The sequence below is a fragment of the Gallinula chloropus genome, assembly GCF_964237585.1.
Source record: "Gallinula chloropus genome assembly, chromosome: 1".
Classification (NCBI taxonomy): Eukaryota; Metazoa; Chordata; class Aves; order Gruiformes; family Rallidae; genus Gallinula; species Gallinula chloropus.
Window position 1 is genome coordinate 27,544,831 of NC_140085.1, and position 72,089 is coordinate 27,616,919.

The following is a 72,089-nucleotide window of genomic DNA, read 5'->3' on the forward strand; positions in this document are numbered from 1 at the left end:
TAAAGACATAGGAAAATTCACTGTTTGTCTCTTGGTTTAATTACCAATTGCACTGCACAGCCCTGAATTTTGCATCACACAGCAGTAAGAAATTGCAGAGTAACACCTGGTGGATGGAGAGAGAAACGAGCACCACATCTGTGCACAGGATGGTGCAAGCTTTATTATTAGCATGTACACAATGTAATCTGCGACTGTATTTGTGAGAAAACGCTCCCAGTACTCAATAAGCTGCTCATTAGTGATTCTGCAAGTTAATAACTACAGTATCAGAGACAGAGGAGAGGTATGGAATGAGGCATACACATCATGTGGTCAGCATGTGTCAGTTTATCCAGATAGGTTGTATCAACAGTCTGCTTCTGCATTTCATCCCCTCTGGCAGAAACAGAGCATGCGTGTTCACAAGAAGAGTGACAGACCTCCTGAGCATATCGAATGGGGTGAAGCATGGATAATAATTGGCTATGCAAACTCATGGTGGATGAGCACAAAGCTTAAAAAATAGCTCTAGCTGCAGAAATACTCTGGGCATAGGACTCTCCTTCTCCTTTTCTGTGTTATTCAATGAATCTGCTAAGAAATTAAACAGTGGTGTTCATTAGCACATGCACAGTGAACTAAGAGTACAAATTAACTAAAGTGGCAGAATCAGGGGAGGCCACGATACTGTCTTTTCCATTACCAAGGGTAATGTGGATGCTTTGGGAGGCACTGGATGATGTGGTGCAGAAGCACCTTAGCGGCTGGTTCCACTGCTCCAGCACCGCATCTCCTAGGATGAGAAAGCAGCGCAGATGGTTATGCATAAAGGCTGTATGAGCAATAAAAGAGCTACAGTCTGATATCATCAGAAACATTAGCAGCTATGTTTTTGAAGTGTGACGCACAAAAACTCTGACAGAATTCACTGAGCATTACCTTGCTCTCCTGTGGAGACTTATTTTAAGGCTCCTGCAGCATTCCCACACACAACACTGGAATATTGCATGTTACAGGATTGTCAGGGCCTTCAGTAACTGCAGTAGTTGAAAGATATAATGTGAAAGATATAATTTTAAGATGTTGAAAGTTAGGATGTCTTTTATTCCTACTATCTCATGCTAAGACCACACAGCAAAAATGTACCTTAGGAAGATGGACGGGGCAGCACTGCAACACAACAGTTCTCTAGATTGTCCTGTACTGGAAATCCTCACCAAATTGAGAGCAAAATTGTTCATAATCCGTAAGATCCATATAACAAGAAGAGATATACACCCACTCAAGGAAGCTACTGCCTTTTGCAAAATGAGAAGCTAGCCCAAACTGTTGCATGAATAGATTATGCTAAGAGCATTACCACAGTTCTGCCTCTGATAATATGAAGGAATAGTCCATGTATTAAATAGCAAAGAGAAAAATATGGAAATAAATGAATCAAGAAGGCAAAGGACAAAGCTAAGGGAAAAAAAAAGTTGCCACTTCAAACTAAGGATAAAGTTGCTGATTAAAACTGAATACTGAGTCACGTGGGTATCTGGAAAACGCTGAAAAGACATCTCAAGCACAACATTTTCAGTTAATACGTCTTGTCCATACTTTTACAAGAAAGACACAACTGCAGACATGACTGCAGCATAAATTATGTAATAATATAGATAATTATTGTGAAATATTTTTTTTAATGTAGAAAATCAAACTTTATCAGTGTTGTACTAGGAACAAGTATCTCTAGCGCAGCTAAGGCTTTTCTTACACCTGTTTCCAAATGTACCTATTTTTGGAAACAAACATTCTGTAAAAGCAGGTCATGTTCCATATCAGAGAATAAATTCACCTTTCAACAAAGTATCCTAATTGTTGGTTTTTTTTTTTCCCTTCTTCCTCAAAATACAAATAGTAACCATCATTACTGATTCCCCACATATCCTGCATCTCAGCATATGGTTGCCAAGAACAATACCATCAATGCTATATTTATAATATTTTTTTCAGTGAGATAGCAGCTTTCATTTGAGATTCTCAAGGCTTTTTATAATTGTAGAGAACTATCAATTGTGGATGGGAAAATGAAGACACAGGAAATGATGGTTTGGACAACAGTGTCTCCCTGTGGCATCGTGACAATTATTGCTATAGCTTGCTGTTTGTTAAACATCACTAGTAAAACCTTCAAAACCCACAAAAATAAGGAAGTTCTTGTCCTTGCTCCTATATTTATAAGCAGACACTCAGTTTATCAAACACATTAGAATATACAAAGTATTTCTCAAAGTATAGGAGCATTTAAGTGAGGACAAACAAACATAACTGAATGAGTTTTACTATTTTATATTGAAGGTTTTTTCTTTATCCTCTGATGCTCATAGGACAACCAGTGTACCTGCAAACAATCTACATAAAGCCAGGACCACCTTGGTCTGAAATGGTACATCTGAGGGTAGAACCAGTAGTCCTGATTTTATATGGTTCTGAATGGAGAATTAACATACATGCTCTATGAGTGTTTTCAAATGTTCAATCAGTAAATTACCTCTATCTAATACATATAATCAATTTGGTCAGTCTAAACTTGGAAACTGAGGTTTTGATTCCATATTTTGTAATCAGAATTATTAATTATTCCTAGAATAATTACAGTTTATAGGAAACAGAAAACAAATTAATTCGCCCTGAGACAGAGGGAACACTAAAAGATTTCTTATACATTAGAACCACCTGAGATTTCTTTCCTCTAAATTTTAAAATCAGTTATTTCTTCAAAGCCTTTCAAAATATTGTGAGAGGATGAAATTACTAAATATTGCATTTGACATCAAATATCAACCTTTCAACCTATTGTGGTGGTTCAGCCCCAACCAGTGGCTGAGCAACACACACTGCTCGCTCACTCCAAAAGGAGAAACAGTCAGAGCCTCCATGGGTTGGGATAAGGACAGTTTACTGACAAAATCACTGTGAAAGGGGAACAAAAACAGCCCATGGCAAATTACACTCACACAGGGTGATAACGCAAAGTACCTTACAATAGGCTATATGTGCCCACACACTACATGCACTGTAAAGTCTGCATACAATACTCAAACACTTGCATTTGCTTCTACTGCTTAGAGTTATATCCATAAATGCTGTTCCACAAAACATTCAAAGCGTAGAATTACAGCCTATTTCAGCTTTCTTTTATATGGGTAATATAAATTGTGACTTGGAATGCTAAATTAAGGTTGTTCAATTTGTGATTTGGGTTGAAAGTGGAGGGTTTCACAGAGTTCTTAAAGCACTAAAAAGAGATTAAGACCATTCCAAAATGAACAGGATTTGGAAGGCAGCAGTCAATGTCTCTTCTGGTTGTAACATCTTGCCACCATGACAAGAGCAGGTCCTGGGAAATTCTCAGCTTAGTAAGAGTAAGGAAACCCTGGCACACACTTTAGTACACAATCTGTGAGTGGAAAATTGCAGATCTAACAAGGAAAAGCTCCAGAAACAACTTTCTTTTCTGTGTAGAAACTTAAAGGGTTCAGTGGCATCTTTGTACATTTTTTCAAACACAGCCGTTTCCTACTAAAAGCTGACTTTTGTCTCCAAATAAAAAACTGGCAGAGAGCACACAACAGTCAGCTATCTAAAAGCATTGGTCTGGATGGAAATGCAAATGGCAGCAAAGAAAATTTTTAAGTATAAAACGTTTTTTTCTGGCTTGACAATTCTAAGCATCTCTATTGTTCTACCTCTGGTATTACCCAACATCTCCAGCTGTTCATTCAGCCAACACATAACTTACACCAACTTACACTCACTTTACAACTGCAAGTTTCACTCAGCCACCTTCTCTAAATGAGGGTAAAAATGCATAAATAGATGGGGGGGGGGGTGTTTCAGTGGATGTCATGTCTATAATAGGCAGAATTTTGCTATCTGCAATTCCTCCCTATAGAGAACAGCAATCTCAGTTTTCTAACTTTATCTAAAATCCTAGAATTTCACTCACAGTACCATAATTTCAAATTATCTCTCTGCAGCTGAACAAGTTCAATAATAATTTATTTTCATTTAGCTGGAAAGTCACATGGGTATCACTTTTAGTAGTAAGTTGTTTATTGCTTTAACAATAAGTACTACAGAAAAATGATGTTGCTTATATTTCCTCTGTTAGCATCAGTCTTAAATGCACCCAACTCTCATTTGCTTACTAGCAAAAGATTTCACCTTTGTCAGCATTGCAAAGCCCACACTGTTGTGAAAAAGCAAACTGCAACATATTTAGATTCTTGCACCATCAGCAAAGCTTTGGGCGAAGTTCTCCTGATTGTGAGGCTCAGCTACTCTGAACAGTCAGTCCCTTGCTCTGGAACAGAGACTGCGTTGTCACTCAGGCCAGCATGAGCCCTCCGGTGTTTAACCCTCCACTGTAACAGTTTTCTTGAAGGAAATTTCACCCTTCAAAGGAATAAGTTGTAATGAGTGACTGATCCTTTCTAGTCATCACTTTTTGAGATTGTACCTGGAGTATTGCTTCCAATTTTGGGCCCCCAGAGTAAAGAAGACATTGATATTCTGGAGTAAGCCCGTTGGAAGATGACCAAGAGGATAAGCTGACTTAAGCACATGACATATGACAAAAAACCTGAAAGAAATTGGTTTGTTCAACCATGGGATGACAAGGTTAATTTGGGGGGAAGAGGGATCTTGCATCTGTCTTCAACTCCATCATGAGAATATAAAAAAAAAAAGAGAGCCAAACTCATCTTGAAGAGGTAAGTATAGGATAACAGGTAACAAATCTGAAGTTACAGCAGGGAAATTTTAATTAAATATAAGGATTTTAAAATTGGTTTATATTGTGAAAACTGTCAAACATTAGAGCAAGTTGCCAGGAAAAGTTGTAGTTTTGTCACACATAGAGCTATTGAGAACTTGTCTGGAAAAGTCCCTGAGCAATCTCATCACGTTAGCCCTGCTCTGAGCAGAGATTAGTTCAGATGACATCCAGGGGTCCTTTCCAACCTAAATTATTCTGTGTTTCTATAATTTTATGGTTTTAATTTAGAAAAATGACTGAGTTATTAAAGATATAATATCCTGAACTTCCATTTTTCTATGAATTGCTCCTGAAAAGAGAAACGAGTTTGTTGGGTTTTTTTTAAAGTGTGTTTTCTTGGATGAAGGCACAAAGATTTTAGCTTGTTTTAGCCATGGAGACATCAATAATGACTTCTACCGATACTCTTGTAAATAAAAGAAGTTAACGATACTTAACTGTGAAATAAATAAAGAAAACTTACAAAACCTACTGGCATCCACAAAAGATACTAAAAGAGAGAAGGCCTACGGACAAAAGGAGACATGTACTTTGTCTTAATAAATAAGCCTAGCCTGGCTATTTACAGGTCAAACCTCCAGACCATTATTCACCTTCCGATCTTGCTGAGAGTATTTGTCAACATTGACACACACACTCCTTGCTTCAGTTTTTGGAGCCAGGCCCTTGTTTAGCAATTGCTAAACTGACTGCTGGGTCACATTTACTAAGCAGTGCCCAAGCAAAAGGCAGTTTCACTCCGTGGGAAGATGTTTTTCCACACCACACTGCCCCTCCTCGCTGCCAAAGGCTGTCACCCAAGTTACCGCAGTACTTTCCAAGGTCCAGTCTCATTAGGACTCATGAAAAGTACCAAAGATCTGGAGCTATATCTTACTTCCTTTTCCTTTCCGCTCCCTGTTCCTTCAGGCACCTCATATCACACATGCACAAAGCAAAACCTGGCCCTATTTATATCTACCCTTCAAATATTTACACAGATTTTCTAGGAAGAAATTTATCTGCAGTACTGTCAGCAAATGCTAAACTATTTCACCAAAAATTCATACAGCTAAAGAAAGAACTCAGAAAGAGAGGTGTTACTTGTTTTTCCTATCCTGTATAATAAAGTTTGAGATGCACTGACCCAAATGTTTTGGTTAAGATGAAGTAAAACTAAGTAAAACTTATTTGATTTAAAAAGTAAGGGGAAGACATTAGAGTTTCTTCTCTGGAAATCCCCACAGGAAACAAACTGCGTCAGATAGTATGAATATGACCAACTAATGAACAGAAAGCTGATCAACTGTCCAATTTTCACCTGTTATTCCTAGATCTCTTCTGTCAGTTCCATCTAGTCTGATATATGCTATCTGCATTCTATATGATGATATTTTACATTACTGCTTGGCTGAACTTACAGCTGCTGTGTATGAATTGTTTGACATTGCACAAAGGCAATACAGTAACTATGAGATCAAACGTCCCTTTTCAAAATAAAACCTGCAAGGGTATCAGTATGGATTCAAGTAATTTTCTTGGGGTTTTTTGTGTTGCATTTTTCCTTTAATTTGGATAGCTAAATTCATTGTATCATCTCGTAGATTATTTGAGTACTCTATTTTTGTTTTATACACACATATGTATTATGTAACAGTAACTTTGCGCAACTGAATAAAACAATGACGATTTCTTTGCTGAAACAGATAAATGCAAAACTGTACATGCATATATATATGTATGCAGAACTATATGGACAAATATCTTTTTGGGTTTGCGTGGCAAGTTTTGGTAGCACAGGGACTGCAGGGGTGGCTTCTGTGAGGAGCTGCTAGAAGCTTCACATAGATCTAAAAGAGCCAATACTAGCTGGCTCCAAGACAGACCCGCTGCTGACCAAGGCTGAGCCCATCAGGGACAGTGATAGCACCTCATGGATAACGTATTTTAAAAGGGGAAAAAAAAGTGGCAGTTTTTGCCACCAGAGAAAGGAGTGAGAAGCAGCTCTGCGGACACCAAGGTCAGTGAAGAAGGAGGGTCAGGAAGTGCTCCAGGCACCAGAGAAGAGATTCCCCTACAGCCTATAGAGAAGACCATGGTGGAGCAGGCTGTCTCCCTGCAGCCAACGGAAGATGATGCGGAGTAGAGATCCCATTTGCAGCCTGTGGAGGACCCCACGCTGGAACATGTGGAGACACCTGAAGGATGTTGTGACCTGGTGGGAAACCTGCAGCCCATGGAGAGAGGGGCCCACACCGGAGCAGGTTGCTGGTGGGACTTGTGACCCTGTAGGGACCATGCTGAACTGTCTGTTCTGGAAGGTCTGCATGCCATGGAAGGAACCCATGCTGGGGCAATTGGTGAAAACCTCATTGTAGAAACGTTTCTGGAAGACTGTGTCCCATGAGAGGTACCCCACACTGGAGCAGGGGAAGAGTATGAGGAGTCCTTCGCCTGAGGAGGAAGGAGCGGCAGAGACATGTGATGAACTGACTTCAAGCACTATTCTCTGTCTTCCACTCAGCCGCTCAGGGGAAGGAAGGACAGAAATGGGGAATAATGTTGAGCCTGGGAAGAAGGGAGGGGTGGGGAGAGGTGTTTTAAGATCTGGTTTTATTTCTCATTTTCCTACTCTGTTTTTATTGGGTAATACATTAGATGCATTTTATTCTGTGTTGAGTCTGTTTTGCCCATGACGGTAATTGCTGAATGATCTCTTCCTCTCCTTATCTTGACTCACGAGCTTCCGTTGTCCAGCTGAGGAGGGGAGTGATGGAGTGACTTTGGTGCGCATCTGGTCTCCAGCCAGGGTTAACCCACCAAATGCAAAGAATAGTGACACTTATATTCCATGAGATTCATTTATAGAAGTGAAGCTCAGGTCAGCAGAGCAGGAGGAGTCTACAAGACACTTTAGTAGTTACGTAGGCCCACAAAATGGGGCTTAATCAGTCAGCAGATAGATGAAATTCATGTCAATGGGAATAACTGGGCAAAGAAGGCATAGTTTGTTTATCTAGTAGTCTTCATTACACCTTAAGTCATTATCGCTCCCTGTCTTCTTCAGCCATTCAGTGCATCTTGTGCTGCTTCTCAAATTTTCTGGAGGACGCATACTAGAAAGAACCAGTGTTTATTCAGAATACAAAACACAGATTCATAGAGAACAAAGATAGGTTATGCAGATTGGGATAATGTTCATTCTTGCTTGTGATACATTTGGCTTGTATCTCTATCAAATTACAAATGGCACTGTTTTTAGGGGTTTCCTTTACATTATGAGTTTTCTCAAGGAGGACTTCCATGTTGTGTTGAAACCTGCTGATGAGACTAAGATGCTACTTTGAAACAGGGAATGTCATCAAGTAAACGCTTATATCCAAGAGCCAATGTAAACTCTACAGGTAACAGTTATGACTCTGCTTCAGCAATGAACTAAGAACTTGGAGCTGGCCTAGAGCTTTGGCTAGTATGGTTAAAGACAGTGCAAAGAGCAGATCCTTTCCATACCTGGAAAGTGATCATATCATCGCTTACAAGAAAGACAAGGTAACCAGAGAGAAGTGTAAAAACAGTTCTGAGTTTAAGGATTATAATCAAGCCCAGGTCTCAAAGACTTTGTTAAGTGCTGAATTTCTTTTCAAATATCTGTGACTTATTAGTGCTGTCAAGAGAAGAAACAAAAAGCTTGAGAAATTTCTTTGCTAAATGCTTATTCGCTGCATTTCTTCCATGCTTTTTTCCTGATTATCATGTCTTAGAACCAAAGTTCTTACACACACAGAGACTTCTAGGAGTTGGAACTGAACTCAAAAAAGTAACTGGAAAAGAAAGAGGGCTAAGGCAGCCTGTGCAGCTTTTAAGGCGTATACGACAGCATCCCACAGCTACAAAATTATATCAGGCATGGGTTTTTATTTCTAGATGCATGCCTGAAAGACCCGTTATTAGTCACTAAGCAGACAAGAGACACTTAGAATTTGGGCCTGAAGCTAATCGATGATTGTACCTCTAGAAAAGGCACGTATCAGGTAGAAGAGGAGAAATGTCCAACTAAACTGTGTACTTTAGGTAACAGAACTTGTAGAGAAAGAGGGGACTGCGAACGTTTTTTTCTGCTTCAGTGATTAGAGAGGAGTAAGGATAACTTAACATATTGTTGGCAAAACTGAAAGATAGAATTCACTGAATTGAGTACAAATATGGCAATGGAAATACTTAGCAACATTTTAAAAAATGTGGTCACAACTTGGCTCTTTAATGCATATTCAAGTATCTAAGTAAGTACCCAGAATTTTAAATATGTTTTCACCAGATTTATTAACTCAGGATTATTTGATCTTAAAAAAAATAATAAAAAAAAATCTGAACTTGCTTATCATTTCTGCAGACTTAGGAAAATTAAGCACTGAAAAAAAATGTATTTATGCATGTACTGGGAGCACTTAAAGAACACTGTAAGGGCAATCTGATAGTTTGTTTCACAGTTTTTTCTTTTCTTTAATGACACTGGGAAAAGGCACAAGAACAAAACCATGTGTTCCAAAACTGCTCTGCTTAGGATCAAAATCAGTAATTAACCCAACTTGACAGGGTAGATTTTTATTTCCTTGCATGTAGCAATAATTTCAATTACATATCATTTAATCCCTGACAAAATTCTGCAAAGCCCTACATATTTAACGTTTCTGTTTGTCAATACAAAGAAAGTGCAGAAAACAAGAGCTGTACGGTGCAGCACCTCCTCCTTCTCATCAATAAAAGCACTGCTACCCTTAAACAGTATCTGTACGTTGTCATACTGGTGCCAGCCTGGGTACAGTCAGAGCAGAGCAGCTCTAGCTCCAAGGGTGTTCTGGATGATGCTTGCCAGAGGGAAGAGCGGCAGCCGTCGAGCATGATTCACCCAACAGGCTGCATGTTCCATACGCAAAACATGCGGTTTTGGAAAAACAGATGCAACCACCGATTGCCAACATACTAATTAATTATCACATGCCTCCTTTCATGTCTCCTCGCTCAGGTTTTGGAAGCATGATGATAATTACACGCAGCGTGTTCAGTGCCTCGGGTTTTGCAGAACAGCTATTTCGGCTCCTGGGTGGGAACAAGGCGCCGAAGCACGCCGCTTCTCAGCCTGCTTGGAGGCAGGAGCCAGCGGCCCGCCGCCCTTAGCAGCCCAGAGCGGCCTGCTGCGCCCCCGGCACCCCGCAGCGTCCCGGGCAGCGATGCAACTCGCCACGCACATTGCCCGCAGGGTCCTGGGCACACGGTGAGGCAAGCATGAGGCTGACTTTCACAGGGATCACCTCCCGGGCCGCGGCCCCGCCGGCGAGTTGGCGAAGCCCGGCACAGGCGACGGCACCATAGCAACCCCGGAACAACCGGAGGCGGGGCCGCCGGCACGGCCGCGGGAACGTAGAGCGCATGCGCCGCACCGTTTCCTCTTCTCCCCGCTCCCCCCGCTCCCCCCGCTCCCCCTGGAACCAGCACCCGCTTCCCGTGGTATCTCCGGGAACCGGGGGCGACGCTTTCAGGGTGCGCATGCGCGCAGTCGGTTCGGCGGCATTCTGCGTGAGGCGCATGCGCTCCGCGCCCCCATCTCCTGTGTGGGTGTCTGCGTGGGGTGGGTAGGGGACCGCGGGGGGCGGGGGAGGGGAGCTGAATGGCAACCGGAAGCGGAAGTACGAACGCCAGCGCTGCACGCAAGTAAACCGCTTTTCCCTTCGGTCCGCCGGATTCCTCTGTCTTGTCCGCGTGCCCGGCCCCAACCGCCCTAACTGCCGCCGGCTCGCGGCCCCGCCCGGCCCAACCGCCCGCTCGCCGGCAGACAGCGAGCGGCCGCCAGCCGGGGGAGGGACTCCCGCCCTGCGCGCCGCTGCCTTCGCTCCGTGAAGGTGCTGCCGGCCCCTTGCCGCCTCTCCCACCCGCGCCTCCGTGAGGCAGCCGCGATGTCTGACAAGGAGTTCATGTGGGCCCTCAAAAATGGAGACCTGGATGAGGTGAAGGACTATGTGGCCAAGGTAGGAGGCGGCGGTGAGGGGCCTGGGGTGGGCGAGGCGGCGCTGTGGGGTCAGGAGACGGATGTGCTCGGAGTCGTCGAGGCCCTCTTTCGGGGGTCGGCCGGGTGAGGCTGAGGGGGGGTGGCAGCAACCGCGGCCCGCCTAGAGACATGCTCTTTGGGAACTTTACAGGATTGTGAGGGTCCAGGCTGTAGGGCGCACTTCCCCTCCCCCTCCTTGCTGCCTTCTTGGTTCCTGAGCTTCCTCCTTTTCTCACCCGCAGCCTTGCTCCTTTTCTGCCCCCTGGTCGGCTCTCGTGTATGCTAGTGAAGTTGCCGTGTGTCAGTAGGTGAAACTTTGGGGACTGACAGACAGTATCTTGTCCCACCTTGCTGATCTTATGTGTATATGTGGCCTCGGTCTGGTTATCGTTCCTCTCTGTGCCTCAGGGCTCATGCTTAATAGGTTCATGCTAAGCTACCGGGTGTGTTGAGGCTTAATTCATTAACCTTCTGTGAAGTGTTTTGATATCTAGTTAGAGCGAGTGCTGCAGGAGCAGTAGATACCTGTGTAATGGTTGAAAAGTCTTCGGGTGCGTGGTAGTACTTGGAAGCTGGATTCAGACCCTATTTGCCTTCAGTTGTCAGTGTGGTTTGTGGTAAAGTGAATGAGTGTATGCAAGGGTAAGATTCTGCTTTGGTGAATCCTTTTTCAGGAATTTTGTCTGGAAACTGTTACGTCAGAACAGGGGCTTGCATATAAATTAGCTATAATTACTTAGATGTCTGCTCAACGCAAGGATTGTCTTTGTGAGCTTGACACATGCTGACATATCTTGCTGTGATAAGTTCTTTCTACTTCAGTTGTCAACTTTGGTTGAAAGTTACCCAAACTTCCAGCACTCTTGGCAAAAAGAAAGGTATGGAAGTACTTCCAACTGCTGTAGTGCAAAGTTCAGTGGCTTAGCTTGATAGTATTCTCTGACAGTGTCAGCTAAGCTAATGGACTTTGCATCAGAGCTGCAGTGCACTCAAAAGTTCTACTCTCCCTGTGGAGTGCTGGAGGTAGTAATTGGGAACAATAGAGTTATCCCACTTCACCTGTTTGTTAATGGTCATATACCTATATCTATGCAATAAGGCTGGGTTCTCTATTGATGTGAAATATTCTGAGCTTTGGAATCCTTCAGAGTGCTTTAGCAGCAGATTTAGGTTCTTGATGCAGTTTTTACAAGAATTTCATACATATATATATATATAGAAAGAGCTGAAAGAGCTCACTGCACACTAGTCATTAATGGATCCTTGTGTATCACCAAGGCAAAATCTTTGTCAGTAACCATCTTGAGTCAGTTTAAGTCCACAAAATCCCTGCAGAACTAATTACAAAGCTTTTTTTTTTTATATTCCCACCCTTCCTGCGTGGTGCTGCAACTCACGTAGCAAATGGATTTATGCGATTGCTCTTTGTCCACTTCAACACGAAGTCAAATGGTGGCATACAACGTAATGCAGTAGTGCAAATCTAACTGTGCTGATGAGGTAGAAGTCTTTAAAAGAGAGATACTGCCTGTGATTAGATGATGACTCTAAAAGAAACCTACAAATCTGGAACAATCTTACATTTTAAACTGCTTTTAATGACTATGGGAATCTTCTGCTTATTTGTGACTAAACCTTGTTCGTTCTTTCCTCCCAGTTGCAAATACGCTTTCTATCATTACCTGTTAAGCATCCTACTCATCAGTAACACAAAAAGTCTAATACTTTATTTTCAGTCTGTTATGTTTGCTTCACAGATTGTGAGCTAGTAATCTCTTAGTTTGATTTCCGGTGGGAACCAGTTTTGACTGACCTTCTTTCTTCCTATTTTTTTTAAAATATTTGTCTAAGTTTTGGTACGTGTTGCAAGGGTGCAGGTAGGTTGGGTTTTGTGAAACTAAATGAACTAGAGGGAGGTAACTTCAGGGAAAGAAAAGAGTACAAGAATGAGGTTACGTTTACTGCACAGCAGGAAATGTGCATTGAGGAGGGGCAAGAGAACTATAAATCTTCTGACTGTAGGAGAAGCCTTAGTTGGAAGTTCACATTCTTGATTCCTAAATTAATGAAATATTTGAGGGCAAATTATGATTTAATAGTTACAGTTCTCAAATGAGGCATCTTTTGTCTGCTGCGTGGTCTCTTGACTGTCTTCCTTATCAGCTATGTGGCTTCTGCTCCCTGGTGCTTTCCTGTTCTAAGTGTGATTTAATGTTCAGGAATTTTACTTACATAAACTTTGCAGTTGTAGAAATTTCCTCTCCCTGTTATGTGGGAAGCAATCTTATGTATCTTACAGTCTGCATCTTCATAAAATTCTTTCTTGACTGTCTTCCTGAAACTTTTGTTTTCCAACTTCATTTGTTTGGTCTTTTCTTCTAGTCTCACTTCCTCTTTAGTTGATTTGAAATAATACAGCTTTTAACTAGAATCTTGTGGTATTCCTGCCAACTACAATATAAAAGGTTTGATCTCTGATTTTTCTTTTATATCTACATGAAAATGATAACTAGATGACCCTGGGCACTTTAGAAATAATAGTATATATGTCTGTCATCAGTGAGGCTGTAAGATTTGAATTCTGATAGTCATGGCTTTTCTTCACTTGTGTGCAATAAGCTGTGGAGGTTCTGTATCATTACTACCACCTCTGTTTTTTTTTTTTATCTTATTTAGTTAGCAGGTACCAAGAAGAAGGTGGCTTAATGGCTCTCAGATTTGTGTTTAAACAGCAGGTGAAACTTGAAGTATAATGTGAAAATCTCTTTTTTTTTTTTTTTTTGATGGCATGGTTTATCTTTTTAAGTAGAGAAAGTTTCTGCCACTTCAACGGTTCTTGGACAAAGAAACCATACAGAGGCAGAAGGAAGAGTCTGTATTTGCATTTTATGTATTTCTATGTAAAGGGATCTTTCATTCTCCTGAAGATACTTGTATCTTTCACAGAAACAGCAGTTCTGAGGGGTGACAATGAAACAGGCAAATACCAAATGATTCTGCTTTGTTGCTTAGCAATATAGATCTTACTGCTGCCAGTCTGTGCATTTTGAAGACATTGTTGGCTTCTACTTCATAAAAGTGTGGAAGTTTATACAGTTTGAGTAGTCCTGGAAAACATCTTTCTGTTTTTTTTTAAGTAATATCTTATTAGTCTTTAAGTTTCTTGATTTGCAGTCGTGTCAAATTTTTCTTTGTTAATTTCTACAGCAGTACGGTAGTTATTGTGTTATGCTAGCAGTTAAGTATGCCGTCATCTATTTTTATGATGAGTAGGTTAAAAAGTAGTTTTTACTGTTTGCTTTCTTTGATGTCTTGCTTTTGAATATAGCCGGCATATGTTGGCTTCAGAGGTGTCTTTGCAGGAATTGAAGGTTTGAAAGAATTCTGCACTCTTCCCACGTACATCCACTCAAAGTTTTAAAATTCCACAAGAAAGCAGAAGCTTTCATGGGAACAGATGAATCGAATGTACAGTTAAATGGGTGAGGAGGACCCACGCAGATTAAAGAAATTCGCTTCCTTTGAGGGAGGGAATGGGGTTAAAAAGTACTAGTTAAAAGAAGAGCAGCGTATCTTAAGCTTGCAGAACTTCTTAAAGGATGAATGGCATTTGGTCTTTTCCATTTTTTATCCTACTTTCCCAGTGGAATGAGATAAGATGTACAATTGCTTAGAAAGGCTTATCTATCGACCAGCAGTAGATTTCTCAGGCAAAATATAATTCCTGTTCAGTCACTAAGTAGTGTTTTTTGTAAGATAAACTTGGATTTGGATTTGTAAGAAAGAAGTTAAAATAAATGTTTGGTCTAGTGTAAATTCATCTCCCATAACCTAAATGAGAATTCAGCACTTCATGAGCTGTTGTAATCCCCTATATTGTGGCTTCCTAAATATACTGCTGCTTACAGTTATGTTGGTAAATCAACTGACCTAATATTGTAAGAAAGTAGGACACTTAACCAAACTGGAAGCACCAGAATTTTATTGCTGAGAGGACTGGGAGGTTGAAGTGATGGTAGGCTGTGAAACAAATGTTTGTAGGAAGTATGTGAATGCTGTACTTGCCTAGTAGGCATTTCTGGTGTGCAGTCTTGTTTTTTAAATAAGACAAACAATTCTAAACAAAATCCCTAGAGGCCCTTCAATAACGCGGCTTAAAAACAACAACTACCTGTGCATCCTTCGCAAAACTGTGATACTACAAACAGTCTTTGCAGTTCTTTGGGTTATAATGTTTGAATAAATGTCTTGAGAAATATGGAACACTTGAGTACTGCAGAACTAATGGGAAAGACTGAAACAAAACCTTGGATTTAAAAAAATCCCTTTTTTGAAAAAGAGGTAGCAGTCAAAGGGTATAGGTAAGGTCAAAGTGTTGTGAAAAAGACCAAGAGACAAATATGTCTGCAAGAAGAATGACTAGAATGGAGAAATAGCTTTAAACTTTTTGGAGGTGACTTCTCTTGTCTATCTGGAAATGACTTCTTCAGGAACCCAGTAAGTGAAAATGAACACTTAAATGGTCGTCATATGTGAGTGGATGACTTGAGTTACAGATTAATCAGACAGTGGATACACTGAAATTCACCTTGTCTCACTATGTTGAATGTCAAAGTGTGCTTATTAGGGCTACAGTGATATGTGGGTTGCCTCTAGTTTGGAAACAGTTTTCTTGCTGTTTTTTAAGTGCCAAGAAGCCTGAAAGCGTTGCTGGACTACAGTGCAGACTAAGTATACCTCATTAGTTTGTCCAGAGCACATCAGGGCTGGGAGCTGCTGAAATGAGTTTATGCGTGATGTAGTTCTTGGTTATCTCATGTAACTCCTCAGTATTGTGGCAATACTTGTACTCTGTGGGGTTTTCTTTATCTAGAGTACTCTAGCCTTTGCTATTTTCCTCTTGGTTACTGTTGAACATACTGGAGCATGATTGCTGAGTTGGTTTTGATTAAAGCCACTATTTTATTTTGCTGCTTAGTTCTACTTAAACTTGGTGGTCAATTTACGTCTGTAAATAGGAATACAATGACCTTTCTTTTATGAAACAAGACAGTTGCTTGCTATTGTAACCTGATGTTAGCAGGTTCCATGTTCATGGTACACTTATTTGTAACTAAAATCCTGGGAGTGGACTAGAAAAACTTTAAGCACAACACAGCATGGCAGTTACTTTTTAGTGGCGGCTGCAGTAAGACATAGGAGGTTGATGAAAAACATTTATTACGATGAATGAATTTCCTCAGTTTGATCTGAAAGAGTTTGAGGATATACAGCAAAGAATTGCTCACAAATAATAATGGTTTGTGCATCAGTTCTTTAAGTAGTTTATAGAAACAGCATGGAATAACAAACTCGCTTGAGGTAGAGGTATAACTGATTCTGATGCCATTTTCATCTGAAATGTAAATGGAGTTCATAAGATTATGAATCTAGAACTGCTAAATGTAGTAGTATCTTTCTGAGGTGTTAATGTTGGGTCTCTGGTCATTTTGTTCATTCATTTGGTTTTTGTGCTCTGAAACTCTTGGTGGCTTTAAGAGATTGCTTAAGTATGTGACTCATGTTTGGCTTTTTGTGCTTAAATTAAAGATTAAGTACTTCCTTATTTGTTTCTGTTTGGAGCTGTTCTTATTATGCTGACTCGTCCTGTGGATAATTGGTATTTGTTGCAAAAAAGTTATCAATCAGATTTTAATAAGACATTTAATTTAAACTTTTGTTGCTGAAAGTTTTACTAATGTATTCTATTCCCTAAATTGATTTTTTTTTCCTCTGCTGTGGATATATCCTGTTTTGTCTGAGTTTGTAGTCTTTAGCATGTACATTACTAACTATGACAGTACAAAGTTAAGAATAGGTTATGAATAACAAGCAGAGAATTCAGTGGTGTGAGGAAGCGACTTCCAGCACTGCTCCTTTTCTTCCCAGCCTCCCTTATTCTAACCTCAGTTTTCCCTCTTGGAGTCAGTTTAATCTGTATTAAATTCTTGATTTTCAAGGCTAGCTCTTGTCTTCCAAATCAGTCAGCTAATTTTGATTTCAACAGGTATACGGAAGATGAGCTAAGCTTTCTAAAAGTACAAGAGAAGAGTCCTGCAGTGGTTTGTATTCTGTATCCATTTGGAATAATATATGGAAACTTGTGTTAGTTGTGAAGGTTATGCATAGAATGTTGACTTGGGTACCATGGAATTGGTGAGTCACGCAAGCAACATAAGTAAAAATACTGAATGACTAGGTCTTGCAGCAGTGAACAACTCAGGAATCCATCGGACAGGTCACAATACACCAAAGAACTTCTTTGTGCTTATTCTGGAGCAGTATATGCATAGCTGTTAGGGTATCAGGACTTGAAGGTCAAATACTCTACCCAGATTTTAGCAGAGCATAGTAGATTTTGATTCTCAAATCCAAGAGTTTTAATGAGACTGAAAGGTACTTTAAGGTGTTGATGAATGGTTGCTAAGAGGAAATCTAGGAAGAATACAGAAAGCGAGGGGACATAAAATATTGTGTTGCTTAAGTCACATATTGTTTATATGCATCACCAGCCAGGTGTTCTTAGCAGATTTTTTATGACTTTATGCTTCCTTGAGCTTCTGAATGTGTCCGGAGAACAGAGTGAACAGTTATTTCTTTGTATGTAACTTACTTCTGAAACTGAAGGTTTGTGTTAAGTTATTCAAAACTTTTCTCTGCAACCCCACATAACAGCTCCACCTTGAATGTTGTATTTGCCTGCCAGTAGAATTCTGTGGAAAGAAGCAGTTGTCACTTGTGTGGATAGATCTCCTATTACTAGGACAAAAGCATTAACTGGAATTAATCAGTACTGATAAGTGGCCAGCCTGTTACATAACAATTGTTTTTCTTACAAGTTGCAGTTTCAGCTATTTTGAACAATTAGATGTTTTTCTGCTTTAGCCCTTTACGAGGAGAGGTTGGTACAAATTATTAGCATAGCCCATATTAAAAAGAATTCAGAACTTTTATTTGATCTTGACTATGCTTTTGGGCTTTTCACTACAAATTGATGTTAAAGTCAATGTTGATTGTGATCATCAATGGCAAGTGCTGCAATGCTAGAGAAGGGAATAGCTTCCCTTAAACATTTAAGGGGCTCAGTAGTCTGTGGTGCACTCTCAGGGGCTGAAGAACTGTAGCCCTCTGAAATGTAAAGCAATCTATAGTAAGTCCTATTGAGCAGTTGAAATCGCCATGACAGAGTGGGAAGGGAAAGAAAGTCTTGTAAGCTCAATACATAGGTACATCAATGTGGCTTTGGAGTAGCTGGAGGGACTTGAGTTTTTGTGCTTTTTAGCACTCAGCTAGCCGTTTAGTCTTTTTGTATGCAATGTAATTCTGTAATTCATTGCCAAGGGTTATTGCAGTTCTCCAAAGAAAGAATTTTTGTAACTCTTTCTTTGACAAGAATTAGAATATAGTGTCAATTTTTATCTTTGCTTATATACATTACTACCTTCCTCACTGGTAACAGGCCAAAAGGGAAACTGAAATCATTTCACTTAGCCTTCAGCTACACTTTGAAAATCAAACAGAGTAATTGCATGCAGTGGTTAATAAGCTGAACAGACCAAAGCATCACTAGAAAGGTATTATGGAGATTTGTCATACTTCCAGCCAAAGTTCAAAGAGTATTGTAATGTGTATCTAATTATGGAGTCAGTTTATAAAACAGAATCAAGTGCTCAAAGTTTCTTATGAGTTAAGATCAAGTCTTGATAATTACTACTAAATGACTGATGATATTTTATTTCCCAAACTACAAGAATTTATGAAGTTTTTTTAATGCACCTGTGGCCTATAAATTAATGATTAGCTTCAAGGCAGAAAGATGAGCTGGAAGGCTATTTGAGACAGAGCAGGAGACCTGTCTGTAGGACAGTTACCTTCAGCATTTGGTAATTATGCTGTGAGTGTAAATATCATAGGCAGTAAATGTTTAAAAAAGGATTTTTATGTCCTAAAACACTTCCAGTACTCAATTCAGGTAAAGCAGTTGGGAAGAGAGAGTATCAAGTCTTTGTGTGAGGAAAAATGGCGGGGGGGGCGGGGGGGGGGAAACAGGTCAGAAGAGTTCCTTCCTGTGAGGCAAAATCTGCATTTTAGTGGATGCCCTATATAAAAAATAAAAAATGCTGGATCCTTTGTATTCAAGTGAGGTATTTGAGATATTATTTATTTCTTGGATTTTTGTCTTCTCAATAACTACAATAATATAAACTCTTTCTTGGGTAAAAAGATGGAAGTTTAATGTGATTTACAAAAATTGAATTTGGCATGTAGTAAAGCATTAATTATCTGTTATTTAAATTTGTCTTGGAGATAGTAAATCAACACTAAATATATTTTAATTTCAAATTCTGTTCCTTTAATTAGAGTATGAGATGAAATACAGTCTTTAGTCCAGGTCTTATAGCAAGCCAATTGAATGTATTTACTAATGAATTTTCAAAGGCAACTCTGGCTGAATACAGAGAAAATAGCATAGTTTTTGCAGGTATATTATTTTAATTATGAAAGTATAATATCAATATTGGTAAGTTTTAAAATTGGAAGTATTACAATTAATCTGAATATTCCAAGTGTATATAACTGCTTTACAGAGCCATTCTGTGGATGCATATGTTAGTTTTAAATATATACTGCTTAGAAAGCAGCATTTATTTTATGGATTTATGATCAAGTTGGTTTTTATTTCTGTGTCTGTTTTTGTATGGCTGTGATCATCAGCTGCTTAAGCATTTCAACAAAAATCTGCATTAAGGCACAAAACTTCCAGAATTCATTAATACTCTTTTTGGTATTTCATATTTTCATTTATTGCTGTGTGAAAAAATGTGAACTTAGTGTGCATGGGAAAATAATTCTTGTTAATTGTATGTGAAAATGAAGGGTAAGCTTCATTGCTTTGGCTTTGACAGAACATTTGATCTTTCCTTGGACATATCTTCAGATGCTAGAGACATCAGTCATGCTTATGATGCTAAGCTTCAAATATAACATTTAAATTCATATATATATATATCAGCTTTTTTTTAAAAAATATTCATTGTCCTATTCACTCTGTCATGTCTTCTTGATGGCCTACAACCTTAACTTTCAGAAGTCGTTTATTGTGAATGGGTTTTTAAAATTATTGTAACCATGCACAGAAGTCAAATTATCAAACTGGCATAATTTGAAAGTGAAACCTAATAGCTGGCACCTGCTGTTCTCATAGGAAGAAAACAGTTGCTTCCTGTGCATTCTTTGGATGTTTACTGAGGATTTTAATTCAGATGTTGATGTTGGGGCTCTTACAGTAACCATAAATGCTTTAATTCGGAGCTAACAACTGTAAGTGCAGATTGGATGGCAATGGCTTTTATTATGCACTCAGCTGGTTAGCTTTTGGAGTAATGATCTAATAATGGAAATAGCCTGTATCCTATTACTAAATGTTTTGATTGCTTTATTCTTGAACATAGTATTTCACTTTTAATACAAACTTAATGGCGTCAAGGAAGTGAAGCACAGTACTGTGTATTTTTCATCTGTCCAAACTTGCTTTCGGAATTCAGTAACTCGATTTGACGTGTTAAGATTGAATTTTATCAAACTGTGTGAACGGGTGTTTTTTGTACCAGATTCTTCTGTTTTGGTAGTGTCATCTGTTGTCAGTCTGTTGAATTACTGAAACCTCATCTGATTTCTGGTTCAAATACAGTTGATGTCTGCTGTTTAGCAATCATCTGGCACCCATGTGGGCTGGAATATTTTCTGCATAGTGCCTTAGAGTGGTATCATCCAAATGGGATCAAAATGCAGCAGTGTTAAAACATTCTGAAGGAAAAACTCTTTTAGGCTAGCTCAGTGAAAATGGACGCTGTACTGTGAGCATTAGTCTTATGTACACCCATTAGCTCTGGTCATGATTCTTTAAGAATTAGTGGTTAAATGGTTTTATTTTCAGTTGTGCCCCCTGTATTGTGACTAATAGGTAAGCCCTGGTGCTGTAACTAAAGTGTCAGATTGTAAGCAGAAGTAGCTTAGAAAGCATGTCTGATCACTGCCTGCTTCAGTTCATGATTTAGAAAATTTAGCATGCTAACATTCATCGATTAAAATAGTACTCTAGACAGAGAGTCTCTTGTTAGAGGTAATAATACCTTCCTCTGCCAGAGCTTATTCTGTCAGAACTAGTTGCTGCAATTACTCTGAGTTGTTGCCTAAGAGGCAAGTGCTTTTGGATAAAACTTTTAAATAGGACTTCATAAGAGCTTAGAGAAGCTGCAAAACTAGTCCCTTCATTCCTGTTTCATCACTTGCTAATGCAAATAGTGAGTTGTTTCAACTGTTTCTCACTGAGGTCTTAGTTACATTAAGGATATGGGGGAGAGAACCATTTTCAGGAATGCGTGTATTAGACACATCTCTGAAGCTGGGTTGTAGCACAAGTTTCTAGAAGCTGTAGCTAGGAAATGGTTTGTTATTGTTCTACAGATCAACTCACATGTCAGGTTTGTTTGTCTCTAAAAATGCTGGTGCAAGAACTGAAGCAGAGATGGCTGGGTAGTTCAGTTTGTTTATCAGTTTGTTTCTGGAATTGTATTCTTTTGACTGAGACAAAGGACTCCAGATCACATTTGATTATGGTGGATAAGCTAGGTACTTGTTTGTCACTAACAAATAAAACCTTTGAAAAGTATGCTTGTTAAGTACTCTTTTTGTTGGTTTAAATCCAAAATAAGTATAAAGGTGCTTTGTAGAAGTTTTTCAGAGTATTTTATCCTATCAAGACAGGCAAAATCCAGCATCAGGCTCTCTTTTTAACTTGTATAGACCAAATATTGGTGTCATCATTAGCAGTTGAGACATCTAGCAAAGTAGAGACTTGCAAAGTAGATGTCCGTGAACATTTAAATCTGCATCTGTCTGCTCTGTTTGTAGAAGTTGCTGTACAATTTCAACTGGAGAGTCTCACTGTCATCAAAATAGATACTTCTTATGGTAAACCAGGGAGGGTCTTTTGGAGGGAATGTTACACTGAAATTCTGTGAGTAGCCTTTTTTCAGTGTTTTAAATACTGAAGCTTAGGTCAGTTTTGCAAGCAAAACTAATAGCAAAGACTAGATGTGGATCCAAAACAGCAATGGAAACTTACTGATATCTGCAGCCTCTTCCACACAGGTTTAACTTTGTGTATTCAAGAGGTTCTCACCTCAACATCTGTTAACTTGATTATGCTTTTTGATCATAATCTACAGGATTTCATGTGGATACTTCTGTTATTTCTGTTTGTTTCATTCAGATGTGGTAGGAGGAAGGTGTAAAAACAGCTTGTCCCAAATATTCCCCAAAGCATACAGGGTAGAAAGAAGACAGCTGGAAAAAAATTCCTTGTTGTTCCAAGTTATGAAATTTAGAGGACAGGTTATAAAAAACCCCCCAGTGGTGTTAAAAAGGGATTATTAAATCTCCTATGGAGAACACAATCAGTGGAAACGCTTAGCTAATGCAGTTGCACTCTGCTGTTAAACAAAACCCAAAGAATTTATAGATCTTCTGAAATTCTCTTAAGTGGAAAGTAATTATCCCAAACAAATCTAGGTCACTTGCTTCTGTTCAGTTGTCCACAGACAACTGTGGTCCACTCAGGCTGCACTTGGAAAACTACTGGAATGGTCGGAATTTGCTGAACCACTGAGCAAGAGCAGTAGTAGTCTCTGCTTCAGGCTGAATGAGATATGGTTACATTAATTTTAGTGGACTGGAAATAAGTAATTTTTGAAAACATAGAGGATTTAAGCAAAAACTTGGATCCTTCACAACATTTTTTCAGTTGCTATGGGAGACTGCCTACTTGCAGTTACAATGAGTTGATTTCTCAGCTTTGGCAGGAACTTACTGCTGTTTTTTAACTGAAGAAATCTGCTTCAAAATCATAAACAGGTCACAAGTTACAACAATCTTTTTTCCTTCCCTTTCTGCTCTTTGGACTTAACCCAGCCTTTGAGTTTAGTTACTTCACCATGTTCCACTCTTGCTCTAAGGTTGACTACTGACCATGGGCAACAAGGTCATTTTTCTTGTGAGTCAAGAGACTTCAAAATCTCTTATCTTGCTGAGCAGAATATATAGGAAACTGTGTAGAAACTTCTCCTTAGGCCTCCTGCATTGTTTATTGAGTTGGTTTTTTTAATGCATCAGGTTGATTGGAGATACGGACTTCACCTTTTTCATCTGCTCTGTCCAATTCCTAGTTCAGCAATCCATAATGTGTTATATGTTGGGCTTTTTCCTCTCTCACAGAAAAAAAAAGTGTAAAAACCTCAATAATATACTGCACTGACATGTGTTATGAGCTGATTATTTGAATTGTTCTTGGATTTGCTTAATAAAAATACAGTAATGTAAAATTGGAATGTTAGTCTAAGGTTATGATGAAATATGAAGCTTACAAAAGGCTTTCCTTGTCTGAAGTACTAGTCTGCTTCTGTTATTTTCAGGTATGTATTAAGATAGCTGATGTGAGGGTATGTCTACTGTAGCAATTTAAAACTGAGTCAGTTTCAGTAACATATGCATGTATTTAACCTCTTTGCTCTACTCAGTAGAAACTGCTTCAGGCTAGTGCTCCCATTTTAGTTACTATGACAATTTCTAGAGAAAATTGTATAAACTGCTTGGAAGGAGAGATTCGTTTATTGTCCCTGCTACTTGAAGATGTTTTTAGTAGTGTTAATTTTAACACTTGAAATCAAAAAATAAGTTTGGTTTGCCATTAGACCTGAATTGCTGAATTCATTTTAAGGGTATGTTTATCAGTAATCACCAAGGACCTGTAAAAGTGCTAGTGTGGATTTTGGTTGGCTAAATCAGTTTATATTTTGGCAGGAGTGAAAGCTACTTCAAAATCAGTGCTGCTGTTTAGACCCTGAGACTTTTCTATAGGAGGGAAAAGTTTACTTGAGCTACACCACTATTTGTGTAGCTGGAACAGCTTAGAGAACAGACCAGGTGAATACTCTTATGTAGTGAGCTCTGTTAAAGGCTGTTTTATAATGTTGTCAGGTTTCTTCAACATACTTTACAGAAATATATATGGGAACACAACACCTACAAATCCAGCTTTAAATTAAGGTTAGCAGTATGTGAATCTGTTCTTTAGCAATCTTAAGGTGAGAACTAGGGTTACAGAATGTATGAAACTACTCCAGAAGCAGACTGAGGAGGATGAAAGCACTGTCAGGTCATACAAGGAATCTAGGCTCTCTGTATTTAAATCTGAGGAATGTTTCAATAGGAGATTTTAACAGTTGTAAAACTGAGGTAGTAGAATTGTATTTTTCAGCTGTAAGTCTCAGTTTACACGTAGACTTTTTTGTGTTTGAATTCATAGCATTCAATTTTAGGTATTCTCAAGTCTAAAGAAAGTTAATTGGAAACCATGGTATTTGAGGCCCTGGTTCTGTGCTTAAGCAACTGATTGGTGGAAGAATAAATCAGGGTGAGGTGAGCTATAAAAATCTGTTGCTATGATGGAAGACCATATTGCCTTTTTTGCCGTTATTTGAATATAGATGAGATGATACTGCAGCCCATGTAAAGAAAGTTAAGATGCTTTAGGGGCTTTTCTTCGCATTCTGGGACTTGCTCCTGACAGTATGAAAATGTTGAATTGATATAGAGCTATTACTTGGACATACAACTTACATCCCTGGTCATATATTTTGAGAAGTCTGTAGCCAACACACAGAGTTATGCAGAAGGTGAAAGCAAAATGGTCCACTGGAAGGAATATAGAAACACTGCGCAGATATACAAGGCTTGGTGGTATTCCAGGCAAAGTTCAGTTGAAATTAGCAAGGAATTGCAAAGGCAGTAGAAGGGACTTGTGCATTCCTAATGAAAGGATAGCAAAGAAAGAGAAGGTTTCTGATGGATCTGAGAAAGCAAACATGACACTCATTGAAGAGCAATGAGAAGGAAGATCATAGTAGGTCACTTTAGCCTCCATCTCTGGGAAGGCTGTGGAGCTTCCTCCTGCTTGAACTCATTTGAAACTGTAAGGATACAGTGAGAGACCAACTTGAAATTTGTGGTATATGAACTGTGCAAGTGGAAAATTGGCTGGGTTGTTGCACTCAAAAGGTTGTGATCAGCAACATTGCTTCTGAGCGGTGCCTGGTTACCAGTGTGTGGTGTTTTAGCCCTGTCTGGATGCCAGATGCCCACCAAAGTCACTCTATCACTCCCCATTTCATCTGGACAAGGGAGAAAATATATATTGAGAGAACATATATTTCCCACAGGGCTTCAGCTCTTCAGCAGCTGTCCCAGTGTGGGTCACTTCTGTGGCATGCAGTCACAAATCATGCAATGTCTCTCAGTCTCTCAAGCCCAGACTGCTCCAGCCTGGTCCTCCACAGAGTCACAAGCCTTTCCCTCCTTGCTCCAGCAAACCTGCTCTGGCGTGAATCGATCTCTCTTCTCTGTGTCTCTGTCTCAGTCCATGGGCTGCAAGTGCTGGCAGGGGCACACTGCAGTGTGGGTCACAGCATCTTTTGCAAGTCTCCACCTGCTCTCCACGGGCTGCAGGTGAGGTCTCATTCTTTTGGATCGCCTGTGAGGGGACACCCATTCCACCATGAATTTCTCCACGGGCGGCAGGAACATCTTTCTCTCAGGCACCCAGGGTGCCTCCTTCTCCACTCCCCACCCCCTCTCACCGCCTTCATGGCCTTGGTGTCTGCAGAGTTTCTTATATCTTCTCACTCACTTCTCTGGTGGCAAAAAAGTGGCTGCTTGCGGGTTTTTTTCTTCTAAATATGATTCCCAGAGGCGCTGTGACCATTGCTGATGGGCTTGATCTTGGTCAACAATGACTCTGGCCTTAACAGTTGTCTGGCTGGTGTTTGCTCTCTCAGGCCTGCAGAGAGCTCCTAGCTGCTTCTTGCAGCCCCTCCTTCACTAGAACCCAACCATGCAAAACTACAACACAGTGGCATCCACCAGGGAGGGACTGGTATTGGTAGTATTGCTTAGTAATTTTCTTGATTACGTAGATGATGGGATGTCTTTGCCAGTCAGGGCAATACTCCTTCAGGATAGGAAGAAGTAAACCCATGTACCCATACAACCTGGGTACTAACTGACTAGGTAGGAGCTTTTTAGAAAGAGCTTCAGAGTCCTGGTGGACATCAAACTGCAGATGATTATTGTGTCTATTTCTGGGCTTCCTAGTACAAGAAAGACATTGACTTACTGGAACATGTTCAGAGTCAAGGATTTGAGGGCCACCAGGATTGTCCTTCCTGAGGACACATAAGAAGATGCTCATAGAATTGTGGTGTTTTGTTTTCTGGGGGGTTTTGTTTTGATGAGTTGTTTGGTGATGGTTTGGGGGTTTTGTTTTCTTTGGGTTATTGTTTTTTGTTTGCTTTGTTGTGTTTTGTTTGGATTTTTTTCCTGAAGAAGAGATGATAAAGGAAGACTTTACTATTGTCTTTCTGTACAAATGTCAGGATATAGAGCAATTTCCTTAATGATACACAATGAAAGTGTAAGAGACAGCAGTTCCAGTTGGAATGTGAAAATTCCAGTTAGGTATCAGAGAAAAATACTCCACTGAGAATGATTAAGCCCTGGGAAGGGCTTGTGCCTATAGACTTTTGGAATCCTCTGTCTTCTGAGGTGTGTGGAACTGAGCTGGGCAATATTGTGAGCCTGATCTGATTGGACCTACCTCAAACAGATGTTAGAGTAGGTAACCTCCAGAGTTCCCTTTCAGCCTTAAATAGTCTGCGATTCAGTGAGTCAGTAGACTTACAGGCTTGTAGAATTAAACTGTCCTTGTATTTTTAGATTATTAGTCAGTTCTCAGGAAGTGTGGTATTTGAGTTTTCCCTCATTACCGCCAGTGTTTGACCTGCGGATTAGTTATGTAAAAACATTATCTTATGTTTTTGCTGTGAGAGTGAGTAGAATAAGGGCAAAAGTTTCTGCATGACTACAGTGTTAAGCTCACAGTTATTTTGGAAATTGCAGAATGATTGAGCCTGAAGAATAAAAGAATGTATTTTTTTTTCAGTTTTTTCTGCTACATTGTTTTCAAGGATTCTCAATCAAGGTGTTTAGATCTGCAATACTAGGTAGATATATATGTGTTTTTTTTTTTTATTAGATGAGGTCCAAAGTTGACACATGACAGCGGTAAACACTTCAAAAGACTATGAACAAAGAATCGAAGTACAACAAACACATGTTAATCAGTGAACTTTGCCTTAAATAGTTTAAATGCAACTATTTTGAGAATACAGGTAGAGTGACAAATATAGCTAAATGTATTTTTATCTTCAGAGTAGTTATATATGTTTTGTTTCGGTTTTGTAAAAAGTCTTTCTAGAGATTGATCAATCTGGAAAAAATTATACTGCAGAATGTGAGAATGTCAGCTTACTCAAGCTTTGAGTAAAGGAGGGTCAATAAACATTAGTTCCTTCATACCCCACACATCTCCTTTGTGGGAATGCAAGTTAGGTTTCTTAGCCCTGTTTGAGTATATGGCTAAAAACATTTTTAAGGTGTGGTTTGTCCAAGTTTGCTGTCTCTCCGGGAACTTAAGGAATATGCTGCTCTTAAGTGATTTAAAAGCTCAGGTTAACTGTGTTCCACAAAGAAACATAAAAGTTTTTTCAGGCAATTAAGTATAAACTAAAAATATGTTAGATTGGTATTGATGAATGAACTCTTTCCTTCCAAGGTATTTTCTGTTAAGTTACAATGTGTCTTCAGATTGTATCCAAGATGATAAATTACAGTTTACTTTTGCAAGTTTCATTTTCCTAAGTTAAAGTCAGGATACCTGACCATGCTATTTTCAGTTGGGGATCTCTGGATTCAGAATATCATAATGTAAGAGAGACTTATACGTTACAGTTACACCTCCATCATTGCTATTACATGTATCAAAGCTTACCTTACTCTTACTAGTAGTTTCTTTTTTTTTTTTTTAAAGATGTCTTATGAAGATGAACATAGAAAGCAGATGCTACACTGAACTTCACCTGCTTTCAAATGTTTGTTCTGTCAAAATCCCAGGAGGATTTGTTGTTGTTATTGTTAAACCATGCACTTTAACCTGAAGAATGTTGCATAAAGGAATATTACATGTGATCCTTCTGGTATAAGGGCTGTGCGGAAAGGTACAATACATACAAGAAACAAAAATGTACAATACATAAATTCTACATTTTTTTCATCCATACATATTTGCCTATTGTTCCTACACCCGTGGAATACAGATGCTCAAAATCCAAGATGCACCTGCTTTTTTTAAGTTGAATTCCCTACATCTTTTGCTATACATAAATACAATGAGATTGTTTGGAAGTAATTCTGATGAACTATTTGCACTTAACCTCATTGAATTTTTATAAATAAGTACAACCACTGTGAAGAAAGGTCTGTGGAGAAGATAGTAAAATATAAAGTGTTTGGAAGTAGTATTCTTAATGTACAATAAGGTATACCAAATATCTCACCCATAGGAGTTAAGTTTTCTTTAGAGAAGGAGGATTTTTCACTCTTTCTAATAAAGCTATTGCTATATTTAAAATATCAGAGCTATCTAATACTCTATAAGAATGACCATCCCTTTTATATGAAGAGATGGAAATAAGCAACAGAATCTGCAGTGAGTTAATTTTTTCCCAGAATACTAGAGACAGCAATCAGTGTAGCTCCTGTACAGTGCTTCCCTGTGCTCTGAGGACATCTGACTGCATGGAATCTGACTTCCTTCACTGAAACTGGAATGAAAAGAGTGCATGAAATAGGGAGATAGTTATTTCTGCCTTACAGGATAAGTACAGATGGGGATATGGGTTGTTTCTAAATCTGAAAGAGCTTTTTAATGCCACCAGTATTAAGATACTCCTCTACTAATACAGTTAACCTATGCAATAGGATTTAATGAGGTCACAATTTTCAGTTTCTATTCCTGGGGTAGAATTGCAGTGTAAATCCCAGCTACTTACTTCTGGTGTGTTCAGGTGCCAAGTGGTGAATCAGATGAAGGAACAGATTCAGCTGGAAAGAAGAAAATTATGAATTAATTCTCAGGCTGATTAGTTCACTCCTTGGATTCATCATTTAGCCACTAATTCTGTTGCAGGGGTGGAAAGGATCATACTGTAGCTAGGAGTAATGATACTGGAATTGCTGCACAGGAGAAGATTGGTGCTAAACCGGTGGGTGAGCTGTGATATTAGTACCATGGCAGTAACGTTCTAGAGCAGCACTACTGGCAAACCACAGTACCCAGGTGAATAGCTGGCTCAGTTGGTGTGCCACTGCAAAGTAACCCTGTGATTAAAGCACATGGAGTATGTTTTAGGGATGCTAGAGTGGCACTCGATGAGTTTAGTTTATTTGGCTTTAAGAGTTGATGCTTTTGAAACTGGTGGGAGCTGGGGAAGGAGGGATTTAGCAAGTAAAGCTAGATCAAGGGAGGTATGGAAGTCTTTGTAACAGAGCCTGCAGAAAAGGTGGGGACTGTTCAGGGACAGTGTCAGTTTACTGGTTAAATGATCTGCTTGGAAAATAATGGGCTTTAGAACTTGTAATTTATGACTAAACTTGTTCATTAAACATTTTTAGTGAATTGATGTGATGTGGATTAGGGACAAAGTCAGTGAAATCTGTTAGAATTCTTTTAACTGGGACTGCAAAAGAATAAGGAATTAAATTTAACAGAGCTTATTCAAGGCAGCTGTTATGGTGCAGATTCTTTCAGATTACTCTGGGACATCCAGCAAGCTTTTTAGGAGGGCAGCTTGGCTGTCAGGGAACTCCTCTCTGAGCTCTGATACAGAAGGGGGAAACATGAAAAAGGGAATTGGGGTGGGTACGCAAGAAGAACGTAGGCCCTTTCCCAGGGAGTGCAGGAATAGAACTAAAAAAGACAGAACTTGACTGGAGTTAAACTGGAAAAGGGCTTAAGACACAACCAGAGTGTGTAGGTGTATTTTCAAGAAATGATATAGACAGCAAGGAAAATGTGTGTGATAGAGGGTAGTAGAAGAATTAAGTTCAAGAGAACTAATTTTGACAGATACTAGCTAGAACAGGTCTTTTTTATGGATTGAATTGTTCCATTACAGAAAGTAGGTAATAGCTGAATTTTGAGGGTGCTATAATGAACTCTATGATTAATTATTTAAAAAGCAGAGAAAACTTGTGAAAATACTTAAACTGAGCTTCAAGTTTTTATTTTTCTGTCCAGTGAAAAATTAGACCAAATTTTCAACTGAAGCTGATACTTAAAATCCTTCTAAATGAATATTCTTATGTTATCCATGTGTGTATGTTTTCCAGCTAGGACACAAGATCAATATATTATAAAAATCTTTTTTTTTCTGCTGTTTTGGTTAGTAATTGAAGAATTGCAAAGAGGCTTTTCTTTACCTGTAATCAGATTTTAATAGAGGGGGATTAAAGCAGGTACCTGCTAACTGCTGGTTTTGATGTTCCATGTGTTGAACCAGGTTTTAATGTTGTTGCATAGCTGGTGCTCTAGGTCTTTGATCTGCAATGAAAAACATTACTGATGTGGTTTACGCTAGACTTAGCCTTACATGTCTGACTAAGTAAACTCAGTGTATTCTGGAAGGTCATTAAAGAGGTCAATCTCATTCCTTTTGCAATGAAAATTCTTTTCTGAGGCTTTGCACAAACACTTGCATGATTTTTAATGAATTTGCAGGTCCACTATGGAAAGGGTCTATTTTTTTTTCTAGGAGAGGTATGACCTTTGACTGAAGGTGTATTTTATTTTGAAGTTGATAAGATTCTTTGATTCTGACATAATTACGTCTTCCTCAAAGTACTCTTGTAAACTGTTAAGCTTGTTGCTGCTCAGTTAGATTCTAGAAAATGGCAGAACTTACTGGGAAAATTTTGTCACTCTGTCTCCCCAGTCCACATCTTATGGGCCCCCAACTGGAGAGCAGTGAGGAAAGAGGTCACCGATGAAGACTGAAGCAAAAAATTCTTGAGAACCTCAGCCTTTTCCTCATGTGTTGTCACCAGTTCACCACTGTCACTCATCGGGGGGGAGGGATACACTCTCTTTAACCTTCCCTTACTGGTTCACATACCTGTAGAAGCCCTTCTTGTTTGTCTTGGTATCCCTTGCCAAATTTAGCTCCAAACACACCTTGGCCTTCCTGACCTTACCTTTACGCAGCTGGGCAACATCCCTGTACTTTTCCCAGGATACCTGTCCCCACTTCCACTGCCTGTGTAGTTCCATCTTGTCTTTTAGTTTGACCAGCAGGTCTAAACTCAGTCATGCTGGTCTCTTGCCTTCCTTGCCTGGCTTCTTATACCTGGGATCTTTCTTTAAAGATCTACCAGGTCTTTTCCAGCCCTTTTCTTTGAGAGCCATTTCCCAGGGTGTCTTACTGATTAACTCCTTGAAGAGCTGGAAGTCAGCTTTCCTGAAATTCCTGACTACTCTTCTCATTTAGTTCATATGCCTTAGGGCAGTGAACAGCACCAGTGCATGATCACTGCAGCCCAGGCTGCCTGCAGTCTTGACGTCCCTGATTTAGCTCACTTGCATTGGTGATCATCAAGTCCGATATTGCTTCCCCTTGAGTTACATATATACTCATGTGTGTGTGTGTGTATATATATATGTCCCCTGGACCTTATGCTTAGACCTTATCCTTAGATTTTCTTTTATCATATGAAGATGTAAATTGGCATTTGGAGCTTGTTGCTGTAGTTGCACTATATAATTTATTTGCTAATATGAGTCCTTGAATTCTCTAGTGCATTCTCTAGTAATTAACTTTTTAGATGCCACCAGATAGAGAAGATGTATTTCCCACACAGAATGTGATCTGTCATGGCTGGCCATGAGACTCTAGCTGCCCTTGTAAGTTAACATCTCCCTGGCTTAGCTAGGCAGGATACTTCGAGTGGAGGAGCAAGAGAATCCAACTCGGAATGCTCATCCAGTGAAGACAAAAATCAACACCCACAGGATTATATAACCTAAGCTTAAGGAAGAACAGTGACTTGTTTAGATAATCATTGGCAACCTTATCTGGGATATTAGGTGTGTTTCATATCACTGTCTAGCCTAGTAAAAAGTTCACTGTTGCAGTTGTGTAACTTACCTTTGTCACCATTTGGGTCATAGGAGTTCAAGCAGTTTTCTGACTTCCCTGTTTTATCGGTGATTTTATATGCAACTTGTATGTTGGAGACTTAATTAAGCACATAAATGGCAGCTGGTGTAAATCTAATAAAAGATTATAATTCCATGCCTATGTACCTTCTCTTTGCAAAAGTCTAACTATAAGGATATTATTGGGAATTTTGTCTGGAGGGCTATGGTTTAGGGGTTTTTTAGTTAGCCTATACAATTTCCACTGGAACTGTTGAATTTTTCAGTATGATGCTCCCTCTGAAAAAGAATTAATGTATTGTTTCTGTGGATACAGATAGAGCTGTAGAACAATGGTCTCCAAACCTTTCTGATCAGGTACCCTGAAAAAAAATGGAGCACGCATCGCCAATATATTTATTTATCAAAGATACGCATGTGCTACTGTCCTAGTCTATTAGTAAGCTACAGAACACACCCAAAAATGGAAATTCACACCTCCATGGACTGTTTTGCTCACCTATCCTGGTTTTCACACCCTACTCTGAAGAACATTTCTCCTATGGGGAGGTGTCCCCGGCAACATAAGAAATATACAAGCCAGAGAGGAATTATCTATGAAGAGTCCTGCAGGTTTTCTGACATTTGTGTTAGAGGCAACCTTTAAAATGGGTATGTGTGCCACGGTTTGATCCCTGTGTATGAAATGGATTGATTTGTCTTCCCTTCCTGCTTCTATATGTCTTGGACTGGGAATAGGAAAGGGCAAATGAAGTTTTACAATATTAAATGGTTGTTTTACACATGTGGCTTTTCACACATGCATGAAAAAAAAGGCTATTTGATTTTGTTGATTGCAGAACCTAGGAGTGCTTGCTTTTGTATTTTTGGAACTTATTTTATATCTTCTGTTAATTTGGACTAAATTATTCTGATATTTTACTTTGAATGTTGTTGATATATTTTCTTATTGTTAGTATTCAAATCCACATAGATTGTGCTGTTGGGACATCTATACAGGCACTTTGCTATGTACGCCTGTAAAAGCTAGCTTTTGTCTGTAAGGGAAACTTAGGAAACTTGGTGTTTGAGTGTTTGTGGGGTTTTCTGCTTTCAAAAGTTTGTTGTCCAGAAGGAATTTATTCTACAACCAGTTTAGTAGAGAGATACCAGGGAGATATAGAGTATATACTTTAAAAAGGGAAAAAAAAAAAGCTATTGTGTAAACAGTGAGCCAAATAGTATTTATAAAATTAAGGGAAAGGAGGCTCCTTTCCCTTTGTAAACTAAGGGAAAGGAGATTAGGACTGTCCTAATCTCATGATGATTCCAAATTTCTTTTGGAATGTGGATTTTGTAGTTTAACTGTGCATTCCCGTCCCAGGAGTTGGCTTGTTTGTCCTTTTCTCTTACCCACTTGTTCACTATGTCTTAGAATGTGTCTGATATTACAGCAGTTTGTAGATCTTGTTTCAGGGTGGTGATTGTGTAGCTTTTACACGTTTGTCTTCTTAAGTGTATGCCTCCTAATCCTAGTGTATCTGCAAACATCATGTGTTATTTAAATACCATTGTTTTTTAAATTGATGGGTAGTGGTGAGGTGTGAATAAGAAGGTGGGTGGAGTTAACTTCCTAGATAGGCTGCATATATGCTGCTTCCTTAAACGTTTTTCAGTGTGTCAGTTTGTATGCTGTTAGTGTACGGTGACCTGGATGATTTCTCTTATCGGAACACAGTTACATTAACATTCCCACTAAAGCATTGTACTGAAATTCAGCAAAAGAGAAGTTAAATCACAGTACTGTTTACCAGTAAAGTTGCAGATAAAGAGTTAGACCTTTAGTCATATTGGAATTTTACATCATAACTATTGTACAGTATTGAGAATCCACGTAGGTAAAGCTGTGGTGGACTTCGTTTAAAAGTACAATTTTTTTGTTGTTCCTAACATCACAGATAGCGGTAAAGCAATCTTTTTCTGATATCCAGAGTGCTTCAGAAGCCATATCCATATTTCAGGGTCAGTAATAGGAGTTGCAGAGTTCTTTTCATTGTCCTTGGCCACTTTGAAGACGGAACCTCCAGTAGTCCTGACCTCTGAGGCTACAGCACGTACAGTATTTTAGTTAAATACCTGAAGTTGAACACTGTTGTATTACTTTGACTCTCAGCAGGGTGTATTATGAGAATTAAACTTTGTACTGATAGCAAGATAACCTCAGAATTAATCTATTTGGGTAGTACTATAAAATTCTAAAACCACAGAACTTCATATACGGAATAAGATTTAATTTTGAGAATCTCCTGTTCTCGGAAGGGAGGTGTTATCTGGAAGATATGTCAAAGCCTCTGTTTGAACTTGCTAGAGATTTGGGGCAGGAGTGAAGGAGCTGCAGGGACTGAGTAGAGAAGTATGGATTGGTGCTGCAGCTGAAATTCTTCTGGTTTTCAGTGGAGATGCAGGACTTGCTGTATGATGCTAAATTTACTCATTCCCTAAAATACTAACAGTACTTGCACATACGAACAAGAAGGCACTTACCACATGGTTTGTCAGTAGTTGGTTTCCAGTAAAGTCTTGTCATTACTGAAGTGCAGCAAATCAGTTTATCCTTAGTTGCACAACCCAAGGTGAAGAAATAAAGCTGCTTAGGCACTCACTCAATTACATTTTGTTTACGCCTTAAGAGATGTCTCAATCCACTAGTACAAGTGGCTTTAGAATACAACTTCCTGTGTCCTGATTTGGTTGACTGTCTTCAGACTGTTTTGTGTCAGGTAGAGCTGGCAGGTGTTATTTATAAATCAGAATGCATGGTTTCATGATTGGGGTTTAACTTATGGATTGTCTGTACTTGCTGGTATTTATGATGATGACTTATGTATCTGGTTTCTGGGTCTGCAAATCTGAATATGTGTTAGAAGCAGGTAAAGTAATTTAACCAGAGAGCTAGAATACCAGCTGAGGGGAGAAAGAAGCAAAATAAGTTTATGTGAGCATTTTTTAACAGGCTGTAATGATTTGTATTATTTTTATTATGAGTTACCTAGTCTACTTACACACAGCACACTGCATCTCAAGTGAAAAAAGAGGGGTCAAGGTTGCTCTATAGTTTTAAATGTGATAATGAACAAAAGAAAATTGAACAATTTAATTTTGATTTTTCTTGGATAATTATTTAAATATTTGGGTGGAACATTTATCAGCATATGTGAAGGTGTGGGATTTTCTTTCAGGCTCTTCTTAGTGTGTTAGCTCTAAAAATTTGCTTATTAGATTATGTTTGCATTGAAGGGTGAAGATGTCAACCGGACACTTGAAGGTGGGAGAAAGCCTCTTCACTATGCAGCAGACTGTGGACAGCTTGAGATTCTGGAATTTCTGCTATTGAAAGGAGCTGATATTAATGTATGTACATCAAGTTACAAAGAGATGTTAGGGTCTTTTTCCCCACACATACACACACGTATATAAAGAATTGGTTTAAGTGCCTAAATGGTTACTGAAAGATAAATTAAAATTGATGCATTTAAAAATATTTGAGAGGTGGTCTCCTAGAGATTGGAAGATTCTAAAACCAATATTTTCAGTTTTTATTCTTTTTGGACACACTAGAAAAAGTTGTTTTTAGGTATAAAAGAGCTAAATTTAATTTGACCATGACTGGAAAAACAAATCCAGTAACCACATCTAAAGAAAGTTTGCTTGAAATACATGCTACATTTTTTGGAAGGGACTTCAGAAGACAGTGCAATATATTTTTGGCCAGGATGAAATCAACTCTGTTTAATCTGGTGTGCTTCTCTGTTCAAGACATTCTTACTTCTACAAACTTAGTCGTTTTGCCATAGCTTGAAATGGTGTATCTAAAAATTGATGACTTTTTGTCATGAAAAAACTTGTCTGGGCTATATTGATACTTCAAAATAGTCTAGTTCTCTGTAAAGCAGTTTCTAAATACTTCAACCATATACCCCAAAACACTGTGCCCTGAAAGTTCATGTAAAACACTTCTTGGCTTTAGTCCTTTACAGAATGTCTTGATTTTTTTTTTTTTCTTGGTGCCTTGAAAGACTATTCCTCCCTCAGGAGTTCTAACTGGAAAGGAGGAAAAAATGCGAATGTTTCAGTTGGTTCATTTCTTATTCTTTCCAAGATTATGGTTTAGTTTTATTGCCCAAACAATGTTTCAGCCAAAACTGTTTTCTGAAGTCAGGCTGGGTGAGAAATGGTGTGGAGCCAGGATTTGGACTCGATCATATGGGTCCTTTCCAACTCAGTATATTTTATGAATTAGGAATACTGAAATACTTGAACAGTCCAATTTCTATCATTGGCATTTAAAAAAATAGATAAACTTTGGGATACCTAGAAGTCCTGTAGAAGAAAAATCTTTCTGTTACTTGACTGTTTTTTTAAAAACAAGACTTTTTTTAGGAGATTAAAAAATTCTTACTTTTTCTCAACAGCAGAGTGAACAAAATTAAGAAGTTAAGTGCAACCTTTTAATATTGTGTGTAATTGTGCTTAAAATAACCACGTCTCAATTTACAGGCTCCAGACAAACATAATATCACACCACTCCTATCAGCAGTCTATGAGGGCCATGTTTCCTGTGTGAAATTGCTTCTGTCAAAGGTGAGATACAAATATTTAGAACAAGTTATCTATTAGCTAAGCGTATTCTATGATTATTTTTTTTTTCATTAAGATTATGATGTTCCAGATGATAAGTTCAGGACATCAAACAAATGCTGTTTATATTGCTAAACCAGAAACAGTACTCTTGATTATGGAGACGATAGTTCCAGGACTTTTGCAGTGTAGCAAAAATAAGTGACCAGTAAGAGTATTGTGAACTCCAGCTAGAGAGCAATAACAGCAACTTGGGCAAGAAGAACAAATAAATGCATTCCTTCACCAGACAGGGAGGAGTAGGATTAGTTTTGGCATCTGTTTAAGTGTTTCATGTGATGGAATCTCCACTGTGAAGTTGCTCAGAGGTGTGGTTTTCCTCTGGCTTTGCCAGATGACTGAAAAGCCATCCGGGTTGGCAAAGTGATGGGAAGTAGAAGTAGGAAGACAATCTTTCTCTGTTATAGAACTTCTAAATTTTGTCCCGGGGGGAGTAACCTTAATCTGTCTCTGTTCCACCTTTGCTTCATATTACAAAGGTTATCTATTTTACAAAGCAGAAGTTAATTCAAACAAAGTTTTGTTTCCATTTATGTGTGCTACTTGTTACACCTCACTTACTTTGAAAAGAGGAGGTTAACTGCCTTTTCAGCATGTGAACCCACTTAAATAACTTGGCAAAAGGATTTCATACTGTATAATGTTTTCATATGCTACTTCCAAGGTAAAATGTTTTTCCTTAACTGCAATAATGCTGCATGAATTTCATTGTTCTTCACTTCTCTGTTCCTGTCTACTTAAGCCTTTCTTTGAAGAACTGTCTGTGGCTGTTACTTTAGGATTCAAATAGTACATCAGACCTCCTTAAATTTGTTCTGAGAATTGATCCTTATATGAACCTTAAAAAAAAAAAAAAAAAATCCTTTATCCTCTCTTGCATTTTTTTTCTGTTTCTGTTTTGAGGTGTTTTGCATTCTAATTAAGTTGCTCAAATAATAAATAAGATTCCTCAAAACTTGAGTTCACACATGAATTGTCTGGTTGTGCATTAATTGTCGGTGTCAGCAAGGGCACTAAGGTCCTTCCTTAATCAGCTATTTTTCACACAGCTTATGAGAAGGTATTGATCTCTGTATTTGCTACAACTTGAATGGAATTGGTTACGTTCAGCAGTCCTGAAGCTGCAGCACCCTTATGAAGGTGTGCAGAATGTTACAAGAAAGTGAACTTGGACTAGAAGATGAGGTTAGAAAAATGTTACTGCAACTGGGCGGTTTGGGAAAGCCTGCATGGGCTAGCTGGTGAAATACTCATTAACTGAAATTGTACTCATTAGCTCACTCTGATCACATCTTCTATGAAAAGGTGGTTCTTTCTCATAATACAGTTGTCTTATGACCTTTGTTTGAACTTTTTAAAAGGGTAGACAATGGCAGGACAAGGGGGGATGAATTAAAGCTAAAGGAAGGAAGGTTTAGTTTAGATATTAGGAGGAAGTTTTTTATAGAGAGTGGTGAGGTGCTGGAACAGGCTGCCCAAAGAGATGGTGGATGCCCCATCCCTGGAGGTGTTCAAGGCCAGGTTGGATGGAGCACTGTGCAACCTTGTTTAGATCCAGGCCTGGAGGTTGGTGCCCCTGTCTGGCAGGGAGGTTGGAACTCTGTGATCCTTGGGGTCTCTTCGAACCCATGCCACTCTGTGATTATAGGAACATCTGTCGTCACACCTTGTTTGTAATATAGTTTGATTTCATATTCTTTTGACAGCAAATACCTGGGAGATCCAGTAGTTTAATCTATACAGTCCTAAACATTATTGGCTGTTTGACTTGTTAAATATTCTTCCTAGTTTCTTTTAGAGCGGGGTATATTTTATCAAAAATGCAGGACAAATATTGAATCTCTGATGTTGGTGTATGTAAATAGTGGACCTGCAAATGATGGATCAATATATGTTTAAGATTTTTTTCAAAGATGTTCTTTGTTGCTTTTGTAAATACTAAACATACTTATTGCAAAGAAATGTCATTATTTTAAGTTTGCCTACTTTCAGCTGCCTTCATTTACGCTGTTAGTTGACCACTTGCATACATGGCCTCTGTCCTAGAATACCTTTTAAGCTGTTGGAGAAGAAGTCAGTAACCTCCTTAACATTTTTAAGGGGAAAAAAATGTATTTTTGTACTTTCACAAGTTTTGAGAACCAGTGATCAAGTGGTACATACTCCTTAGTCTGTTTGCACACCACAAATATACAAAAGTTAGCAGTTTGATCAAGTTAAAATTATGCAAGGAATATGTGATTCCTCCTCTTTACTTGCTAAGACTAGCTTTTATATAAATAATTATGTTGCAGTAGTTGATTTAAAAATTAAATTGTTTTAAGCTAAGGTTCTCTACTGCCTTCTAGATTATACAAATTGTGGGGATGTTTAACTGTTCATTTGAGACTTCCAAGCTATCAAGAGAAGGAGGACGAATGTTCCAAGAAGTGTTTCAGACATCAATCAGACAATAAAATGCAAAAAATCTACCTTTATAGAAGCATTTAATATGAAAAATATTAGCTTAGTTGAGGTGACCTTCAGGATTTCTGTAAACTTTCTGTCACTGTAGAAGATTGTTCTGATGGAAGTAAGCTGGTTCTTCTTTAATGTATTGTGACCACAGAGCATTGTTTAAAAAAAAAAAGTTCCACTGAGAGCGTTAAAAGCATTAAAAGTATTTGGGCATAATTCACTTTCAGAGGATAATAAATACATATAAATAGTAAAGACACTGAATCAAGGTTCTAAGCTCTTAAACTGACTACAATGATTAGAGTGGCCACTTGGTCTTAAGCTGAAGTAGCCTGGGATGCTGCAAACCTGTGCTTTCTGTTCATAACTGCAATTGCATGGTCAACACAGCCAAACTTCTAAGCTCATGTTAGTAACAGTTTACACTTATAAGAGCTTAACTTGAGAAGTACTGGGGGACCTATGGTTGCTTTTATAAGTTCAGTCTCTACAAAAGTTTTTAATGTACATGTGATGAGACATACACAATTTTCTGTAGGTGATACTAATAGTCGAAGTAATTATGTCAGCTTTTGTCCCTTAAAAAACAGGAATTTGGTTTTAGGGATTTTCAGGTAATTTTCAACACTTTCCTATGACAAAGCACAGTTTGTTACTCTTGTTATTCCTTAGAAAGGACTGTTTTGGGGTTCTTGGCTAATGCTGATTACTCATGGAAGTTGAATGCTGTGATGACACTGTTTCGAAAATACAAATGACTTTTTGGAATAGAGAAGAGACTGACACAGACCTGGCTGCAACCTCCTTTCAGGTAGCTGTAGAGAGCTCTCAGGTCTCCCCTCAGTGTCCTCGTCTCCAGGCTAAACAACCCCAGTTTCCTTAGCCACTCCTGGTTAAGACTTGTGCTCTAGACCCTAACCAGCTTAAGCACCTGTGGTGCTTAAGTGCCTTAGGCACTTGCCTAAGCACCTGTGGTGGCTTTAAGCAGAACTACATTTGAAATGTGGTGGAATATTTAAGGTCATAAAAAGTAAGCATTAGGGATTAGGGTTTTTTTAGGCCTGTAGGCCTAAAAAATATCTGGGCTACAAAGCTTTTAATAATCCATTGAAAACTGGCTGATCCACTGGACGAAATGTGTCAAAGTTTGTTCTTTATATGCATTGCTTTTTACTGGTAAGGTGGGGGGAAAATTCCAAGGTTAGCTTGGTTTTCTAGGATGACTTGAAATAGTTTTAGTTCTGTTCCTTACCACCCTTTTCATCTTAAGAGTTCAGAATGGAGGCTACAAAGGAAAATTGAAAACAACTTCTTTCATTAGTCTGGAGATAAGGTGCTCCTTTTGACCTGAGAAGCTCAGTTGTTGTTGTTATAAGGCTTGATAGGCCAAATTTGGTCTTTTTTTTTTCCCCTTCTATTAAAGTTATGCTGATTATGTGCATTTATTGGACGTACAGGAAACACTAACTGTATGCTCCTTTCTTATGGAAAACTGTTTCATTACACTTGGAGTGACTACAGGAAGAATTAAACTGAGCATGTTGTTCTTAATCCTGAGCTACTCACCCTTTGTCCTTTTTATGTCTTCTGAGAATAGTAGAAAGCCAATTCTAATTTCAGTTACTGCTCCCAGCCATTCTTACAGTAGCCACAACCAGGTAGCCAGTTCTTCACTGAGGTTAGCAGTGCATCAGAATCAAATGGTTTCATGGCTTCTGAGGAAGTAGGATTCCTCTGGGAACTGCCTAATTGTGAAGTTTCATCTGAAGGGAGAGAGATGTTTCAAACTCTGAGATCCTTGAAGCACTGATCTGGTTTGACAGTACCATAGCAGTGTGATATCATGGACCAGCCCTCTGTCTCAGAAGTAGAACTTTCAACTTTATTCTGTAATATTTGTAGGAATATGTTGGAAGAAAACATAGATAAATCATGTTGGACTACATCTACCATGCAGACGAAATATTTTTTTTTAAGTTTGTAAGGGACACCAAGACTGTCTTCAAGTAATTTTTAAGGATGCTGCTGTTGTCATTAGTACATGACTGTCCACCTTCTTGAAGACCTTCCATGAGCCACCTTGAGTGTCTGCAATTCCTTAATATGGTCAACTTTTCATCATGCTGCAGTTCAAGTCTCTGGAATAGAACTGTACATTGTCAAGTTGTAGTATCATCACCATTATGGAAGATGTGGCTAGAGTTTGTCAGCTTTTGAATAAAATTGATGTTGCTGGAAGAGTTGTGCAATGTTGCATACTCTAAATCTTGGGGGCTACAGTATATACAAAATTATATAAATAAGCTTCTTTGTGAAAATCCAACTTTCTTGCTAGCAACCTGAACTCTTACTGTAAATTTTTTTTTGTGCATTCATAACTGTAGGGAGATAAAATTTAACATGCTGCTTTCTGAAGAAACCAAGTGGAAATGGTCTTTTCCTTGGGTAATTTGAAATATTCTAGTGGTAAAGCCGTTTTTGAGGCTGCGGTTTGACAAGAGAAAACATTCAATGGTACAAGGAGTCTCTACACTATTGCCAGCCACTTATAATAGATTTTGTATGGCAGTATTTGGAAATGGGTGAGGAATCTGTCAAGACCTTACAAAAACAACTTCAGGATTGATACGGTCTGTGGTGATGGGGGGGCCCTAATCACCAAGCATTGCTGCTGGATACTTTGTAACATACAGCCAGTATGCAGTCATGTTTAGGTCTGCCCAGCCACATAGTTCTGTTGTCTTCAGATGTTTAGTTTGTAATGTTCTGCAGTAGTTTTAATTACCTAAGAGTGAAGGATGACTTGTATGCAAATCTTGATTGCCACACTGTCCCATCAGTGAGTGAGATGAGCATGCTGTGTGACAGCATTAGGCTGCAGTCCCATGCTACAGCTTAGCCAATGCAAAGGTTAGTTGTCTGCAGAACAGATGATGCTGTTCAGTCTTTTGTACTCTTTACTTTCATATTCCTGCTGCTTCAGTGAAAAAGGCCTGGCATTTACCCCATTTGTTTGTTCCTATTGCAAGTTAATTTTCTGTAGTTAGATTACTGCTAATTGAGGTGTCCAAATTAAAGTTCTGATGTGGATTTTGTTCCTTGTTTTAGTTTATGGAATTGGAGAAATGCAGGTGACAAATCAAGAGACAGAATTGAGGTACCTTCAGTTGCACTTCAGCTGCTGCCTTAGCATTTTTTCCAGTGCTTTTGCAGTGTGACCTCCCTGTTCCAGCGGATGGTCTCCTGGGCTTGATGACAGTTTCTGTAAATGTAAAATAGAGCCCAATTTCCCTGTTTACTGCTCACCTAGTATCTGGTGTTCATTTGTAAATGGCAGAGTGCTTGTTGCCATGTAGTAAATGCTTGTTCAGTTATTTCTGTTGTGGACCTGTTTTTGTAGGCGATGGATGAATATCAGATGAAATTTGAGAATGAGACACAGAACAGATGGGAAGTACAAAGTTGAAGTCATTTAAGCTAGCCCTGCAGTGTCCCTTATACCCACACTTACTTTACACTATTAGTTACAAAGACACAAGTAGTCTCTCTCTGTTACCATGCTTCATGTTTATTCTTGAAGAACTATGGGGAAAATATTCTTACAAGCCTATTTGCCATAATTTGTAAAGCCTGGTTTTATGTTACTAGTTTTGGTAAGTTAAAGAAACCTATTGTCTTTTGACAGTAGGTACCTGTAATATTGACACATCTGAAGAATTAATGCATCTTTAGAACCTGTCTTGTAAGAGGAAAACAAGTAGCTAAGGCTACTTTTGCTACAGCTGTATTCCTAGTTTTTGTGTCCATGTAAGTGTGTTCCTTAGTTTTCAGCAGAAGATCTGTGGAAATTTAAGTTTAGCTAGAAACTTACGTAGGGATGCCTCTGGAAGTACCTGATCACAAGAAATCATGTTGTTTGCTTGCAGTTTCATTGCCTGGGAAATATATTCATGTTTAGCATGTTATTTTTAGTTACATGTATACCTTTTCTAAGAGAAGAAAGTTTCCCACTGCTTCATTTTGGCAATGAAAATAAAAATATAAAAACCAAGCTGGTTAAAATCCAAATACCAGTTTGTGTTAATAACAATGGTTTATCCTTTGTAGGAAAAGTAACATTCAACAATAATTGTAGCTGGGACAATACTTTAAGGAAATGAGCTGTACCTGCATGTTCAGTGAGAATAGTTTTCAGTGGTAGAAAGTCTAGGATATTATGCCTGCCAAAATATCATATATCATGCTACTGCTTCTCTTGTGCACTTTCAGGGAACTTGAACTGATGAATTTTAGATAAGTTTAGATTTCATAGATCTTATTTCCTGCCTCTTCCTTCCCACCACCCCTAAGAATGCACTAAATTTTGTCTTGAATCAGTCATGGTTCCAAATGATGACATAGTTAACATTTGCTAAACTGCCTGGGGATCTGGTAGTATTTTGTGACGTGTTAAAACCAGAGGGATGTGACAACTGCAGGAGAGCTCCTTTCTTAATCTTATGTGTGTTATAACACTCCAGCTTTTCAAATTGATGTCTGTGGAGGGGTATTAAAGAGCTCCTAAACCAAGTGATTTAGCCCTAAATTTCTTCTTAGCATATCCGCAAGCATTTAAAGTATGATCTTCTATCAAAGGCAGATAATACCACAACGTTTGGAAAGTATATTAATCAAAACCAATGAATTAAGTACTGTGAAGAATCACTGGATGGAATTTCCTGGTGGGTTTTACAGGAACTATTTGAGATGTGACTTTAATATTCATTAGTGGTTGTGAATGAGTACTCCAGCAAGTTTAAGCAGTAATTTTTCAGCTTCAGAAAGCAAACAGCTCTAATGCTGTTTTTTCTTTGGTTAAAGCTTTGTTCAGTATTGAAGCTGTTGCAAATGTTTCACGTTTATTTTTGAGGGTTTTTCTTCCAGGTTTTGATTTATTGCAGTGGTTGCCTGGATTTAACCCCCCGTATTTTGGTTTTATTTATTTTAATATCCAGGAAACATAGCAAAAATTATGTTGTCGAATTACAGTTTTATGATTAAAGTATTTTAAACTATAGCTTCATACATTATCATGATTTGTGTTGGTATTCAAATTCAGGCACTTCTTCCGATATAAAACAGTGAATATATCCAACATACATTTATTTTGCATAGATAAACCACCTTGCATTGTTTAAAATGAAATGCTGTAGTTATACAACTTTGTTTTTACAAAAGTTTTTACTGGCATATTTACAATATTCAAATGTCATTCTTTCAAAACCTATAGGGGTTAAAGTTCTGGTGTTGTCCTGTGAGGAGCAAGGAGTTTGCACTGGGTGATCCTTAAGGGTCCTTTCCAACTTGATGTATTCTGTGATCCTATGAAGCCTTCCATTAATTATAAAACTGTAAAACATACTTAAATGAGAAAAAAAAAACATAAATACAATATCTTTATACTTTCTTGTACGTTGGGAAAGACTTCACCTTCCATTTGGGAGTGAGATTTTAATGTTTAGATTAACAAACAGCTGCTACATGTATGCTAGATCAGCCTCCAAAAAGCTTAATTAACCTGCTATTACCAGCATGTAATAATACAGCATCTTATTCATTCCCCCAAATTGAAAGATCCCAAGTACAGAAATACAGTGTGTGAAGATTTTGATAGCTGTAAAAAAACTAAGGATGTCTGAATTTTGCTGAGATAGAATGAGTTAAATCTTAAGGTGTTATGGGTATTAGAACTAGTGTAAACACACTGTCAGAGTTGAAATATGCTTTTCTAATGAACAATTCTTTGGTCAGGCTAGAGATCAGAATACTGTATCCTTGCTTCCTTTATAGCTCTTCCTTTTTAAACTATCAGGTCTTATGTATATAGTAGCATATAGCCTAGAAATATTTGGGGGAAACTTTAGTAAATATTTCAAGTTTATTAAAATGTGTGAAATATACTGTAGACATCCCCAAGAATAAACCTGTAGAACTTTGCAGCATGATACCAGAAAGTGCTCTGTTAGCATCTGAGTTTCAGTTGACAATGTTGCCTTGCTCTGACTTACTGGAATACATTAAAGTAATTAGCTTTGGTCTGAGGAGCACTTCCTTAAGTTCAAAGGTAGGGCTTGTTGTCTTACTATTATGTTACCAGTAGCTAGTAATTTTTATTGATCTTACTATATTTTTTCCAGGAATTTGAGTTACAAAATAGCTTTTGTAACTTCAAAGAGAAAAGTGTTTTGCAGCGTGTTATGACTTCAGACTGAAGCAGAAATGTCATATCTTGGGCTTATTTTTCTCATTTCTTCCTTATTATGCTTTTTAGTATTTTTAATAATATTGGAAGATATTCTATTATTGAATTTTAAAAAGCTTTTGACTCTAGTCAGAACTAAATTGTCTTCTGAAATACCAGGTCTTTATTTTGTTCATGTTTTGTGCCAGCCTTCTACAAATCAAAATTACAGACAAAGTAAGGAGTACTAAGAACTAAACTGAAACACAGTGACTGATACTACTTCAGTCTGCTTTTATTTTTTTCGGGGTTGAATGGATATCTATTTGAAAAGCAGAAAGACATGTCAAATTCAAACTGTTTAATGTATAAGAATCAAATATAAAATTTTTGCAGTGTAAAAAGACTCTTTAGTGTAGAAGAAACCTGTATCACATTACAATAGACAAAACATGTTTAAAGGCTTCCAATGGAGAACGTAGTTGTGGAAAATGCAACAGATCTCATTCATTTCTTCATCTTCCAAAGCAGTTCTGCTTTTCATACAATATCTAGTGCAATTTGATCTCTGCTTTCTACTAAAGCTCTGTTACAAGAAATATTCCATTGAGTTAGCTGGTTTAGTACCTTTTCTCTTCTGACAGTGGCAAAAGGGGTTCCACTTGGCAAGAGTTGTGAGCATGGCCACTTCTGCTCAGTTATCCCCCTCCTCCATTGTTGTTGTATTGGGGATTTTTGAGATACATACATCTGTCCCTTTTAGAAGTGTTTATAGACATGTCCATGAATTCATTCATATCCTGATGTCTGCCTCTGATTTCATCTGGCAGTGTTCTGGAAGCTTCCTGGGTAAACTGGTCTTGTACCAGCTTCATTAAGTGCCCACAGTTGCAGTTTCACAGGGTTTAGTGACAGCTCTGCACTGCCTTTTTCTGCTGCCTTCACTTTTATTTTCCCCTGAACTGCAGCTGTACCCCAGTAGCTAGTGTGCTGCTTTCAGGCATGTTTTACATCTGTGCTTTTTGCAGTGGCATAAGCAGGCAAATGTTCCTGTTTTATTACCCTGCCAAAGAGAGTTTAGATATATTGGGGATGGATGGTGGGGGTGGGGGTTGGTCAGGTCTTAAGAAAATAAGACAGGCATGAAGTATCGATAGTTTTTGCTTTGGGGAGGTGGGGAATACAGTGGAATAATTTTACTTTATATATGTTCCATGAAACTTGCTTCCAGGCATTGTTGTACATCTGAATTAAAATTCTCTTGACCTGAACTTTATTATTTCTCTCTCATTCTGTTGAATGCAGACTGGAATATTTCTGCCTAGTTAAGGGGCCATTTCCCTAAATTATTAACACTGAGTTTATTAAACGGTGCCCTGCTTTAAAGGGCCATGAGTAGCTATCCCACAGTCAGTGAAGCTGGTTTAGGAACTCGGGTCTTGTGAGCCTGTAACTTTTCTGAAATAGAAATGTGCATGAGGGCAGAAAGCAATCTTGCATCTAAAACTAAAACGTCTCTTTATACCTCAAAGTTACATCAGTTAACAGATCTTTTATATTCTAAATGCTGGTATGTTGGTGGAGATGTTTATAAGTTAAAGGTTCTTTAAATTACGATTTAAGATGAATACTGGTAGGTCGGTTACTGCATAGTTCCATTTTCCTTCAAGCCGAAGTTCCTTTAGGTTTTCTGAGCTTAACATCAAAGAACAGCTTTGAAGCTCTTTTGATTTCCACATGGACTCTAATCTGAGAGTGCTATCTAAGCAGTAGAAATAATCAACACCTGCAAAAGATGTATTTCTTTTCCCAGGACAGCTAAGAACATAACTGTCAAATACCTGTTAAATCTTTCAGAATTTTTAGGGGAAAAAATATTTGGCAAGCAATGGGTTGCAGCCAACTAAGCATTTCATGTGAACAGACTGATTCAGCTTACCTTCATACCCAGCAGAGCAGTGATACTGCAGCATACTGTTTGGGTGAAGGATCCTACATAGTGACAGGACAGGGACAAACGTTATGATTGCTCCTGTCACTGGAGTGAATTTATTACCTATGCACACAATGTGTGCCTGTATTCTGCTGTCTGAAAGGTACTAGAGGAAGTTAGCTCCCTGGAAGGAATTACTACAATTATAAATATCCTTCACTGAATTCTTTACCCAAGGACCCAAGACAATTTTATTTTCCCAGACTCTTTCTCCAATAGGCAGAAGCCTGTCTCCTTGCCCCACAGGTGACTGCCACCAAACAAAACCATCTGTTCAGATCTTGTCCTGCACTGAGGGTCTCCTGGAGTCTGGAAGAAGAAGAAGAGCTGCAACAGGAGCTAGCTTGGCTAGTGGACTACATGATAAGCGCTGCCACCTTAGAAATAACTGTAAAGCCATCTTTTTAGAATTCCACATAGAATATTTCTATCTTTGAAACATCCACTCCCTTTACTTGGAAATACTCAATGTTGTGAAAAGGAATATTGTCAGGAAATCATAGTAATGTCAAATGTAGTTTATTAGATTGTTGGAAATTGTTATAATGGGAAGTTTAGTGGGCTGGAAGTTGCCTTAGAAGCAGACACAGTATTACGTATGAAAGTTTAGTGGGGTTTTATGCATATAATCTGATAAAGGAGCTTTTGATATTCTAGGTCCAGTATAATTTTAGGAAACTATTGGGTGTTCTCTAGCATGTGCACTTTCTTCCTTGTAATGTAAGTGAGAAGAAATTTGTACCTATTCCATAGAGAGTTCATACGTAAAACTAAAGACAAACCTGTGCAGTACATGCTCTTGCCACACACGGTGTTTTTCCTGTCACTTGATTGAGCAAGTAAGTACACATATTTTAAAGTGAGACTTGCATATCCGCTCAAGCGGAGGTGTCCTGTAATCTTGTTTATTTTCAGGAAGCATCTCTGTAGTCAGTCTTGTATTCTCTAATAACTTTTATACCTCTATTTAACTACCCTATTTACAATGTGGTCTGTTTGTTCACTTTTATGTGTATAACTACACAGTGCTCAAAACAAGCATAACTCGTTAATCACCATTTACTTCTCTTTGCTCTCCTTCCATCATTCTGGCACTGAGACTGCTTTTTATCCTTATTATTCTGCAGTTTGTGTACTTGATGCGTTTCCATTACCTTCTGTCCTTCTGTTGCCTCACTTTCTGTTTTGTTACCTCTTGGGCATAGGCAGAGCTTCATCAAGACAAATGTGGTCAGTTTTGGGCTTTTTTTTTGTATAGCAATAGGGATTTTTTCAAAACAGGGGAGAGAAGTGCAGTCCTAGATGAATGTAGTCTTTTTATATATATGATATAAAAACAAATTGGTACGATCTGTTATTAACCAACTTACTCCAGAGGTTACCTGTTTCATTTAGCATGTGAAGAAGCTTGCCGCAGCACAGATTTCATGAAGTGTGTAATACTAAATTCTTGCATTCATATGCATAGTTCCTGGAAACAAACAAAAAATTCCTTTTGTTTCTATCCAAGGTTAATTGATAATTTATTGGTCTTACTACTTGCTGTGTGACAAAGGTTATGTGACTTTTCTAGTTCTAAAGTAAACTTTGAAAATTTGATTAGCTATGTGCCAGATTGTTTTAATTTAGAAACCAAACAGTTGATATTTATGTAGGAAACTAAGCACTGCAGCAAAAAGCTGTATGTAATCAATATAATTATTCAAGGTAAGTAACTTTTGTGACACATTCAATATTAATACAGCCTGACTTTATGAATTGAAAATCCTTCTCAATGTCTTTACAGGGTGCTGATAAGACTGTGAAAGGCCCAGATGGACTAACTGCCTTTGAAGCCACTGACAACCAGGCAATCAAAACTCTTCTTCAGTGACGGATGGACTGATATCTTAAATGTCTCTCCTGTGGCCTCACACTGCTGCCTGTCTGTCACTCTTTGCATCTTCCAGCTTCTTCAGCTAAATACTTTGGGGGGAGGGAAATACTTTATGAATCAGACTAGTTAGGGGCTTGTATCGAAGATAATCTGTTTGGAGAGGGTTGAAAACTATTATGAACAGTGTCCCTCTAGTACTTCTTTTCAGTGCACAATCTCTTCCCATTTCTAGTGAAAATGGAGGAAGGAAGACAGACCATGATCTTGAATTTTTGGCTTGTAAACCTCCTAGGTTAGTACTAAGATCTCTGTTGAAAGAATCTTTTAGATGGAAGTACCGTGCTATGTACCCAAAACTAATTGTGAAGAAGACAATAGTCCCATGCTATTAGTGTCTGCCATAATCTGAAGTGTAGCAATGTAGGTGGCTGGGTTGCTTTTTATCTCTTCTCTCTGTTGGTAGCTTTATTTTTCTGCCTGAAGCTTACATTGAAGTTTTGAGGACTTTTGATACTAGTTATTAGAGCTGTTCTTTATATTGACTAATTGGATGTCACACTAATGTTTTTTTGACTCTTGAGTAAACCAGGAAAGATCAGTTGAGGCATAGTGGTGTTACACTCCAGAATATCTGCTAAGGTACTTTTGGATGCTTGAATTTGAGGTTTTTCTTTGTGTTCTAGTCCAGAACAGACGTTTTAAGCAACTGTTTTTGAGAGTTCAAAACATCACTGTAGATATTTCCAAAAGGATTGTAAGATGGAATTTCTTTACTCACCATGTCAATATAAAATTTACAGGCACTTGCAAAAGCTAAAGACTGTTTGGTATACAAGGATAATCATGAACAGTAATTGTTTAGACATTCCTATCTGGTAAACATTGTTGATAAAGTTTTCCAGTAAAATTTTGAAATACTTGTAAGCTTTCTAAGATCAGGAGTTAGAAAGATGTACAAGTAGAAGTCTTACCTTCCTCCAACTACTGGAGGAAAAAGCCCCACATTTTAACTGTGCATATCTTTGAATTGATGTTTTGTTGTTGGCTGAATGGACCTCTTAAATTTCATCAAGGCATGGGACTTGTTCTGAAAGTTCCCAGTGGAACCATACCACGTTAACCATTGACTTGTATATAAGATTTATAATACCAATAAGTATGACAGCACTATGACAGCCTTGATAATTCACAGGAAGATATTTAATAAAGATGTAGGGATTCTTGTGATATCTGAGGGTGATATCTGAGGGTCCTCAGGAATGTCTGAGCTTCTGTCTTTCATCTTGAAAATTTTCAGTGGACTGCTGATTCTCTCAAATCTGAATAATAGGTTTTATAACAGAACAGTATACACCACAAACTATACATCTTCCTCTTTTTTGGAGTACAGATTTCAGACTTTCTGATAACACACACACAAAATACAGAAAATAAATGTATATAATGTCTTATGCTGAATTCCTAAACAAAAGTAGCCGATGTTAATTTGATATCACTGTTGAAATTGAGAGGATATGTAGAAGTAGACTGGTGACTACCGCTCATATTTAATGGAGACTTAGTTTTACTTGAATCGTGTTGCATACTCTGAGTGAATGTCTCAGCTGTGAAAAGCCTTGCATTTAGACTGTAGAATGAGAGCAGAAAATGATTTACATGTACCTATCCCATAAGAAAAGCAATGGAGAAAACAATCAACTCTGGTCACAAACTGTACAGTGCAATTACTCTTTGCTTTTTGGAGATGGGTGGCAAGTAAGAGCAGAAGGACTGGAAATCAGTGATAAATCAATTGGTGAACTGTTGATAAAAGAACAAGCATGTCTGGTGAACAGAGCTTTTCATGACTTTAAAGAGAACTCATTAATCTTATCTCTGATTGGCATTGGATTGTCGTGTCATTGTAATAGTGTGAACGCAGACTATAGGTTTATCTGTTCAGCTATGAAAGTAACAATCTTTGGCATCAATTTGCCTCCATATTATGCTGTTAAATACTTCGCTATTAAAATACTACTCTGGAAAACTGCAATCTTTTTTTATGTGGAAAACTTGATAATTCAAGTTTTGTGTTGATTTATGTCAAGTTGTCTGGCCATAGTGGTTTGGGGTTTTCTTTTTCTATATTCTTTCCTTCCCTTCCTTTCAACTCTCACATAAGTTATCATTACCATAGTAAAGAAACATCATCTTTGTACTAACTCTTCTGGTGATTTGCTGAGGCAATTTTGCCTCCCTTTTTCTACAGTTATGTGGACACCTTATTTTTTCTTACTTCGCTTGAGGGGGAAAAAATGCAAACAAATTTCAGTGAGACAAGTGTAAATTTGGCTGTAATACACACCCAAGCTGCCTTCTGAGTTAGGTAAAAGATGGGATTTAATGTTTGGCTCATAAAAAAGAAATACTTTTTTGCTTTTTGCACTACATAAGAGGTGATTGATGATTTTGCCCAGTATTAAAAAAAAAGGTGGTAATAAAAGCTTATGCTTTTGTAATTGCCTACAAACTGGGCTTGCTCACTTGTTCCCTTCTTGTTGGCTACATTGTGGGGCAAAAAAAAATAATGGGCGGCTGGCAGTATCTTTGAATAGGTCCTAACTAGATGAAAATACCAAACTGTAAATTAGTTTAAGTTCTGTAAACAAAGTTTAAATACTTTGTCAGAGTGGAAATCCAATCTGCTCTTAAACATTTTTCTTTGAAATTTGTGCTGAAAAAGTTATAACCTTATGTGTACCCTCTGCTCCTTTTTCTTAAGTGGGAGCAAGTGGGAAAAGGAATACAATAGTTAAATGGAACTTTATCCTTGAACGTAACCTTGAATTATTTGTAGAAGAGGCTGGTAAGATTTGAGTGTCCTAGGTCAAGCAATTGCAGTGTTGCATGCAAAATTTAAAACTGAACTTGTCTTAATTATATTTTGTAAATTGATAAACAATCATCTTTCTACGCAGTGACAGAAGAAAATTAGTGGTCTGTGCATTTTGATATTTGACTTCCTCTTTTCACCATCGTTGACTGTTTCGACACAGTTGGGTTCATTATCATGGTTCATAGACATGAGAATGCTAAATGATACTGTATTTTTAAGTTTGTGTTGCAAGAATGAATGGAATAAACTTGAATTGTGCGATACAAGAACATGGAGTTTTATTTCCTTTTCCACTCCCATGCTTTACTAATCTCTGGCTACAACTTTTCATTTGCCTGGAAGGCATCTGTCGTGGTTTCACCCCGGCTGAGAGCCGAGATCCACGCAGCTGCCTGCTCCTTAAAGGAAAAGAGCAGGTTAAAGGGAAGAGGTGGGGGTGGGGAAAGGTAAGGGAAGGGAAAAGGAAGAGGAAGGGGCAAATAACCCCAAAACCAGGAAACTAAGAGGCCCGTGGGTTGGGATAAGGATAGTTTACTAATATAACAGAAAGGTACAATATAACAATGCTAACAGGACTTTAGAGCAAAAATATATGAAGCTGTTGATACACAAGGCAGTTTCTCACCAAACCACACAACTCAGGCCGTGCCACCCAGAGCCGTCCCGGAACCCAAGCGTCCCCCAAGAACCGCGCGTCCCGGCGCCGCCCCAGGCCTTCCTCCCGTCAGCCCCCAATATCCTGGGCAGGACGTAACTGGCATGGAATACTCTCTTTGGTCAGTTGGGTCACCTGTCCTGGCTTCTCCCCTCCTTTCTCATGAAGAGCTGAGAAAGTCCTTGACTGTCTGACAGCAATTAAAAACATCAGGGTGTTATCAGCACTACTCCCATTTTAACTCCCAAACACAGCATTCCATCCGCTGTTACAAATGAAATTAACTCCATCCTGACCAAAACCAGGACAGCATTTAAGGTCTGGCTCACAATTACAGGGACAGAAAACTTCAGCTACTTAGAAAACTTGAATGTGGAATGGAATCTATGAGAATTTAAGTGTATTTAAGTTGGGTTGTGACTTTTGTTTTGCTTTTAATTAGATCCGTTTAAAAGAGGTTTTGATTAATTTTTTGGTCTTGTAGTCTGTTTTCTGCTGATCATGTCTCCATTTATGTTAAATTCTAAGAGACAGTTTGTAGAACACACAAAAGAAGTACAGAAAGGTAAATACAGGGGAAAAAAATATTTCAAAAGAAGCTTAATTTACCTGGTTTTCTGTGTAAAACTGAAATGCTGGATTCACTTTCAGTCAAGTATTGGAAAAAAGATGGATATGCTTCTCATTAATACCAAAGCAGTTCAAAGAGCATGATGGCCACTGGCAGTTGGTGTGTGTGCTTCAGTTCCTATGTTTATCATACTGGGTTTAATTTTTTAGTGGACATATTTTCTGCAAGAGTGAATATTAGTGAAGGTTCGGAATGTCGACTACTTTCACACACATCCCTCAGTGCCTGGCTAATCAAATTCATCTAGAAATGCAAACTCTTTTCCTCCTGTTTGTTTATGGCAGATCCAAAAGAAAGCAATCTTTTTTCAGTTGAATCACTCGATTGTTTCTTTGTTTTGAGAGAAATATATTCACAAAGGTCTCCTCAAAATATTTGTTCTATTTACAGTTGACATCTTGGAACAGCTTTCAGTAAACTATGCCATAAACTTATTAGATATGTTTGTCAGAAAGCACTTTGTTTCATGTAGTGCCTTGAAAGCCTTCAGAAGCTTACCATGCTTGCCTGCTCAGGAAGTGAATGAACATTTTTCCTAGGAGCAGCATTCCTCTCACCCTGTCCTGGCAGTGAAAACAGTATAATAACTTTAAAGTAAGATAAGTTACTTTTAGATGCCTGTGGTGGTTCAGCTCCAAGCAGTGGCTGAGCACCACATGCTGCTTGCTCACTCCTGGAGGAGAAACAGTCACAGCCTCCATGGGTTGAGATAAGGACAGTTCACTGACAAACTCACTGTGAAAGGGGAACAATAACCTGTCAAAAACTTCACTTACACCTGGTGATAACACAGAGTACCTTATTGACCCAACAATAAGAGTGTTGCACAATGCAAGGACTGACCTGATGCCCCAGCCACGCTCGGACTGCCCTGGAGGCACCCAGGAGCACCTCTCCCCAACGAGCCCCTGTTATGGGGGAGTGATGTCTGGTGGTGTGGAAAACAGCCCCAGCTAACTCAGCCCGCCGGGGGTGGCTGCTTGGGAAAGTTAACTCTGGCCTGGCCAGAACCAGGACAATACCATTGCTTGCTACTGTGATCTCATGCTGGGGAGCCTTCTTGCAATAGAAGTCCTGGAATATCTTGATTTTTTCACTCTTTAAAAATGCATTTGGAGAGCACCTGTGTGCACATCTCCATTCTACTGAGTCCTGAAAGTCTTTGTACTCAGGAATACTGCAGTCTGCTACAGAATGCAGGATTCTTTTGTACTTTTTAGTGAGCTCCTGTTTTCCACAAATAGACTGTCATTTTGCAATATTCCAGAATTATGAACAGAGGCCTTCCTTTTCATACTGAGGTTCATCTCGTGGCCATTAAATCTGAGAGGCGTAATTGTGTGCCAAAGCTGCTGTGTCACAGTTCATCTTTTGAACTTACAATTCATTAAATGAAAACTTCCTCCAGTTGTCTCAAGGTGAGTATAAATTTGAAGGATCCAAAACTTAGTCTCAAAAATAAGTTCTTTAAGATAAACAAGTTTGGCCTACATATAAAATTATTTACCTTTGAAACATTTGTATGTGTTTCTTGCCATTTGGTACTAATAGAAAACAATTCCTCAATATGTGCAAACGAAACTTCAGTTTGATCACCAAAGCTTTTGTTTCAAAGTGAAAGAAACTGTTTCCTAGTTTGAATCAACATGTAATTATTTTGCCCTAAAAGTGTTTGGAGGTGGGAAGTCTTGAAAAGTACGTAGCTTTCCATGGACATGAAGTTACACTTCCTTTTTCTTTTTGGAATATGCTTTTCTTTGCAACTTAACAGTGTACTTACCTAACCAGGTTTGGCATGTCCCTATGTAATGCTTCAGCTTGGTCTTTAGAGGGGTGATATCCCTGAGAGCGCTGCATTATGCCCTAGACTTCTGTAGGGTCTCTTTTCTGCTAAGGTGTAGGGCAGATATAGATCTGTTTAATTGGGACTGAGATAGGCACAGATGTCTGAATGGGGTTGTTACTACCCAATTTGGTTTCTGCAGTGCAGAAGACTTCTCAGTATATGTAGTATATATGGACCAAGGATAGCTGGTATTTCTGAAGACTGTTAAACGGTAACTTCTCATACTGGATGAGCTATGGCCATCATAAGGTGGTAACCTTCCAGAAAGAGCAAATAAATTCTGATGTTAGCTTCAGAAGTCTTGCCCAAAGTTTATTCTTGTAATTAATTTATATTTTATTTTGGTGTGGATTTTTCATGTGCTTTAGGAAGCTTCCTAAAAGAAAAGTGCTTTTTTCTTTCCTTGCCCCTTTGCATAACAGAAATGTATCTCTTGCAGTACTTTTTAAAATGAAAAAAGTAGCCAGTGTTTCTATGTTATTACCCATTATATGAGAATGGTTGGGCTGAAGGATACTTCCCAGCTATACTTGTGACAACTTGCTGTGAAAGCCTAGTCCTACCCCTGACACCAATATCTACAAGCAGGCAAATCCTGACCAGTGGGGGTAAATGCAGTGTGGAAGGAAATACCTGTGTGTGTTTGAGGCATTGGATAACATTAGAACTGCGATCGATACACCAGCACCAGACATGTTTTGTGACCGTGCACAAACGTCTTGGTATTTCACTCCTTGATAGGAGAACTTAATTTCTTCCCTTCTTTTTTTTTTTCTTTCTGTGCACTTAGCCTGCAAGCTGGCTGAAGGATTATCTCTCAGGACCTGACACACCTAGAAGAGGTTTGTGTGTTTTGCGGTCAGTGTCTGTAATATTCTCAAAAGCGCAGAAGAGTTTATTTAGAGAGAGACATGAAACAGATGGGAAGCACACCAGTTTCTTGTGTCAGAGGTTTAAAATGAAAGAACAAAACCCAAGTTTATAAATTAATGACATTTCTGAAGATAGCTATAAATTAAATATTTACAAAGCAATATTAAAACAATAACTTGAAAGGAAAAAAAACTAGCCTGCAGCAATAAAGCTGCTTAACCTGTATACTTAATAAGGAGGTGCTTCCAAGGCCGTGCTCTTGCTATAAAGAAGTAGATATATATTGGCTGTTCTCTCCTGTCTCTTTTAAAAAAAAAACAAAAAAGAAAGAAATTGGCATGCACTTAGCAGGTGGTTGCTTTGGGGAAAAAAGGATTCCCTTGTTGCCAATTTGCAAAACTCAGAGTTTGGGATTGAGGGGTGATTGGGCTCTTTCTACTGCCAGAGGTGAGATTTACGGAGAGGGGGAGAGAGTGAAATGTGCTATAAATTACTGTCAGAACTTCCCTGTGTAGTTTCTAAAGATCAAGTTATGGCAACTCCGCTTGTTCTCCACCTGCCAGAGCTGACCTGTGACACGTGTTTCCCTTCTCTCACTTTTATCAGCCTGTCCTGAATGTACAGCTTTCTGTACTTTACCCAACCGCAGCTTTCTAGTCAGTGCCTAGAAAGTGAGTGAAGAACTTGTTTGAAGATGTTGTTAGTAAATACTCTAAGGCTGACAGAGAAGCTTAAGTATCCGTTGCTCCTCAGCCATTTGGACTGAGAAACACTGCTGTATTGAAGTGAAGTTCTGCTGTGGAACAGCATGCTGTGAAACCATGTCAATGCAGAGCCACCTGCGGCATGCACAAGCGTTGTCACAGCAGAGAGCAGTCATTACACGTCGTGGACTTCCAAATGTGTTTTTCGCACTGGTGGCTGTGAAAACCCATTAATAATTTCATGGATAACTAGGCTGAAAGCTGTCATCTTTTAAAAAGGTTTCAGCCAGGTTCTTCTTCTTTTCTAGTAGTGGCAACTCACCAGAGTGACGAAATGATGATTTGAAAGAGGTAACATGAGCTTGACCTGCCTAGAGTAAATCTACAGGAAACAGTGCTTTCTACTGCATCATCTCCCAAGGAAATGTTCAAACCCTTTACAGGTAGTAGATATGTGCACCTACCTGGTTGGTCATGTTGTCTCATCCATTTCCTGAGGATTTAGAGTATTTGTTTAAATGTTCTGCTGTTAAAAAGCTGATGGCTGAAACGAGCAGCCTAAAGCTGTCTTTTTCATGACAGCAGTTACATTAAGGAAAGCAATGATACTTGCTATGGATGCATGACTGAGAGGACAGCAAGTTTCTAACTTTTACTTAAGAGCAGCAGCAATAAAGGCTGATAGTTGGTCAGGGAGTTGACCTATTAAGGTATTTGACTAAATAAAAATATGGAGCTTTTCTTACAGAGGGCTTGAAGTGACTCTAGTGTATTTTTGACAGGTTAATAGTAAGAAACATTGTCACTTTTTAGTGTGTTATTGGCAGTTAAAGCTTGTTCAGGCTTTCTTTTGTCATAATGAGAAATTCAGTCAGCTTTTTCCTTGTGTTCACAGATCCATCTACCTATAATGGCAGATGAATTGATTATTCTGTCTCTCAGTTCTCTGTTTTAAAGCTGGGCTGTATGCTTTGTATGCTCTTTGATTAATAGAGAACAATCCCTTATAGCCTGGGGGAAGCGTCTGTATGTGTAAATGGGCAGAGTAACATCTAGCATAGAAGCTGATATTTTTTTTGTTTAGTTACTTTCCTTTTTTCTTAGAGAGTGGGGTAATTTATCTTGTGGACCATTGATCACTAGGAAATAAGAAGTAGGAATTTCTCAGATGCCTGGACTTTGATACAGTTTTGTAATTAAAAATTGATACCTTCTCACTATATCTCTGGCAGGGTTAGTAAAATAATGAGAACTGATGAAATTTTTCTGCCAGTTTAATTCTGTATAAATGGATCAGGTCAGACATCCTTGTTATCACAACTGATACTTAATATATAAGAATTTCTTCTTGAGAATTGAAGAATTTGAGGCAATTTGTTCCAAACACTTTCTCTGTCGTGAGTAGTTAAATGAATGTACTTGGTGCACTTGGCTTTGAGTGGCAGCTGATAAGCAGGTATGGAAATAGCCATGTGAATATTCTTCCTTTGCAAAGTCCTGGCTAGAAGTACTGCTGGAAAAGTTAAAGCAGACTAAAAAAAAGAAAAAAAGAAAAGGGAAAAATGAGCACTGAGATAGTTGGGAGATGAGTATCTTGCCCACTAGCTGAGAATTGCTTCTTACTCAACTTCTTATCTATGTTTCGATACAATAGCTTAAAGAAGGACTGGTTATCTCCATACCTATGCCAGTACTCATAGCATCTTAAAACAGGCTTACCCAAAGTTACGTGACTACAGCAGAGAAGTGTGAGATATTAGGCCTCAAATGTCTGTGAGCAAATTGCTCTCTATTTTCCAGTGTCTTGAGACAAATGTTTCCATGTGGTGGTGTTTCAATGGATAGCGAGGTCAAACATCTATAGGAGACCAGGTCTTCTCAAAAACTTTGATCTTTTCTATTTCAGTGAGATGTAGTATTCCCTTTCTTCAGAAATACTAAGGGAAAATATTAGGTAGAGCGTTAAAAGGTTTCACTATTTTCATCTGCGGTGTTTAGCTTTCTTCAAAGCTGAAGTTTGAGTGTTGATCCTGCCACAAGTTATTTTTGCGGCAAAGGGACTCGGATTGATTCAGCATAGCTAAGAAGTAGTTGGGGTAGGGTGGGGGGACTTGTTGATTTTTGGTTCTCCAATAAATAAATACTCTGGTTCCCCAGAAAATCTGTGCATCCTTCGTTTTCCTGGTTATTTAGCAAGTCACTCCTTGAAAACATTAGGTTTGACCTTGGCAATTACAACTTCCCTTTGGAAAGAGGAAAAAGTGGGAATGCTCCTTTAAGCACTGCTAACCTGCATGGTGCAGCTGCTTGGGATATTGCTACCAAGTTGAAGAATGCTGAGTTATTTGTCCTGCTTACATGCCAAGAAATGGTATTTGGCTGGAAAATAAGACGTGGTTAAACAGTGGGAGCCAGAGGCAGAGAGGAATTTTCAACAAACAGAAGATAAGCCAGAGAAGCACGCAGGATCACATGCAATGCCTGTGGCTATACTGTCAAAGCAGCTGTGCTTTGTAGGTGACGTGGTTAGTCTGAATATCACTTTTTCATGACTTGTGACTCTTGTCACTGAGAGTAAATGTCACAGAGTTAAGGGTGGCAGCAGGACTGAGGCAGTTCAGCTACATTCACTGTACAGGATAATAAAGGCAGAAAACTGTCTGGTTGAATGAAAATGAGTCCAACTCAGAGCAGTAAGAAGTAGGAACACAGAAACAAACGTGGCCATCCTGGCTTTGGGAAAGGGTCTAAGCTACTTCTTTCTCTTTGGTTACAAATTGATCAATTTCTGGAGGAAATTATATTGGAAAATGACAACTACAAAGATGATCTCTAAAGGTAATAAGTACATAATAGGAGTGAAGCATGAAATTTTGAGAGTTATTAAGGAACATAGACAATGATCAGGCAACATAAATAGCAACAATAATGCAAGGTATGCATTGCAAGGACACTTGGAAAAAATAAAGAATGGCAAAATATGGCTGATTTAATTTAGTTTTCTTTTTTGTGATTTTAAGTACACGAAAGCTGAATTAGTGAATGTTGCAGCTTTGAAGCTCTTTAGCTCAGTATTTTCTTTCTAAATGGTGCCATTATTTAATCTTGAACTGTAAAACCACTGTATTCTGCAGGGTTGAAACAGCATTGTGAAATAGAGAGTTGCAAAAAGCAGAGGAAAGCAGTTGTAATGCTTATTTCTGAAACGACTAATACAACAGCCCTTCTAAAGTGCAAAAGTGTGTTTAAAATTGGCAGTATATAAGTGAACAATTACCAATTTTCATAGGCTTTCTCCACTTGCAGGCTCTGTCTCTCTCCTCCCTGAGAATGACCAAGTTCCATTTATTTATTTATAGGCGGTTTGAGGTTGTGAAACTTTTTCTTTTGTTTTGATGTAGATGCCTTATACAGAAGAGCTGGAGAACCAGTCACCCAAGCCAGTAATCCTTAATAAAGAAACAACAAAGATAAATGTACATTTCAACAAAATAAACAAGTGCTAAACTCTCTTTCCATTGTGCAATAAGCAATCCCAGCTGAGGTTGGGAAGTACGAACCTGTTTGGCCGAAGGTTAGCCAACCTGGTGTGCCAAAGCTTTGGGCTGTCCTGCTAGGGTCCTGTCCTTGGAGCAGTTCATCTTCCAGCTAGCAGTGGCAGGAGTGCCTGCGTAGGCTGGCTGCAAATGACTTCATTTTTCACAGCTGTCACCTCCAGGTTCGCTTTATGCACTGTTAAACACCTTTTTAGTATATATAATCTTGTGGGCCTTGGTTGTCGGGCTTCTGTGAACTGCAGCAGAGGAGGAGGAAAATCTCTATTCAAACGGTAAAGTATTGGGATCTAGAGGATCCTTACACTGGGGGTGTGGGATGCGGTGGTGTAAGCTGTCATGGCTTTTGCAAGTGTGCTGCTGTCACTGCAGCAGTAGTGGGAGAATATATCCACAGATCTCCACAGCACGGAGATGCAGTGGATAGCCGGCAGATTATTGCTGTTCGTAGCTTTTCCCTGCTGAGAAGAGAGAGGTTCCAAGTGATTAAGTGACTGTCTCCAGATTCAGGAGAGCCGATTTCATTATGTGACATGCTTTGTTTGTTCTTCAGACAAATAATTTTGATGGAACAGTTAAGAGTAGCAAATGCTGCTGAAAAGGCAGATGTTCCTCGCCTTCTGAGCCCTAGCCTCTTTTTCTGCATTAGTACTAATGCTTACCTGGTCTTGAAGAGAGCTGAAACAGCATAAAATGTACTCTAACAGCAATAACAAGAATGATAAGCCAGAGACAATATTTTAGCTGTTCTTAGGTTAAAGTAGTAAATTTTCTTTCTTAATTTACAGCAATGACAAAAGTTTTACATCGCTGTCTGTGGATTCATTGCATCTGGCACCTTCCCCGGGATTGCTAGGTCTTTCCAAAGTTTCTTGTATCCTCATTGATCATAAGAGTCTCAAATATAATCAAGGGGATATAGTCACCTTGCTGTTCACCTTTTCTTTCAGTTCATTAATACGTGGGTTGAATGTCCTGGGTTTGGTCCTCAGGCTGGTCCCTAGGTCAGCCCAGTATTAACCCCTGTCAACAGTGAGAAATAGCTACTTATGTCCAATTTTCTCTCACTTAGGTTTTACTCTGCCACGACTTTTCCCTGTGCTGATTGCCGGGTTTCTTCAATAGCTCGTTGAGTAGGAGGTTATAAAAAAAGTCTTTGGGAAGTTTAAACATTTTCTACCTAGAAGTTTCTCTACTTAAAATCAATTGGGGTGGGCGCACTAGGGAAGAAACAATATAGGCAATTTTTTTTAGGAAACGTAGACTCTTATCCATCAGTAATTATGTCGTAACTTTACAGTCCTTCGGGGCTCCAGACTATAACATCAAAGGAAATGGAGGATTCAAACACCCCTAAAATGTAGACAGTCAATTAAAATCCAGCCAGAAGTCCTGTTTTTCCCCAAAGTCCTACTGAAGCATCCTACTCTGTAAACTTCTCTTTACAAGGGTAAACATATGCTTAGGGGAGTAATCGATTCCCTTTCTGAATGAATTAATCGATTCCCTGCCTCTTGTAACGAACAACAAATTACCAGCTGCTGTTACGGCAGCTTCAATACATGACTTCATCTCCATCTGAACAAAGTTTGGACAGATCGTTAATAATGCAGGCCCAGGGATGGAGCATGAACTTTCCTCTCTGTGATATTTTTTCAGAATACCATTGAAACTGAGAATCCATGGTTTGACAGGTCAAATAGCCTGTTACAAGCCTTCAGACTGTCTTGTATTTCAATTATTTATCATCATTCTGAGAACTTCCTTAGGCAGCCCTTTAGAATTTGAATGAACACGTTCAATTATACGTAATCTTTCTAGAGTTCACCACTAGTATGATAGCACAGGCAAGAAGCTGGAAAATCTAATTAGTAATGCCTGGTTCTTGCCCACCGTTTCGCATGTGGGAGGCATTACAGAGGAAGCAGACACTTTGAGACGAAAGCGTCACGGTCAAGGACAGAAATAGAAGCAAAGTTCTCAGTCTGAAGCTCCACAGGAGCTTGCTGCTACCAAATCTACTTACTGCATTATGGGGGAGTCCAGAAGCCTTGGGCGAAGTCCGGTGTCTCTGGTTCTGTGATCCAATGCAAACTGGTAAAAAGGCTGTAGCCAGCTCGTGTTTTACTTCAACGGCTACTTCAAGTACCTGAGAGATTGCAAGTCCTGAGTTTCAGTAGGATAAACTCTGAACATTCTTCACGCAAACAGAGGAGAGCAGCAAGAATCATCAAAGGTCCAGAAAACAGACACGGTTACAGACCTTCTGCTGTGCAAAAGGTTCTTGGCAAAAGGAAGGGAAGCTGAGTTTCTCCATGGCTCTGGTGGACAATATAAAATGGGTATGAAATATAGGAGTCTCACATCAGTAAACAATGAAGTTCTGAAGCTGATTTCTATGAAAGTCTATGGCATCTCCATCATGAAATGCTTTTAAAAACAGATTAAAAGAATATTTATTTTTTTTAATCTGAAATTGCTCACATAAATCTCTGGGACAAGGTGAGGTCCTGCTAGGCCTGCAATTTTGTGAAGTTTCATCTACTTGAGAGGTATATATATTTAATACAGATAAATATATCTAAAATTCATTTAAATACATATCTAACAAAAAATGCTACAAAGAATACATCTTCATGCACTTTAAATTGATTTAAAATTTAGTCATATTGAGAATGACTAGTTAGGTTGTCTGTCTTTCTGGGCAGTTTAAAATGATGAATTTGGATGTGATGTCCTCTGAAACAGTTGCTCAACATACCTCACAGGTGTTTCCATCAGATATTGGGCTTATTGAAGGCAACCTTTCTGTATGCCATATTGAAAAATAATGGACTTGAGTAAGAAAAATAACAAAGGCTTGACATTCTAAACAGAAAATTCTAAAAACATCTCTGGGATTTTTTCTTTTTTCCAAGTACACATCACCTGCAAGTGTTCGTATTGATCCTAACACCAACTACTCTGCAGGATCCTACTGAGTCACCGTGACAGCTCAGTCTTTGAAAAAGAGAACGCAAGCAGCCTGAAAATTAATAAAATATAAAAAGGCTCCAAGAGCTATGTTGGGTGTTGAACAGTGTCAAAATTAATCAAAGCCCAGTACTGATGCCCTACATAGGCACAGGCTACATGCAGGTGTCATTAATTCAGTTAAAGGTGTTAAACTTATTTTCTCTTTGTGTTCACACTAGCCCTTTTAGTACTCTGGTATGAAAATAGCTTATAGCAGTACAGTTATATTTCCATTCCCACTTGGAAATGATGTCAGCTGTCACCAACCCCTTTTCACTACTTCAATATTTAACTGCAATCCAGAGTACTAAGGTTGCACTTCTCTAATTATGCAGCTCTAGATAGAGCTACTCATTTTTTTCTTTTCTTAGTCGATTTTAGTTTCCTTCATGATGTAGCATTGCTGATTAATGGATCTTTACTCCCAGGAACATGGATTTATATAAAAAAAAAGAACTGCTTGCCAACAGGCTTTAGAGATTTCCCCCCATTCCTTTTAGTTAATTGAAATTAGGAAAATTCAGCAGTTTCATAAATGGATATTTCTCTGCAGAATACCGCTTCTGGGGATGGTTCATAGCTGTATATAACTTCAGAAGATAGAAATAAGATGTATCAAGAAAAGTGTGTTTACAGGCCCCATTAATTTGAAACAATATGGCCTGGGGTGTCATTGTGTCCTTTGATAAACACACTTGGGTAGTAATAGACTTTTTCCTCTTGGCTATTTTCCTATGACTTCCAAAAAATACAAATTTGGGATAACTTATCTTTTATTATTTGTTTGTGCTTAAGATACAAATCCAATAATGGTATTGTCTTTTTACGTGTAACAAATGATGATAAAAGAACAGCAGCATGGGCTGCATGTAAACTTTACATTTTTCATATGTGAAACCAGATGACAATTTTAGCAGCAGGATGTGTCTATGTTACCAGGACTACCAGTCTGCAATACTAGAAAAGTGCTGTAAGAGTCCAGCCATCACCTAGGCGGCCGTGAGGGGGGAGGGAAACCCATAGTGAAAGATCTGCAAGATTTATTTCATCAGCTTTGATGGCCAAACATATTCATCAGAGAACACATCCCATCCTGGTTGTGAAGCTGCATCAGCTTGGAGGTTGGACTAGGTGTCCCGAGGTCCCTTAGACCTAGACGATAATTCAGGTTGTGTTGCACTGCATGGAAGTGCTAACACGTCATCCATTCACAGCTTGAATTCACAGGCACAGGAAAGAAATAATTAGTAACCTAGGCTATTAGTGTCCTAGGGGGTTTTTTCATGTGTTGTAGGGTGGTATGCTTTCCTTTCACGTCCCCGAGTCAAATGCAAGCTATAATCAGATGGTTAGAGAACAGCCCTACTGTTTCAGCTGAGAAAGCAGCCCTCTGTAAACAGGCTGCAGTGCTACAAAACACAGTCAGTCAGTCAGTCAAATGGGTGCTTCCAGTTTTAATCCAAGTCATACTTTTTATAGGTGAAATGATCACAGCGATTCACTGAAGCAGCACTTTGCAGTGGGAAAGGGCTGGGACCCCAGCTGTAGCCTGCTTTTGCAACTCTGCCACTGAACGGGGCTTTGGCAAGCTACAGTGGCTTGACAGGTTGCAGTGACCTGCTGAATTCTGCAGTGAGCAGAGCTTTGTCTGAGGGGTTATATGATTTTTGTTCAAAGATTGACAGAAAGCCATATAAAAATGCAAAAGGAGGCAAAACGTCAGAGGCAGATGAGGCTTGTAAAAGAATGTGTGTTTTTCATGGTGCAGGGGAAGTTGTGTGTATGTGTGTGTGGCTGCTCTATTGCAGTACTAGTTATCCAGGTACTCCTGGGAGAAAAGCAGAGAAGCAGAGATTTTGTTTCTTAAATAATAAGATTATATAAGAACCTGAAGAGCAACCAAAAAAGTGGCTTCCTTGAGCTATTCTGACACTATTAGGGAGAAAAAAAGACAAGCTGTGAACAATCAGAAAGGTCATTTCTCCTGTACCTGGAACAAAAATATCAGTTAATCAATCCTTAACATTATTGTGTTCCAAACAAATCCATGCATTTTCATCTACACATACTAGGGTGGGGTTTTTTAAGTTACAAAAGATAAATAGAAATAATTACAGCCCTAGGGATGCCTGGAGACATGATAAAGCTTAGACTCCACAAGATTTCTAACTGTACTTAATTTTAAACGTCTTCTCACCTTGGTTATCAGCTGGCAACACATAAAGCACCTGTTTCAAAAGCTAACAGCATCACTGCTGTAACATACTCCTTCACAGAATAAAGATCTGTGCTGTGCTTGCCCATGACAACTGCAATATTCTGATGTGATAAAATGCAGCTTTTAGAGTACGTTTCCATGCCACACATGTTACTTGGTGAGTTACCTGAACCATCTTGCTCTCACTGTCATTTTTATCACAGATTTCTTCATTCTGAGGCTGACAAAGGAGATGAGTATCAATGATGGGGGGGGGAGGGAGGAGGGAAGGAGAGAAAAAGAGAAAAATGGGAAACCTATTTCCAGAAACCTCGGAAAAAATGGTTATGAGGCTCTAGACATACACACAGTGTCTTCAGTGAGCCGAGACTATTTTGGACTTCAACAGCAGTCCTGTAAGTCAGTGGTTGATCCATGTAGGAGAATATTTTTTCTGGGATTGTTGGTTCAGCATCTTGAGAAGTTATTTCATTGTTTATTGAACTGCTCCAGGTATTCTCATGACAAATAGATAATGCCATGATATTAAATGTCTGATGGATCTGAAGTGTGAGTGCTGTGTTTCAGTTATTATGAGGTATGCCCTTTTCATTTTTAGAGAGCCCTCTTAAAAACACACAGACCAAATCCCAAAGGAACAATAGGTACCTCGTTTATTCCAAGTTTGGTTTTTTGCTTCTGGTTAGCTCGGACACAATTAGTTTGATTTTGCAGAAGGCTTCTGGGAAGGCACTAAAAGATGTTAAATAAGTCTGTAACTGAAGAAGAGACCTACCATACCTGAAGGGCAAAAATCTTACAGGCTTTAGGAGAAGACAAACTGTTCTACCTGCTGCATGGACATATTTGATACATGATTAAAAGAAACAACTGGATTAAAAGAAACAAGTGGGGAGGGGCTAGGCAAGAGGAAACCTTAGACTACGTCACAGCTTTAGGATATTTTGCTTGTAAAAAGATACAATATTGAAAGAGCCCTGGTGGTTATTTGTGGCGTTGGTATTATTGTTGTTATTTTCCCAGGTGTTCCCAATATTTATATTCCTGTAGGTGAAAGCCTTCTGGATTACTTCCCAAGGTGTCTGACAAATCTCATGCCCATGAGATTACCAAAATAAGGAAAACAAACACTGACTTTAAGAATTTAAATTATTTCTTCAACTTTGAAGAACTATGTGAAAAACTATGTGAGCTCTATTAATAACTTACATGTAAAAGCAATTCATAGAATCACAGACTGGTTTGAGTTGGAAGGGACCTCAAAGACCATGGGTTGGGACACCCTCCACTACACCAGGTTGCCCAAAGCCCCATCCAACCTGGCCTTCAACACTGGCAAAGATCCCAGGGCAGCCCCAGTTTCTCTGGGCAGCCTATGCCAGGGCCTCACCACCCTCACAGGGAAGAATTTCTTCCTAATGTCTAATCTAAATCTCTTCTCTTTAGTTTAAACCCATTAGTCTTTGTCCTATCACTTGGCTTTCTGGGCTGCAAGTACACATTGCTGGGGTCATGTTAAGCTTTTTCTCAACCAACACTCTGAAATTCTTCTCCTCATGGCTGTGCTCAATCCATTCTCTGGCCAGCCTGCTTGGGATTGCACCAACCCATGTGCAGGACTTTGTACTTGGCCTTGTTGCACTTCATGGAATTCTCTAGCCTGTCAAGATTTCTCTGGATGGTATTCATTTCTTCCAGCATGTTGACCGCATCACACAACTTGGTGTCATCAGCAAACTTGCTGAGGATGCACTTGATCCATGTCCATCTCACAAAGATGTTAAACAGTGCTGGTCCCAATACCGACCCCTGAGGAGTGCCACTTGTCACTAGTCTCCACTTGGACATTGACCTGTTGATCACAACTCTTTGACTGTCCAGCCCATTCTTATCCACCAAGTGGTCCATCTGTCAAATTCATGTTTCTACAATTTATAGACAAGAATGTCATGCGAGAGAGTGCTTTACACAAGTCCAGGTAGGTGGCAACTGTCACTCTTCCCTTATCCACCAACACTATAGTCTTGGCATAGAAGGCCACCAAATTTGTCAGGCAAAATTTGCCCTTAGTGAAGCCATGTTGGCTGTCACCAACCATGTGCTTTCCATGTGCCCAAGCACATTCTCCAGAAAGATCTGCTTCATGATCTCACCAGGCACAGAAGTGAGACTTATGGTGTTGTAGTTCCCCAGGTCTCCCTTTTTCCCCTTTTTAAAAATAGGGGTTATGTTTCCCCTTTTCCAGTCAGTGGGAACTTCACCAGGCTGCCGCGACTTCTCAAATATGATAGAGAGTGGCTTAGCCTTTCATACACCAGTTCCTTCAGGACCCGTGGATGCATCTGTCAGGTCCCATGGACTTGTGCACCTACTAGTTCCTTAGACAGTCTCAGATCTGATCTTCCTCTACAGCAAGTGGTTCTTCATTCTCCCAGTCCCTGCCTTTGCTTTCTGTGACCTGGGCAGTGTGACCAGAGACGTTGCTGGTGAAGACTGAGGCAGAAAATTCACTGAGTACTTCAGCCTTCTCCATATCCTGGGTAGCCAGGTCTCCTGTTTTGTTCCGATGGATGCCCACATTTTCCCTCATTTTCCTTGTATCACTGACATAGTTACAGAATCTTTTCTTCTTGTTCTTAATGTCCTTGGCCAAATCAATTCTAACATGGCTTTGGCTTTCGTGGTTTTTTTCATGTTTTGACCTAGAGAGGTATCTCTATATTTATGGTGCCAGATATTTTTCTATGCCAGGTGGATCTTGGGTTGACTTTTCATGAAGTTTCAGCACTGACATGGTTTTGAGTAAAATATCTGACAATGAGTGAAATTTGTTAGATTTGGAGATTACATTTGAGTTAGGTTCCTAAAAGCTGATTTGGATTTTAATCTTTATCTGAGTTCACTGAGAAAAATGTTACTTGGTAAGTTCTGGGTTCCAAGTATTTATGGGTTGGCTGAAATAGCGTAGCTTATTTTATACATATTTCAGCACTTCTTATTTCAGTCAGCACTAGAAATAAGCAGTGCAGGAACAAACAGCTATGGTTTAAAAAGTTATTTAAAAATTAACCAGCTTCATTTTGCGGTCTCATTGCTTTGCCTTTTGGAGTAGTGGATAATGCTCCTTTTGAGTGTAGCCATTGTCATCAGTTACAATATTAAATGTTTATGAATGACTTAAAAGCAGGTTTCAGAACATTTCAGATAACCTGCCTGTCTCTTTCCATGAGTCAGTCATGCCTAGGAGCTTCAGGCTACATCATGAAAAGCTGAAATGGAAGAAATCAGAACTTTCAAACCTGAAAATAGTCTTGTTTCGGCTTTAATAATTCCATTCGTTTCCCTGCCACAAGTTGTATCATCCTGCTCCCTTCTCTGGTCAGTCACTGGTGCCTGTGCGACAGATTGAGGAGAAGCTGCTGAGCATCAGAGCCTGTGAAAACGCCTGACTTTTGGGGAAGGATGCCAGGCAACAGAGTTGGCTCCTGATGGCTGAGACACCAGGGCAGTTGTAAAGGAGTGGGTTGGACTGTGTGGCTCAGGGTGACAGCTCCAACATGGGTCATGTGAAGCGTCCATGCAGGTGCAAAATGAGTTATTTAAGTCCTATTATGAAAGTGTTTTCAGGCGAAGCATGGATTAGAGACAATACTTGGATCCAATAAACAGGCATGGTATTTCCTCAGTCAGGGTGCCTGAACATACCATTAAACGACAATGATAAACCACTCAAAAATTAAGAAATATAAGGATTAAGGTGCAACTTGAATTCAGTTTTCTATTACATTATTTTGTCTAAAACAATCAGTTTGGAGCATCTGGACAACTGAGACCTCTCTAACACAAAGTCCTGTACTAGGTCAGACAACCACGGCTGCATGATCTAGTTCAGGGTTGTTTTTTGTTTTTTTTTTTTATGCTTTTTAATCTAATTTTAATTTGCAACAAACTCCTACTTGCAAAGATGGCTTTAGTATTAGGAAAGACATTGTTCCATCAGAAGAGGGGTGGCCAGCAGGGACAGGGAGGTGATTTTCCCTCTCCACTCTGCCCTCGTGAGGCCCCATCTGGAGTACTGTGTCCAGGTCTGGGGCCCCAATACAAGAAAGATGTGGAACTGTGGGAGAGGGTTCAGAGGAGAGCCATGAAGATGATTAGAGGGCTGGAGCACCTCTCCTATGAAGAGAGGCTGAGAAGCCTAGAGAAGAGAAGGCTGTTGGGGGAACCTCATTGCAGCCTTCCAGTACCTGAAGGGAGCACACAAACAGGAGGGGAGTCAATTTGTTAAAAGTGTAGATAATGGCAGGACAAGGGGGAATGGACTAAAGCTAAAGGAGGGAAGGTTTAGATTAGATATTAGGGGGAAGTTCTTTACAGAGAGAGTGGAAAGGTGCTGGTATAGGCTGCCCAGAGAGGTGGTGGATGCCCCATCCCTGGAGGTGTTCAAGGCCAGGTTGGATGGGGCCCTGGGCAGCCTTGTCTAGATCATGCCTGGAGGTTGGTGGCCCTGCTTGTGGCAGGGGGTTGGAGCTCTATGATCCTTGGGGTCCCTTCCAACCCAGACCACTCTATGATTCTATGATTCCCTTGAACAGTGTTTTGAATGACACCATGTATATTTCTAGTGTATATTTCAGCCAAGTGGAGTGCTTTTCAAAGACACGGACCCTCTGGCAGCATCTCGGCTGTGCAGCAGCTCTTTCTGGCCATAGGCTCCACACTTTCCATGGCTCTGTGGGTGATAGTATGTGCCATGCCCCAGGTGAATCAGTGATGATAAGGGGAAGCGAGAGTGCGCTTCACTCTGCACTTTGCATTTGACGTTTGGAAGGTCGGTGGCTGGGGAGTTGATGTACTGGCTGCTGCAGAGCTCCAATCATTTCATTGTGACTTACAGACCAGGAAAGTGAACCTCATTAAAGACCTGACCTGCAGATGAATACAAATCTTGTGTCTCATTATAAACGACATCTGTGAAATGCAGCTTTTCTTCCTAGCAGAAGGAACACTCCAGCTCGATACTAATTCAGCAGCCCCATCCTGTCCTGTGACGCACAGTGATCAATTGCTCATTGTTCTTCTGCTGTGGATGTAACGCATCTTCCTCGAGCAGGGCAACACTTTAGTCTAATGTGTGGATTTAATTTTCCCATCATTCTTTCTGCTCTGTAGAATACATGTTGGAGATACAGCAAAGAAATATAAATTCTTCCAGGAGGAATGATTGAGAAGTGGACAGCTGTGAAGAGCTCATAGCATTATTTGCTTCACATCCTGTTCAAGTTATTCTTTCTGATGTTTTGTGACATGTAAGAATTACTTCCATGTTATGAAGTCAGGGGTTGGATGTAAATGAAAACCCCTTTTTCTCCTGATTCAGAATCTACTTCTGATGGTGCTGGAAGGCTTTATACACTGACTGGTATCAGTAGGTATTCAATGCAGCCCCTCTTCCTGCAGGATAGCTGGCTCCTCCCTAAAAATGGATTTGCTAAATTATGAGTCATATTTGCCTGTTACTGTTTCTGGAGAAAGTTTTGGTGTTTTTTAGAGAAATTCTCTTCCACATAGGTAAAAATCCTCAGTAATTTGGCTAGATAGGGCCATTTACAGGAAAAAACAAAGACAGTTGTCAGTTAAAAAGCATAGAAAAACACAGTTTTGTTGTCCTTTATGAAAACCAGCCAGAGCTAGCTTCTAAACTTAAGTTTCAGTATTACTCAGTAAAGAGTTTGCACAGGCTTGCAAAGAGCAGCTTGACTTTCTGAAATCCTGTCAAAATTATCTTAGGTGAGTGGTGCCTTTTAAGAGAGAGAAAAAAAAAAAAAGTCCTCAGCCTTAGAAATGAAGTGTGCAGGTGGGGTTTCCTTTGTGGTCATTTATCTCCGTTCCCCTGATCTAAAATTAACAAGCAACAGCATATTTTGTTGTAGTTGCCAACTTATTCTCAAGTTCAGGAGATTTGCTTGTGCTTTAGAAGTGGCAAGACATTTTGAACAGGATCACCTGGCATCTGTCTTGCAAAAACATTCTTCCTCAGGGCTGGGAAGCTGTGTGGAAACTGAAATCATGGGTTAATCAGGAAAGAAAGGTTAATTAAGTGGGTTTTCCTTCTTTTTTATGTTTTTTTTTGTTTGTTTTTTTCTTCCTTTTTTTCCTTTTGCAACCTTCACTGACCTATAAATACCATCAGTTCATTTCACATTCTGCACAGATACCTCTGTGCATTTCAAATGACAATTGCCCATTGTCTCCTTGCTTAAGTAAAACCCTGGGGATTCTTCAGCCTTCAAGGAAAATTACAAAAGCTTTTTGCATATTGTGCAGTTACCTCTCCCATTCTTTTCCACAAAAAACGGATTCAGCCATCTCCCTGGCAGGACCATCAGAATTAGCCCATCAATATCACAACATCTCTCTGTAGGAGTAATGTTGTGTACCTAACATCCTGCTCCAAGGTTAAA

At 39.0% G+C, this 72,089-nt stretch overlaps 1 protein-coding gene across 1 annotated transcript; it reads left to right on the forward strand.

Moving 5' to 3' along the window:
* The first annotated feature begins 10,556 nt into the window (after positions 1-10,556).
* On the forward strand, positions 10,557-52,392 carry MTPN (myotrophin). The gene is made up of 4 exons (XM_084266812.1): positions 10,557-10,806; positions 35,308-35,421; positions 36,568-36,651; positions 49,165-52,392. Exons 1-4 carry the CDS (start codon positions 10,735-10,737, stop codon positions 49,249-49,251), a joined length of 357 nt encoding a protein of 118 aa, XP_084122938.1. The 5' UTR covers positions 10,557-10,734; the 3' UTR covers positions 49,252-52,392.
* The last annotated feature ends 19,697 nt before the right edge of the window (positions 52,393-72,089 follow it).

What these genes read in the sequence shown, in the direction of transcription:
- MTPN (XM_084266812.1), top strand. Translation starts at nt 10,735, where the DNA reads ATGTCTGACAAGGAGTTCATGTGGGCCCTCAAAAATGGAGACCTGGAT. An exon ending in TGAAGGACTATGTGGCCAAG is followed by an intron (nt 10,807 to 35,307) that starts GTAGGAGGCGGC and finishes TTTGCATTGAAG; the next exon opens with GGTGAAGATGTCAACCGGAC. An exon ending in TGAAATTGCTTCTGTCAAAG is followed by an intron (nt 36,652 to 49,164) that starts GTGAGATACAAA and finishes ATGTCTTTACAG; the next exon opens with GGTGCTGATAAGACTGTGAA.